General features: G+C 37.8%; 2 protein-coding genes and 1 pseudogene across 2 annotated transcripts in view; all 3 read right to left on the reverse strand.

The window, feature by feature from the left end:
* LOC133762486 (NKG2-A/NKG2-B type II integral membrane protein-like) overlaps positions 1-125 on the reverse strand; it is a 4,853-nt gene extending 4,728 nt beyond the window's left edge. The window contains exon 1 of the mRNA XM_062195485.1: positions 1-125. This exon is cut by the window's left edge and continues 62 nt beyond it. Coding sequence (XP_062051469.1) covers positions 1-125 — 125 coding nt within the window.
* Positions 126-14,515: 14,390 nt separating this feature from the next.
* Positions 14,516-18,024, reverse strand: LOC133762172 (PWWP domain-containing protein 2A-like; annotated as a pseudogene).
* A 2,213-nt stretch (positions 18,025-20,237) lies between these two features.
* LOC133762173 (killer cell lectin-like receptor subfamily I member 1) lies at positions 20,238-36,616 on the reverse strand. The gene is made up of 8 exons (XM_062195212.1): positions 36,537-36,616; positions 34,711-34,997; positions 32,400-32,492; positions 32,167-32,235; positions 26,141-26,292; positions 25,700-25,803; positions 23,068-23,162; positions 20,238-20,296 (listed from the first exon to the last, which is right to left on the reverse strand). The coding sequence occupies exons 2-8, from the start codon at positions 34,925-34,927 to the stop codon at positions 20,238-20,240; spliced, it is 789 nt and encodes a 262-aa protein (XP_062051196.1). The 5' UTR covers positions 34,928-34,997; positions 36,537-36,616.
* Positions 36,617-72,089: the final 35,473 nt, after the last annotated feature.

Raw genomic sequence — 72,089 nt, forward strand, 5'->3', positions numbered from 1 at the left:
TCCACATAGGTTATTTCCTCTTCAGTGCCTGAAACGGAGATGTTAGTGCCCTTTGCTCTCCTTTGCTGCTTCTTTGGGCCCTTGGTCAGATTCAACTCCGAGTAGACTACTCTTTGGTTACTCATCTTTGAGCTGAATGATGTCTGGTGCTCTGACAATTCTACTGAAGAGGCTAATAAATGGTGCATGTGATGAAAAGGTCCCTGGTGCAGCTAAGAATAGACAGGGTGGAGAGTGAGAATTGGTGCTCATTTTGTGACTGGGAAACCAAGAGTTTCCTTAGAGCACTGAACAAATGTCTTACATTAAAATATATTTTTAAAAATTATTTTTTTAAAAAAAGATTTTTATTTATTTATTTGAGAGGCAGAGTAGAGAGAGAGAGAGAGAGAGAGAGAGACAGAGAGAGACAGAGAGACAGAAAGAAAGGTCTTCCATCAGTTGTTTCACTCCCCAAATAGCTGCAATAGCTGAAGCAGGGGTGATCCAAAGCCTGGAGCAAAGAGTTTCTTCTGCGTCTGCCACATGGGTTCAGGGGCCCAAGTACTTGGGCCATTTTCCCAGGCCATAGCAGAGAGCTGGACTGAAAAGAAGCAGCAGGAACACGAACTGGCAGCCATATGGGATACTGGCGGAGGCTTAGCCTATTACACTACACCACAGTGCCAGCCTCAAAAAGTTTTTATCAAGGTATAATTGTTTGATCTACAACAAACAAATTAGGAAAAAATAAAAATGATCATGAATAAGGTCAAGATTGTACAGAAATATTTTACCATCATTAGAATATCTGTATTAAAATAATTTTGTAATGGAAAAAATGAATCAATTTTGTAATAATTTTTAAATCCAATAATGGTTAAAGACTAAGTATTCTAAACATGAAGACTACAATGGTGGACATACATATTGATTTCTTGCATTACATTATATTATATTTATTAAGTACTTTATTATTTATCTACTACATGGATTAGGCATTATTGAATTGTCTTATTTTGAACAATTGAGCTGTTCTGAGAAGTTAAAAATTTGAGAATATTTTATATTTTGGAAAATATTATGTAACAGAATTAACTGATGCATAACCTAAACAATATTGTAAACATTACAAAAATTAAATATAACAGAAGTAATTGATATTTGACTTAATGACTAAAATATGAAATCACAAATTGATAAATAGAAATGTAGGCCATTTATTGAAAAAAACTGTAGGTTGAAACATCCTGAAAGATTCTATAGTTGTCAAAAATCAGTGAGGGTTATTTTAGTTGTGTATTTATAGTAATTCATATAATACAATTTAATAATTCAGTTCATGGGCCCTGGAATCAGTGAGATCTAGAGTTAGTTCCAGCTTTGAAACTTACAATATGTGATCTTTAAAAAGTAACTTAGTGTCTAATAATCTAGTTTATTCATCCAAAAACACTGAGTATTTATAAAATATAATACATTTAAAAATCACTCATGCTGATACTTAAAGCTCTTAATAAATGTTAGTTATTTTAAATTATTATATTAACCAAAATGCTATATTAATGTTTCTAATTCACATCAGACCATGTGAAAGAAATCATTAGAGAAGGCTCTTTTATAATCAGTGTAGTATATCTACTTTTGAATATCCCGATCAATTTATAGAACGCTTTTTTATTGTTAAGAGTTAAATTTAGCATTATAAACCGTCTCATTCTGCTTTTTATTAAAAGAAAAATTGCTTTTGTTTAATCTAAGCAGGTGTCTGAGAATCATATGGTCTTTACTATACAATGAAATTCCTTATGAGTTTATTTATAATTACTGGGCTAAATATTAATTAAGATATTATTAAAGGCATGATATACTGATTTCAACTTCAAGATTCATTACACATTGTCATGAATCAAATGTATTTCATTTTAAAATACATTAATTAACAAACTCAAATATGTATGTGTGTACTTGACTAATTCCCCATAGGCAATGATTTAAATATTTTAAGAAATTCTCCAGCATACTTTGCACTTTAAGTTTTTACTCTGAATTAGTGAATTAAGACATCAGTGTTCTGCTTTTACTTTATTATATAATTAATTGTACCTTGGCTGCATTATATCTAGCTTGTGTAATCTTCCACTCACTGTGGTGAGCTAGTAGAGAGACAGATTAGTAGCGCCACATACCTTCTGTTGACAGAAAGTCATGCCTCCATTAGTAGGGCAGCCTGGTTACTCTCCTAAAGAGACCTGCATAGCTGAGTAACCAAAGGTGAAATTTAAAGACATAAATCCCAGACAAGAACAATGTTTCTGATCTTCACAGACTGTTCTGTAAAGACTCAGAGTGAGTCAAGAGTGGAAAAAGTAGATTTCTCATCAATGTGTCACTTAAGGTTTGAACAGGAAATTCTCACATTTTGGCAACTTTAAAATTAGTTTATTTCCTCACACACCTCCAGAATATAGGAGACTTTTGTTTCTGGTAGAAAGACAAACTGGACCTCTAGGTGTACATTGAGTTTTTCCATTTCCAAGTACCTCTGAACAACTGTTTTCTTATTCCATAATATATAGGCAGATAGAAACTCAACCACTCATGCAGTTAATTTGTTTCCATCTCAGTCACAAAAATTGCCAATATTAGCCTTGTTAAGTGTATCTTAAACGTTTAAGTACTACTTTTAGATCAGGTTACAAAATTTTAGCATTATATACTTCCTTTCCTCATATCATTATTATGCAATTTCTATTATGATGAAAAATTCTAAAACTCATAGTAAAATTATCAACAGATATAAAATATTTGTCACTATTTATACTAAGGAATTACCAGATCAAATTTTTGTATTAGTACAAAAATCATCATTAACAAGCTTGTCTTCTTACTTTCTCTACTTTAATTTTTGAAATTTCTGCATTTCATTTTACTTTTAAAAATGAGTCCTTTAGTTTTTTAGATTTACTATGATAAAAATAAATATATCTTAAAAGGAGAAAACACTGGGGCTGGCGCTGTGGCACAGTGGGTTAATGCTCTGGCCTGAAACATTGGCATTCCATATGGACACCAGTTTGAGACCTGGCTGCTCCACTTCCGATCCAGCTCTCTGCTATGGCCTGGTAAAGTAGCAGAAGATGGCCCAAGTCCTTAGGCCCCTGCACCCACGTGGGAGACCTGGAAGAAGCTCCTGGCTCCTGGCTTTGGATCGGCACAGCTCTGGCCGTTGTGGGCATCTGGGGAATGAACCAGCGGATGGAAGACCTCTCTCTCTCTCTCTCTGCCTCTCCTCTCTCTGTGTAACTCTGACTTTCAAATAAATAAGTAAACCTTTAAAAAGAAAAAAAGGAGAAAACGTTAATGATATCAAATTATGTCAGCATGCCAGAGATTAAAACAGTACATAATTGCTTATGCTATTCATTCATCCGTTTTCCATCATGACTAATTATATTTCAATAAGAATATTTTGTTGTAATGGACAAAACCCAAGTCAGCTACAGTCCTGTTAGGCATTGGTTCTGCAACCAAAACCATCCACCAACAAGCCCAGGAGGAGTCATACAAACCAATACTTTTGTAGACAGGCTTGTGGACCTGTCTCCACTGCAGACTCTGAGCGAACTCTTTAACTTGCCTCTCTAAGTTGCATTCTGAGTTCATTCTTGACCACAGGAAACTTCTGGAGATATATCTTTGTTGTTCCCAGGACAGGCTTACCAACCTCAGTCCCAAAGCAGATACAGAAATGAAAGATGTGGTTTATGCGTGCTAAGACTCATGTTGAGATTTGTTTGCCAAAGTAACCGTAAAATTTGTAAAAAAAAAAAAAGTATTTATTTATTTATTTAAAAGGCAGAGTGACAGAGGAAGAGAGGGGAGATATACGTTGCTGGTTCACTACCCAAATGACCACAACAGCCAGGGTTTGGCCAGGCTGAAGCCAGGAGCCCAGAACTCTATCCAGGTCTCCCACATGAAAGGCAAGAGAGATCCAAGCACTTGGGCCATCATTCACTGCCTTCCCAAGAAGCCAGATGGGAAGCACAGTAGTACAATCTTTAACTGTCACTCTGACGTGAGATGTGGGCAGCCCACTGGGGGGTTGGGGTAGCACATGGGAAGTAATTGGGTAATGGGAGCTCCACCTTCATGAAGGCATTAATGTTGCCTCCATGAGGCTGAATGAGTTACTGAAGAACAAGCTGTTCTAAGGTGTGTCAGTATCCTTGGCTTACTTGCTTGTTTATTTTCTTTCAGTGTGAACTCCTCTCTTCCACACATACTTCTTGCTCCTTCCTTCCATGCAAGGAGCAGCATAGGGCAAACGCCAGAAGCCAAGCCAATGACAACACCAGAACCATGAGCTTTTCTTTTCTTTATAAATTAGCCAACCTCAGTTATTTTCTTATAGAAACAGAACACAACAAGGACAGGCCTAGAATCTGGGCTCCTGCCTGTCTCAGCTGCAGATTGACAGCAGCCCTGTACAGTAAGCACACAGAAGGAAACACAGTGGTCAGTTCTTCTGTAGTCTGATCTGTTGAACTTGATCCCACGGTGGGTCCTGAAATGGCCCTGTAATTTGGCATGAGTCATTCTCTACCTCAGTCTGAAAGTTGGTCTGCCCACCAGGAGTCTTCCCATGACTCCTTTAATAGACATAGTTTTAGCTGTGAAGAAGCCCTGTGAGTCAGTCAGAGACCTCTCTTAGTCATGGATTAGGGCAATGCTGTCTCTCAGGGATGGACCCAGGGATCCAGTGGGAGCTGTCCCAGGTACCTAGAAAGTCACACCCCCTCCACATACCTAGTTAAAGGTTTATTATCTGCATATCCTGAAGTGGACCCTCATCCTTGCACCAGCCCTGTGGATCAAGGAATTGAAGATAGTCTGTTTTTGCAGGGAAGAGACAACTGTGATATCCAAACCCCTAAAGCCCTTGACTTTGCTCTTATTCCATTCAATGTTCTCTTGGGGATAATATCATCAGAATAGAAATATAAGAGGAAGATCTTAACCTATTTAAACCAGTGTGTAAAGACTGGAGAGGTGTTGCTCCTTTGAGTGCACATACAAGTTCATTTGGATAATGACGAATCAGGCAACCACGATGTCATCAAAAGAAAACAATAATGCTCTAAAAACTAATTACAGTGCCTGAGTTTGAACTCCAGCTCTGGATCCCAATTCTGTCTTTTTGTTAATGTACACTCTCTGAGGCAGCAGGTGGCTCAGCTGGTTGAGTCTCTGCCACTAGTGTAGAAGTCTTGGGTTGAGTTTCAGATCTTGGCTTCATTCTGGCCCACATCCAGATGCAATAAGCATTTGTAAAGTTAATCAGAGGGTAAGAGATCTCTCTTTTTGTCTCTGTGTCTCTCTCTTTTCCTGGTTCTCTGCCCTTCAAGTAAATGAATAATGAATGAATACATTTTTATAAAAAACATTCTAACAACCAACCACAAAGAAATAGAGATGTACAAATTGCTTGAATGAAAATTTAAAATAATTACCTTAAAGAAGATCAAATAGATATAAGAACCATATATATACAACTAATGAAATTAAAAGAACAATACATGAATGTTTTGAGAAATTTAATAAAGTGAAGGACTGCTGTATTTGTATCATATAAAATATACTTAAACTCAAAAAGGCTCTTGTGGGCATTTGGGGAGTGAACCAACAGAAGAAAGATCTTTCGCACTGTCTCTCCTTCTCTCTCTGTAAATCTATCATTCAAATTAATAAATAAATCTTAAGAACTTATATATAGCAACCAACATCAGAATTCTAAATCTATTTATAGGGAGATGTTGACAGCAAAGGTAGAGAATATAAGAACTCCACTTTCAACAGTGGAGAGGACATCCAGACATTGGACTTTATCAAGTATAAATGACCACAATGGTATAAAACCAGGAAGTGATAGCAGAAAGAAAACAGGAAGATTCATCAATATACGATGATTAAATAGTTTTCTCCTAAATAACTAATAAGTCACAGAAGAAATCAAAAGGGGAGTCAAAAATATCTTAACACAAATAAAAAATTGAAATATAACGGAATATTAGGCAGGATAACTAAGATAAGAGATAGACTATTATAATAAATAAATCCAGAAATGAAAACAGACGCATTATACTGATAGAACAGAAATACAAATAATCACACATGACTAAATTAACAATATGTGTTAAGAAATTATATAACATAGAAGAAATGAATAAATCCTTAGAAACATTCAATCTATAAACATTGAAACTTGAAGAAATAGAAAATTCAAATGGACTAATAGAAGGGAGTTTGAGTCAATACTAGAAAATCTCCCATCAAATAAAAGCCCACTCTTCATGGCTTTACTACTGAATTCTTCCACTTAAAGAACTAAAACTTATATTTTCCCCAAATTCTGCCAAAAACAAGAAGAGAAAGAGGCAGTTAAAAGTTTATTTAAAAGGCCATTATTACTCTGACATTGTCCAGACAAGGATATCACAAGAAAAAAAATTGCAGTGGAATGAACCTTACAAGCATAGATTGAAAAAAGAAAAAAAAGTCAGTAAAATATCAGCAAAGGGAATGAAATAACACATTAAAATTGTTAACCACTTCAAGAATAATTACACATTGGGATAAAAAGATGTTTCCACATATTCAAATCAAAAAATTTCATGCACCAATTAACAGAATTAATACAAAGACCATAAGATATATCATTGAGGACAGAAAGAGTGCTGGACACTATTCAACATCTTTCCATGACAAAATCTTTCTATAAATTTTGTATAAAAGAAATACACATCAATACAGTCATGGTCATATATGATAGGCCCACAGCTAATACATTCAATAGTAAATGATTGAAAGCTTTTACTCTAAATTCAGGAACAAGACAAGGCAGACAATTTTATCACTTTTATCCAATATATGAGCAAATTAATTAAGAGATTAAAAAACAGTCAAGATGTAAAGGGCATCAAAATCAGGAAGGGGGGAGTTAAATGGTCTCTCCATAGGTTATTGATTTTGCATACATCTATAGAAAGTATAAAGACTCTATGGCTGGCGCCGCAGCTCACTAGGCTAATCCTCCACCTGCAGTGCCGGCACTCCAGGTTCTAGTCCCAGTTGGGGCGCCAGATTCTGTCCCAGTTGCTCCTCTTCAATTTCAGCTCTCTGCTGTGACCCAGGAAGTGCAGTGGAGGATGGCCCTAGTGCACCCACATGGGAGACTAGGAAGAAGCACCTGGCTCCTGGCTTCGGATCAGAGCAGTGCATTGGCCGTAGCAGCCATTTGGGGGGGTGAACCAACGGAAGGAAGACCGTTCTCTCTGTCTCTCTCACTAACTCTGCCTGTCCAAAAAAAAAAAAAAAGACTCTACCAAAAAAAACTTAGAATAAACAGATTCAATAAAGTTGTAAAATGCAAAATCAACATACAGAATTAGTAAGAGTTCTATATAGTAACAACAAAGTCTCTGAAAAGAATCAAGAAAGCAATCACATTTAAAATATCATAAAGATACTTGGGAATAAATTTAACTGAAAAGATAAAATACTTATGTGCTGGAAATGATAAAACATTGTTGAAACAAAATGAAAAAGATAAAAGTACATGGGAAGATATCCCATGTTCATAAGTCCCATAAATTAATATTAGTAAAATGTTCATATTTCTGAAAGTGATTATATAATATCCACCAAGACAACAGTAACATATTTCACAGAGTTAGAAAAATCAATCTTAAAATTTACATGGAACCACAAGATACCATGCATAGCCAGAACAATGTTGAGCAAAAAGAACAAAGATGGTAGCATTATACAACCTGAGTTCAAAATCTGCTACAAAGATGTAATTATCAAAACAGCATGGTACTAGTATAAAAACAGATATGTAGATCTTTAAAACAGAATAGAGAGCTTGGGAATAAATCCATGCATTTATAACTAACTGATTTTTGAGCAAAGTGCTGAGAACATGCAATAGAGGATTCTCTATAATTAATGGTGTTGGAAAAATCAGCTATCTACATACAGAAGAAATTGGACAATTTCTCAATTCATACACAAGAAATTCCATGAAATGGACCAAAATATTTAATGTAATACCTAAATCTATAAAATCACTAGATTAAAGCATAAGGGAAAAGCTTCTTGACCTCGTTCTGGACAATGGCTTTTTTTTTAATAAATCCCCAAAGGCGACTTGGGCAAGAAATAGAGAAATGAGATTTTCATCAAACCAAAAATGCTCTGAACTACAAAGGAAACAATCAATAGAGTGAAGACACAACCTACCAAACGGTAGAAGAAATTTACAAATCACAATCTGATAATGAATTGATGTCCAAAATAAATGAGAAACTCAAAAGTAAGAAAAGAATAAAGTCAATTTGCAAATGAAGCTTGTTTGGAAGCCTAATATATGGTCCATCCTTGGGAATGCTCTATGTACTGGTGCAGTATTGTGTTATCTGGAGTTTGTGTGCAGAATACTTTGTAAATGTATGTTAGGTTCATTTGATCCATAGTGTAGCTTGCCTTTGATGTTTCCTTGTTGATTTTTGGTTTTGAATAGTCTCTCCATTGACGAAAGTGGAGTGTAAAAGTTCCCCACTAATATCGTATTGGAGCTTCTCTCTCTCTCTCTCTCTCATTCTCTTTTAAGATTTATTTATTTGAAAGTCAGAGTTACATAGAGAGAGAGGAGCAGCAGAGAGAGAGAGAGAGAGAGAGAGAGAGAGAGAAAGGTTCTCTATCCACTGGCTCACTCCTCAGTTGGCCACAACAGTCAGAGCTGAGCCAATCCAAGATGGGAACCAGGAGCTTCTTCCCGGTCTCCCACGTGGGTGCAGGGTCCCAAGGACTTGAGCCATCCTCTACTGATTTCCCAGGCCATAGCAGAGAGCTGGATGGGAAGTGGAGAAGCCAGGACTAGAATCGGCACCCATATGGGATGCTGTCACTGTCGGCAGCGGTTCCACCCAGTACGCTCTTTTTTCTCTTTTTACATCTAATAATGCTTGTTTTACGAACCTTGGTGTTCCAGCTTTAGGTGGACCACTGCAATGCTCATTTCTTATTGAACTGCTTCCTTGACATTATGTCGTGATCTTCTTTGTCTCTTTTTAGTTTTTGTCTTAAAGTCTATTTTATAGTTTCATGTAAGTGTAGCTGCTCCTGCATTATTTTGGTTTCTGTTTGCATGGAATACTTTTTTCCACACTTTCACTTTTAGTATATGTTTGTTTTGCTGGGAAATTGAGTTTCTTGTAGGCAATAACATTGGGTCTTATTTTTCATCATTCATCCAGACTGTATGCTTTCATTGGAAAATTTAGTCCATTTACATTTAAAGTTATTAATGAAAGTCATTGCTTAGTACTGAAATTTTTCTTTAACATTTATTTTTAACATCCTTTGCTATCATTCTAATGTGTTTTATACTTTCATATATTTTTATGATGGTTGTTGTCTTTCATTGTTTCTGTGGGTAGGACAACCATAAGCATTTTTTTTGTGATATTGTTTTGGTTGTGATAAGTTCCTTCAGTTTCTGCTTAACTCCTTCAGTCTTTATTTTTCTTTTATTCAAGAAAGATTGGTTTGCTGGACACTTAACCATCACTTACAGTTCTTTTCTTTCAGAACTTGGAATAAACCACACTAGTTTTTCCAGCTGACAGGTTTCTGATAAAAACATCTACTGTATTTCCACTAAGATTCAGAACTTGACAAGGATGTCCACTTTTACCATTGCTATTCAATATAGTCCTAGAAGTTGTAGCCAGGGTTTTTAGGCAAATAAAAGAAATTAAAAGGATACAAATTGGAAAGGAGGAAGTCAAATTATCCCTATTTGCAGTTTACATGATTCTATATATAGAGGATCCCAGAGACTCCATTAAGAAACTATTGGAACTCGGCCGGCACTGTGGCTTAACAGGCTAATCCTCTGCCTTGTGGCGCTGGCACACTGGGTTCTAGTCCCAGTTGGGGCGCCAGATTCTGTCCTGGTTGCCCCCCTTCCAGGCCAGCTCTCTGCTATGGCCCCGGAAGGCAGTGGAGGATGGCCCAAGTCCTTGGGCCCTGCACCCACATGGGAGACCAGGAGAAGCACCTGGCTCCTGCCTTCGGATCAGCGAGATGCGCTGGCCGAAGCGGCCATTGGAGGGTGAACCAACGGCAAAAAGGAAGACGTTTCTCTCTGTCTCTCTCTCTCACTATCCATTCTGCCTGTCAAAAAAAAAAAAAAAACCTATTGGAACTCATAAGAGAATTAGGTAAAATTGTAGGCTACAAAATTAACACACAAAAATCCATAGACAATGCCATGGCTGCGAGAGAACTTTTTTTTTTTTTTTTTTTTGAACAGGCAGAGTGGATAGTGAGAGAGAGAGAGAGAGAGAGAGAGAGAAAGGTCTTCCTTTTTGCCATTGGTCCACCCTCCAATGGCCACTGCGGCCAGCGCATTGCGCTGATCCGAAGCCAGGAGCCAGGTGCTTCTCCTGGTCTCTCAAGCGGGTGCAGGGCCCAAGGACTTGGGCCATCCTCCACTGCACTCCCGGGCCATAGCAGAGAGCTGGCCTGGAAGAGGGGCAACCGGGATAGAATCCGGCGCCCCAACCGGGACTAGAACCCGGTGTGCCGGCGCCGCAAGGCGGAGGATTAGCCTGTTAAGCCACGGCGCCGGCTGCGAGAGAACTTGTAATATCAGTCCCATTCAAGACAGCTACAAAAAATTTTAAATACCTTGGAATAAATTTAACCAAGGAGGTGAGAGATCTCTATAATGAAAATTACAAAACATTGAAGAAAGAAATAGAAGACATCAAAAAAGGAAAAATATTTCAGGTTCACAGGTTGGAAGAATCAGTATCTTCAAAACGCTCACACTACACAAAGCAATTACAGATTCAATGTGATACAACTAAAAATACCAAGGATAGGGGCCAACTCTGTGGTAGTGGGTAAAGCTGCTGCCTGCAGTGCCGGCATCCCATATGGTTTGAGTCCCAGCTGCTTCATTTCCAATCCAGCTTTTTGTTATGGTCTAAGAAAGCAGCAGAGGATGGCTCAAGTCCTTGAACCCCTGCACTCATGTGGCAGACCCAGTTGAAGCTCTAGGCTCCTGTTTTCTTACTGGCCCAGCTCTGGCCATTGAGGCCATCTTGGGAGTGAACCAGTGGATGGAAGACCCTCTCTCTATCTCTTGCTCTCTCTCTCTGCCTCTGTAACTCTGCCTTTCAAATAAATAAATAAATCTTTAAAAAAGGACCAAGGATATTCTCAGATCTAGAAAAATGATGCTAAATTTCATATGGAAATACAGGAGACCCTGAATAGCTAAAGCAATCTTATACAACAAAAACAAACCTGGAGGCATCACAATACCAGATTTCAAGATATGCTAGTAGTTGTAATCAAGATAGTCTGGTGCTTGCACAAAAATAGACGTGAAGACCAATGTACCAAGACAGAAACACCAGAAATTAATCCACGCATCTACAACCAACTAATCTTTGACAAAGGAACTAAAATCAATCCCTGGAGCAATGACAGTGTTTTCAACAAATGTTTCTGGGAAAATGATTCTCCACATGCAGAAGTATGAAATCCACTCAAAATGAATCAAGAATCTAAATCTATGACCCGACATCATCAAATTAATAGACGAGAACATTGGGAAAACTGCATGACGTTGGCATAGGCAAAGATTTCTTGGAAATGACCTCAGAAGCACTGGCAATCAAAGCTAAAATTGACAAATGGGATTATGTAAAGCTGTGAAACTTCTGCACTGCAAAGGAAACATTCAGTAAAATCAAGAGGCAACTGACAGAATGGGAGAAAATATTTGCAAATTGTGAAAGTGATAAAGTATTAATTTCCAGGATCTATAAAGAGCTCAAGAAACTCAACACAAAACAAAGAATCCAGTTAAGAAATGAACAAAGGTCTTGAATAGGCATTTTTCACAAAAAGGAAATTCAAGTGGCTAACAGATACATGAGGAAATGCTCAGGATCATTAACCATCAGGGAAATGCAAAGCAAAGCAAAACAAAACAAAAACAACCAAAACACAATGAGGTTTCAGCTCAACCCAGTTAGAATTTCTTCCATACAGAAATCAACAAACAATGAATGATGGCGAAGATGTGGGGAAATGTACCCTAATCTCCAATAGATGGGAATATAAAGTAGTACAGCCATTGTGGAAAACAGTATGTAGATTCATCACAAATCTCAAAATAGATCTAACATTTAACCCAGCCTTACCACTCCTGGGAATTTACCAAATGAAATAAAATCAGCATATGAAAGAGTTATTTGTACCCCTATTTTTTTTTCAGCTCAATTCACAATAGCTAAGATATGGAATCAACCCAGATGCCCATCAACTGATGACTGGATAAAGAAATAGTGGCTTCTATATAGAGTGGACTACTACTCAGCTGTAAAAATGGATGAAATCCTTTTTTTTTTTTTGCAACAAAATGGATGCAACTGGAAACTATTAGACTTAGTGAAATAATCAGCCTCAAAAAGAAAAATATCGTATGTGTTTCCTCTGATATGTGGCAGTTTGGTACAGAACACAAAAAAGCACATAACAATGAAACAGACATCTTGTGATATGATTGTTGTTTTTAGCCCTTGTTTATATGCCTGTGGGACTGTGGTCTTCCTACTTTTTACATGCTGAATATTAGGGTTACTGGAGCACTAAGCCTATGATTATAGGCGACTGAAATTATATTTTTTATACTATACTATGGTCCAAATGGACCCAACTTCTATCTACAGAATATTTTATCCCACAGTTGGAGAATACATATTCTTTTCAGCAGTGCATGGAGTGTTTTTTAGGATAGACCATATGTTAGGCCACAAAGCAAGTCTCAGCAAATTTAAAACAATAGAAATCATATCATGTATCTTTTCTGACCACAATGGAATGAAGCTGGAAATGAACAACTTAAAAATCTCTAGAAAATAAGCAAACACACGGAGACTGAACAGCACACTCCTGAATGAACCTTGAGTCATAGAAGAAATAAAAAGGGAAATAAAATAGTATATACAGGAAATTATTTTTAAAGTTATAGCTAAGCAAAAGTTTTATCAAGTAGTGCAAGTACATGGAACTGTACTGTCTTTTATGTACTTTAAAGGAAGTATAAATTGGTATCACACTTTGGAAAGTTTGGTGTAGTCTTCTAATGCTGGGCAAGTCTCAGCAATTCTAGTCATAAGTGTGTATCTAAGAAATACTGCAAATGCTAGCATTCAGCTGGATTGGAAGTGGAGCAACCAGGACTCCCACCTCCAAAGGAGCGCATAGGTGATGCAGGAGTCACAGGCAGCAGCTTAACTAGCTTAACTGCTATGCCACAGCACTGGTCTCTCTCCCCAGAGTCTTTTTATTTTTTGACAGGCAGAGTGGACAGAGAGAGAGAGAGAGACAGAGAGAAAGGTCTTCCTTTGCCGTTGGTTCACCCTCCAATGGCCGCCGCGGCTGGCGCGCTGCGGCCGGCGCACTGCGCTGATCCGATGGCAGGAGCTAGGTGCTTATCCTGGTCTCCCGTGTGGTGCAGGGCCCAAGGATTTGGACCATCCTCCACTGCCTTCCCGGGCCGTAGCAGAGAGCTGGCCTGGAAGAGGGGCAACTGGGACAGAATCCGGCGCCCCCACTGGGACTAGAACCCAGTGTGCTGGCGCCGCAAGGCAGAGGATTAGCCTAGTGAGCCGCTGCGCCTCTCTCCAGAGTCTTGATTTGCATTCACCTGATCTTCAATGAGCTTAGGATCTTTCCTTTTTTATTGGATTTCCATGCTTGCTTTTTTGTGAAACATGTTTTTTATTTTGCCCATCTTTTTCTTTCCTTCCCTCTCTTCCTTCCTTTCTCCCTCCCTCCTCCCTCCTTCCCTCCCTTACTCCCTCCTGTCCTTCCTCCCTCTTTTCCTAAAATATAGCCCTGTTGAATTCAAGAAAGAAAAGATCTGTGTCCATTCTCTCTATGTTGAACCATCCTTCCTGCTGTTTCTAGACACTGAAGGAAACACTGATTTTAGCAAATGTGGCTATTGCTGTTTCACAGAAGAGCCATTTGAGAAATATCTTTGCTCCTGTGTGAACTGACCTAAACTTTGGAGAAAGCACAAAGTTCAAGTATGAAAAATACTTCAACATCTGCATCATCCCGTGCCTTGAAATCTGTACTGACAGGAATTTCACATTCTTCATACATAAAGTGCTGCGGAGTTGTTGATGTGTATTTCACATTGCTTTTCTCCTCATCTCACCCATAATTCACTGCAATAGTTTGTTATAAAGTATTCCCTAATACCTTTTTTGTGTCTTAACATAGCACAATCTGCAAGTGACCCCTTGCAGACTGTTGGTTTTAACCTGGGCCATAACATTGACTTTGAAGAGCAGCACAGAAATCTCCAGTTTCATTTAGTTCTGATGCTCTGGTCTTCTCTGTCATTGTGGCACAGGTCCACGAAACCAGCAGCCTGCTACTGGCTCTGTGCTGCCTGGTTCACTGTTAGTTTCAGTGCTCCCAGTCTGAATCCACAGTGGGCAGAGCTGTAAGGGAGCAGCAGGGCTCACCATGGTCTGGTGTTAGAGCTGTGAATTGCTGAGACCTGCTGAGTGGGTGGGGGTGCAGCCAGGCTGGGGTTTAGGTGCCATCTTGCCCTCTGCATTTTGTCAAAGTCCTGGCTGCAAAGAGTAATTTTCTTCCCTCCTCTTCCTTTGTGATTTTAAAGGGACCCTGGGAGGAAGGGAACCTGATCTAGGGTTCTGATACCGACCTGCGAAATGGATTCTTGAATGTGCCTTTGGAAGCAGAGATTTCACTTTGCTTCTTCTGAGCCTTTTCTCGGGCAGTTGAAGCACTTTCTCATGATCCATGTTCTTACTCTGGAGCACTTTAGTACTTAGTTGAGCTTTTGATGCATTTGCCTGAACAGAAACTTTTACTACTCTGCCTCTGCTGTGAGCAATATTTGAAATTTTAACCGTGGAATTTCTTTTCTGGCCTTCACTTTGGTTTTTCCCAGCCACTGTATGCTCAGTTTTCAGTTTTTTTATTCACAGTAGTTACACTTTCATTTCTCTGCTCTTTGTCCTCAGATTTTGAAGAATCACTTACGCTACTACCTTTTTAAGTTTCATTTTCTCAGCAATGGCACTAGTTTTACATGCGTCATGTAAGACTTGTCTGGGTGTAGTTTAATAACATTCATTTTTGATGTGGGTTCTTTTCTGTACTTTTTGCTTGAGTTGTTCAATTTTCTGAGATTATAATCTCCATATTTGAAGCTTGTTTTTTCTTATTTTTTAGGTATGTTTTGATGAAGATTTGTAAATGTAATGTAGCCATCTTTGCCTAATTTTTTTTAATAGCTAGAGATTTTTATGTCATTAATAAGATGTACATCATGACCCACCCCACCCCCCCATTTTTGACATCTGTCACCGAGTCACAACGATGTGGAAGATTCATTGCTTCTCTGCATAGAGGAAAGATTAGTCCCCATTCTGCTTATTATAGGTGTGTTGGAAGTTGGATATAACCAGTACCTGATGAGAGTCTCTTGGAGATAAAAAGTTATCCTTGATGTTATGCGTAGTGCTAATAATTCTGATTTTTTCACAGAACTTCATCAATCACAAATAAAATACGATTTTGGGGTTGTATTATATAAACACAAGATCATAGACATCATTGGAGATGGCTGGATGGTTCAAAACTTTCCAAGAACCTGTAGCATTGCATTTCATGTTCTCCTTCCTCAGGTTTTCTAATAACTGATTATAGACAACAGGCCAAAACCCGAAAAGATGATTGGAGACTTAGGGAAATGTCCTTAATTCTATTTGAAACCAATTGTTAGATGACAACCAAATGCAAATCCTAGAGCTCTAAATAATCAGACCCAAAGGCATTGTTTCTTTCCACGTTCTTGAATGGGAGGTCTTTCCAACCATAGTAAACTAACAAGTTTTGCTAATACAGGTAGTGTTGGCAGGTGTGGATGGAGGAGAGGGGAGAAAAGTTGTGCCAAAATCTGGCTGTCCATCTGTCAGAACATAAGAAAGTCCAGGTAAACAGACTGAATAATGTGTATAAAGTTATACTGTTATCTGTGTATCTGTGACAACGGGGCAGGCCTCATTTAGGCTGACACATTTTCTGCTATGAAGCTCCTTGGTTGACAGTCACCATTGTCTAAATCCTGTATATAAGAAGGCCAACTCTTGTGCTGTTGGATGCTGTTGGTGCTTCTGCCCCATGCACTCATAGTTCCTCTAGTGTTGTTCCTGTTTCCAGCCCTGTTCACCTCAACGTCCCAGGTGGCCAGCATCGATCCAACACCCCCTATGTGATATTTACATCTTTTTTCTTTTGTGTCTTTTAAGAACTGAAAAAAGGATCCATTTCCAAATGAATTAGTAATCTTAAATCCCTAATGTGCTCATTAACAAAATCCAGCTACTTTTTTGCACAGGTCCATATGATGGCAGTCATCTCTTACTAATAAGATAGCACAGGTTTGTTGGAATAAATACATTTATTACCATTAAACCTAAGTAATATCGGGGAGACAATATGAAGACTATGAACTGTTTACCACACTGTTTATTGACTGCTCACTAGGTGCTGCACATTCACTAGGTGTGTAAACAATAGCAATTAATAAAAGATACCAAAATGTCTTCTTTATATAAAATATCTTCTTTATAATATATATGTGTACACATATTTGTGTATACATGTGCATATATTATAATATATATATATATATATATATATATATATATATATATAATCCAAGGGTGGTAGTGGTAGTGGAGACAACAAGCCAAATAAAGTAAGGACCTGAGCACCAGAAAATGATAAATTCTCTGGTACTCTGTAAGTTCTCACTCTATTAGGCGGTGCCTCTGTGTGTGTGTGTGTTTGAGTCTGTGTGTTTCTGGGCGAGGAGGGGAATTAGAGGAAGAGCTTTCACTGCTTTAAATGGCAGTCAGGAACAATCTCCATGAAATGGTGGTATTTGTGCAATGACTTACAGGATGTGAGTGAGTGATCTAAGAGTTCTCTGATGGGGTAGCACCCTGGAAGGAAACCATTTGATGTGAAGAGTGGGAGTGCATTTGATTTGCTTGGGGAAACAGTAAAAGGACCTGTGATGCTGGAGCAAAGTGAATAACGAGAGAGAAGTAGGTCAGAGAGGTAACGAGGATGCGCTCAGACAATGATTATAAGCTATTGTAAGATCTTTGGTTTCCTAAGTGAGAGGAGCTTCTGGAGAGGTTTTGTGCATGGAAATGATGAGAGCACGCTTCTTCTTTGAAAGGGTCACTCTGAACACTTCACTGGTATTAGACAGTGTGTAGGGGATATTGAGAGGAAGCAGAGAGTCAAGTTGAGAGTCTGTTGGGGTCATCCCAGCGAGAGATGATGGCAGTTTGATCAAGATAAGTAGGACTGGTGCTGGGGAAACATGCCCAGATTCCAGACTTAACTATGAAAATGTGTGAGGGAAAGAGAAGTCAAGATCTCTGGCCCACTGTTATTAAGGATTGGGTCATAGATCACTGTCACAGGGAGCATCTGGTATTCAGTTTTAGATTCAAGCTTGATAAAAGTAGTGGACATTCGGATTCTGTGGGGATCTCACATACATATTTTGGTGCATGATTGTCAAGTTCAGTTAAGAGGTCTGTTGTGTAAGTCCTAATCACAGTGTTAAGAATATGAGGCAATATTGTGAGGTTTGTGATCACCAGGAAAGCAAAGGCCTGAATCTTAGGACAGTGAAATGTCTAAAATACTGTGGTGATGAGGACAATCACAAATGTTTCTAAGAAAAATGATTAAACAGAAGGGAGGACAACCATGAAGGAGCACTTCAGGAGAATAGGATTCATAACAGAGGGCATTACTGAAACAACATGCAGAAATTAAATGGTTGATGACTTCTTACCGATGATAATTTTTGTTAGTTGAAGTCATTATTATCAGTTAGACTCATATATCTAGTGAAAATTCCAATTATATCAGAGCCCAGTAATGTAATTTAAAATACACATTGGCTATTCTTATTGTTAAATTGCACAAACTGCTAGTGTCCTGTTTTGTGGACAATAATTAGCTCAGAGGGAACAGGGTCTCCTAGTGTGTGAAATGCTAGCTACCTCTATGAGGCAGGAGCTGTTGCCTCCTGCTATATTCACATTAATCTGAGTCATAGGAAATTGGAGACATTTAAGAATTGCTCGAATGAATGTGTCCATCTACATCCTGCCTTTAGTGCCCTTTCTACCTCTTCCCCATCTGTAATCATTCATCGGCATGATTGTCCCTTGGAGGAGTGTGGTCACTCCCCAATTGGCTGCAACGGCTGGAGCTGTTCTGATCCGAAGTCAGGAGCCAGGAGCTTTTTCTGTGTCTCCCACGTGAGTGCAGGGGCCCAAGCCCTTGAACCATCTTCTACTGCTTTCCCAGGCCATTAACAGAGAGCTGGATAGGAAGTGGAGCAGCCGGGACTCGAACCGGCGCCCATATGGAATGCTGGCGCTTCAGGCCACGGTGTTAACCCATTGCACCACAGCGCTTGTGACTGTCCCTTGATTTTAGAAAAAGTTACACCTTATGATTTAAAACCTATACATCTGTCACAGGATTTTTGTGTTCACTGGATCATCACATATATATTTTTAAGTTGTGATAATGAAATTTTGTCCAAGAAATGAGATTTGAGAATAAGTATCTTCTCTGACATATAAATACTATAACAGTAAATGCTAATAATGCTGATTGTGCAAGAAAATAATGATGTTACCTTCAAAATTATTTCTCTGTCCCTTCTCCCTTTCCAGTGGGAGAGGAAGTTTAGGCAGATCTGGGAATGGAGCAGGCTGGAGTTTGGAGTTACTCCATTCTCAGATAGGTTAAATACTAGTGATATAAACCCAGGTGGGCTCTGGTAAAATTGTATCTTGGTGGCAGGCAGGTCTTGTTAAGAGGATGATGCTCTGCCAGTATTTCAAGGAGGCTTCTTTTCCCTCCCCTGCCAGAAACACCATGGGTTTTTTCCTCCACCCCTTCTGTGACAACAAGTAGGGCTCCTGGAGCTAAGACTCATGAAAGTCTGGGCAACTGAAAAGATTGGGCCTTCTTGAGTTTAAATTCTCATGTGGTCTACACTAAGAACTCAGCAATATGTTAATTATAGGTTGTATTATCCTTCCCCGGGGTCTTAGCTTGGGCTAACTAAAAGCCATAAACTGGTTGGGTTTTCAATAAAAATATTTTTCATAGCTCTCCAAACATGCTGGGCCAGGCACCAAGTATCTTGATAGGCTTTTTAAAATTTATTTTTCTTGCAAATCTTAAAGATGCTCTACTCTTTTCTATCCATTTGATGAAAGCCAGTGATCACCTGTATCATTGTTTCACAGAATATAATCTTATTCTCTGTCCTCATTCAATGTATTTTCTTTATATTTAAATTATAACAGTTTGTAAGTGATTTTTCCTTTTATTCATCCTTCTTTAGGTTTTCTGAGTTTCTTGGATTTTTGTGCAAGTCATATTTTAATAACTGCATCTGAAAATTTTTCAGACACTGTTCTTCAAATATTTTACATATTAGAAGTGTTAATTTCAATGATTGTTCCTTTAATTCTATTTTTTTAAATTTTCAGCTGTAGTTTTTACTTCTCAGCTAAGATTTCACACCTGCTCTTTCATTAAACACGTTTACTCTGCACGCATTGAATGCCCCTATAATAGCTGCCCTAAAGATCTTTTATCTGAGAAAATCAGAGCAACATTTTCTTGACCTTTTAAATGTTTGGTAATTGGTTACTGTGGCATGCTAAAAAAAATCCATGCAAAGATATCAGGTCCTAAACCTGGAAACTAAATATTACCTTATGTGAAAAAGGATTGAGTAATTAAGAATCTTAAAATGTGGAGATTATCATGGAATATCCAAGAGGTCCCTGAGGTAATCACTTTTATCCTTCTAAGAGGAAGACAGAGGGAGATTTCACACAGCAAATGATATGAAGACACAATACAGAGAGATTTGAAGATGCTGGTCTTGAATGTTGGAGTGATGCATCCCCACCATAAAGAATCCTGGAAGCTTCCTGTAGATGCCGGGAGACACAGGGAGCAGATTCTACCCTGGGACCTCTGAAAGAACTGTGACCCTGTCATCACTCTGATTTCAGCACAGTGATAACAAATTCTGAACTTCTGGTCTCCAGAACTGTGACTGTATTAGTCATATTTTCATTATTAAAACTGAAATAGTTGAGAGTAGTTAACTGATAAAGGAAACAGTTTCTTTTCCTTCATGGTTTTTAAGGTTCATAGTCCAAGATCACACAGGGTGCATTAGTTTGCCAGTTCAGCAAGGCCAGGGTGTGGCAGAGAAATGATCAAATGTGAACCAGGAAGCATATAGAGAATAGCTAGGTGCAACTTAGTCTTATATAACTGGCTTTCAAGTGAGAATTAAATTCTGAAGGCATTCCCCCAATGACCCTAGGACCTCCCCCTAGGCCTATGTAATAGATACAATAATGAGATTAAGCCTCTACTCTGTTGGTACCAAACAATCCATGACTTTGGAACTTAAATTTCCTCAAGAGTTGAGGAATCAAATCATGCTTAAAATAAGCAATAATAGATTAGATTTATATTGCTAAAAGCATTAAGTTTATGGCCAATTTGCTATAATAGCTATTAGAAAGAAAGTCACATTTTCTGACTCATAACCCTATATAATATTTTTACTGTTATCTAAGGTCATGTGAATGATATAGCATGGAAACTCTAAATTCAGTTATGGGCTCTAGTGTGTCACAGACAATGATATCCTCCTTCAAAGACAATATCATCTTATTTACTTAGGACAAGAGAATAGGATAAATACTAGCTTGCTTTACAGATAATTGTTTAAAATGGATCAATGTCTTCAAATGAACATCTACTGCATCAGAATTCCACTTAAAGTTGTCTTTGCAAGAAGTCATACAACAAAAATCAGTCCAATGGTCAGAACAAGAAATCCTTTAGTTTTCCACTATTTAACCACAGTGTCTAACGGGTGGCATATTCTTCAGAGTCATGGCAAAATCTCAGTAAGTTGGGTAGACTTTGAATAAGAAAAGAATGTGAACTAGTTCTGAGATGCTGGGATCTTCATACAAGTTATATTTTTATAATAACATTTGAGAAATTTTCAGACACTCTCCCTCAAATATTTGAAATATTAGAAGTTTTCATTCTAAATTTGATTCCCTTAATTCTAAAAGTTTCCTGTGGTTTTCAGTGATAGTTTCCTTCTAAAGTGAATCCATTGCAGAAGACACTCTCATTAAACAACTGGGCAATGTGGCCGGCTAGTTTATGGATTTCATCTAGCCTTTTGAACTCCAGGACAGTAAACAAGGAATCAAAGAAGACTTGCTCTCATGTTTGTGTGCTTGCACTCATTAACATGTAGATATTGGGTTGCTTCTACACAATGTGAATAAAGAAAATCATGCCTGGAATACAAGTGATTCACTCAGAACTTTCTAATACTCATTTGTTCAATAAGATTCAACGGATAACTGGGGTAATACTCTGCAGGTAGGTTTTTGATGGTGGGCAACACATTGTGGTTCACATCGCAGATAACTTAGCTGAGCAGGAAGAAGAAACACGGAATAGCTAATGAAGAAGCAAATTATGATGATCAGGTTTGGTCTCACACCTAGTTACACAGTCAGAGACTACACACAGTATCTCCTTCCCCAGCTTTTCTCTTCTATCTTGTTTAAAGAGAAAGTGGGGGCTTGACTGAGCTAATATTACTCCATTGCTATGCTGTCTGAAGAACCCTTATTGCTCCCCACCATTGGAGATGAGAGAAGTTGTTCCTATATGAAGGGCAACAATGCATGCACAGTAGCAAAACCAGGTATAACCTGTTGGCTGTTCTTGGTTAGTAACTTCTCACTTCTAATCGATTTTCCATCATTTGCTTCTCTGCTCCCCAAGCTTGCCTTGCTATCTGGCTACATGGAAGAGTTGGCCTATGGACAGCGTAGAGAAATAGGAGGGAAAGTACCAGATATTTGCATGAATTGCTCTAGTGCAAGGCAACCTTGGTCCATTTCAACTCACCAACATGAGGTCACAAGAGCTGAATTGAGAAGTGCTCTTCAGCTTCAATGTACCACTGCTTGGCACTGGTAATGGATTCTCACTGTTGCTAGCAGATGAGTATCCTAATTTTGTTACTCTTAAATTTTATTTGTAATTACTTTTTTTCTATTAAATCTGTCATACCTTCACTACAAGCTTGAACAACATAAGACAATGTCTCATGCCAGAAACCTAATTGATACAGAAACCTTCCTTATCAATTTAGTGCTGGGATTTTGTAAAGTTTTTTAATGAATAGAAGAGCTGGCTAACTTTGATTAATGAAAATAATTTTTTAAAGATTTATTTATTTATTTGTGAGGCAGAGTAACAGAGAGGGAGAGATAGAGATCTTCTATTTGCTGGTTCACTCCCTAAATGGGCCGATCCGAAGCCAGGAGCCAAGAGCTTCTTCCATGTCTTCCAGGTGGGTGCAGGGACCTAAGCACCTGGGCAATCGTCTACTGCCTTTCTAGGACTTTGGGAGAGAGCTGGATCAGAAGAGGAGCAGTTGGAACATGAATCAACACCCATATTGGATGCCAGCGTGGCAATCAGAGGCTTATCCTATGCCACAGCACCAGCTCATGAAAAATATTAGCACAGGTGCAATAAGGAGGAGACATGCCCCCAATCAATATGTAGACAGCAAATTTTCCTCACTCCCAATATAATGAAAATTCAAATAATTCAAGTAAAATATGTTGAGTACAGTAAAAGTATTGAATAATAAATCAAATATTTTATCCAATAAACAAATAACTGAAATATTTTAAAAATATTTTATTAGATTTAATAGCAACATGTGTTCATACAACAGGTGCTGCTATATGAGTATATGACACTCACATATATAACTTTTTCTAGAGGAGCAATCATCATTAATAATATAATTTCCTCTCATATATGCACAAGGATGGTTCTTCCCCTTCTGAAGCGTTAATCTGTATAAAAACAAACACAGCAATAATATTGAAAAACCAATGAATGGTATGTTTGAATGCCAATTTATCTCATTCTTCAAATTTACCAGAACAAATAAGAGCTAAACATGAATAAATAAGGCAAATTAAAAACATGAACAACACAATGTATGCTGAAGATTGATGACTTTAGTAACAAAACATTAAACTTAACAGAAAAATCAGTGTTTACTCCTATCCTGTTTCTTTAAATAGAATTATGAATCAAATGACAAATTATGAGCATATGATAGAGTTTTATAGATGTATAAACTTATCTAAACCTATAAACAAATTTCTTTCAAGAATTCAGTAAGGTGGCATTGGTACGTGCAACCTTGATGGGATTGTATTGGAATCCCCTGGCACATTTCTAATTCCACCACTTGGGGCAACTCAGTTTAAGCATGTCCCAAGTTGTACATCCCTTCCCTCTCTTATTCCCACTCTTATGTTTAACAGAGATCACTTTTCAGTTAACTTTAAACACCTAAGAATAAATGTGTGTTAATTACATAGCTCAACCAATGGTATTAAGTAGAACAAACAAAAATACTAAAAGGGATATAGTATTAAATTTTACATCAACAGTGATGATAAGAGCTGATCAAGTCATTGTTTCTCACAGTGTCCATTTCACTTCATCAGGTTTCCTTTTTGATGCTCAGTTAGTTGTAACCAATCAGGGAGAACATATGATATTTGTCCCTCTGGGACTGGCTTATTTCACTCAGCATGATGTTTTCCAGGTTCCTCCATTTTGTTGCAAATCACCGGATTTCATTTTTTTTTTACTGCTGTATAGTATTCTATAGAGTACATGTCCCATAATTTCTTTATCCAGTCTACTGTTGATGGGCATTTGGGTTGGTTCCAGGCCTTAGCTATTATGAATTGAGCTGCAATAAACATTAAGGTGCAGACCGCTTTTGTGTTTGCCAATTTAATTTCCTTTGGGTAAATTCCAAGGAGTGGGATGGCTGGGTTGTATGGTAGGGTTATATTCAGATTTCTGAGGAATCTCCAGACTGACTTCCATAGTGGCTTTACCAGTTTGCATTCCCACCAACAGTGGGTTAGTGTCTCTTTTTCACCACATCCTCGCCAGCATCTGTTGTTGGCAGATTTCTGATGTGAGCCATTCTCACCGGGGTGAGGTGAAACTTCACTGTGGTTTTGATTTGCATTTCCCTGATTGCTAGTGATCCTGAACATTTTTTCATGTGCCTGTTGTCCATTTGGATTTACTCTTTTGAAAAATGTCTATTGAGGTCCTTGGCCCATCTCTTAAGTGGGTTGTTTGTTTTGATGTTGTGGAGTTTCTTGATTTCTTTGTAGATTCTAGTTATTACCCAAGGCTCTAGTCATGAGTTGCCAAGGCCATGGAAGCCCCCCGAGCTCACCGACTTTGATCTTATTTCGACAAGGCCATAGTCAAAGTGGAAGTTCTCTCCTCCCTTCAGAGAAAGGTACCTCCTTCTTTGATGGCCCGTTCTTTCCACTGGGATCTCACTTGCAGAGATCTTTCATTTAGGTCCTTTTTTTTTTTTTTGCCAGAGTGTCTTGGCTTTCCATGCCTGAAATACTCTCATGGGCTCTTCAGCCAGATCCAAATGCCTTAAGGGCTGATTCTGAGGCCAGAGTGCTGTTTAGGACAACTGCCATTCTATGAGTCTGCTGTGTATCCTGCTTCCCATGTTGGATCATTCTCTCCCTTTTTAATTCTATCAGTTAGTATTAGCAGACACTAGTCTTGTTTATGTGATCCCTTTGACTCTTAAACCTATCATTATGGTCTATTGTGACCTGAAATTGATAACCTTAAACAAGAGTGTCAATTTGTTAAGTCAACAACAGGAGTCATTGTGCACTTACTCCCCATGTAGTTTCTCTGTCCTTAATGTGTAGTTCAATGTGAATTGATAATATGACTATTGCTCAAACAATATTTGGCAATTTGTGTTCTGTGTGGGGGCAAACTGATGAAATCTTTACTTAACATATACTAAATTGATTTTCTGTATATAAAGATAATCAAAAATGAATCTTGTTGTGAATGGAATGAGAGGGAGCGGGAGATGGGAGGGTTGTGGGTGGGTGGGAAGTTATTGGGGGAAAAAGCCATTGTAATCCATAAACTGTCCTTTGGAAATTTATATCTACTAAATAAAAGTTAAAAAAAATACCCAACCTTAGTAGAAACCCAGAGGCATTCAAGTTAAATAATGAAAAACATTTTTCACTATCAGATTTGCAAAAATTCCTTACCATTCAGTATTGTCATTGTGTAAGTAAACAAACATTGTCATAAAAAAAAGAATTCAGTAAGGTAAATATGTAAATATCCTAATGATGAGATTGCTTAGAAGGACCTGGCAACTGTTTCCCAATATTTCCCATGCAGTGGTCCTGACACACCATGCATTCTTTTCTTTTTCTTGATTACTTTTTCCATGCTCTACAAAGGTGACACCTAAAAATTCCACTCAGAAAACTTGTTTTCCAAACACTGTACTTACTGTCTTTGGGGCATTTCGATGCCATCTTCCCAGAACCAGTACCCATTTGTTTCATTCATTCTGAGACCTATCCATCCTTCCATTTCCAACACTGATAATATTTCCTGTTGGGAAAGTGTTCATCAGCCAGAGATGTGCGTATTCTACAATCTATCACTCTTTGTTCAAGAGTTAATATTAAAAAATCTCCTAAGGGATTGCACACAGCCACTTATCCTTCATTGGCTCCTTCTCAAGCCATTTCATTTGTTAAATTGGCTTCCTTGTGGAATTAAATAGTCTAGTGGTAGAGCTTTTTCTTGAAGAACGCTAAGTCAAAACAAGCAACTACCATGCACTTTTGAGAACATTCAAGGTTTGCTAAATTAGGATGCTCATCACAAATGTTTCTGAACCCAACACAGTTTGAAAACAGCAGTCAAGCAGAAGATTCTACCCTACCTGCTCTTCCTTGTTGTCTATCTTCAGAAGATGGGAATTCAGCTCCACACAGGCAGCCTGGCTTTCTGGCCATGTTTTAGACTTATTGAAAAAATGATAGAAACTGTTTCCAAACCCAATCCAGTGGTTTGAAGAAAGGTCACAGGAACAGTCTAGGAAATACAACATATTAATAAAACAACTATTATTAAACTTATGCATCTGTAATACAGATGGATATTAGATAGGAACATTTAGGCATTTTAAAAATTCTTCTGAGTAATCTTTACACATGCAACAACTAGTGATAATGTCTAATTACCCATATTTGGCTAATTTATTTTGAATTTTCCTATTTAAAAATTACTGGGGCTGGTATTGTGGCACAGTGAGTTAAGCTGCTGCTTGTGACACAGGTATCACTATCAGAGTGCTGGACCAAGTCCCTGCTGCTCTGCTTCCAGTCCGGCTCCCTGCTCATGTGCCTAGGAAGGCAACAATTGATGCCCCGGTGCTTGGGCCTCTGCATCCACTTGGGAAACTCAGATTGAATTCTGGGCTCCTGGCTTCAGCCTGGCCCAGCCGTTTCTGTTTTGGCCACTTAATGAACCACCAGATGAAAGATATAATTTTCTGTTTCTTTCTCTGTCACTCTTCCTTTCAAATAAATGGATAAATCTTTAAAAAATTATTATAAAATTGTAAGGAAGATACATTTAAAATGTTATAATCATGTTTGACATGATTAAAATTATGTATATACATTTAAATGGCTCCATTGAACCATATGAACAGAAAAATAAATTAGTGAATTATTCCAAATATGTTGCAGATTTTTATTATCAATGCTTTTAATATATAGTATAAAATTCATTAAGTGTTTTTAAATATTTATATTCCAACTATGTAATAAATATATACAATTTGGATACTTTCTAATTATATAATCAAAACACAGTTAAAATTACTATTTTTTTACAGAAAATGATTGCATTTTCCTTTTTGAGAAATGGTGATTGGTAAGAGGCCAACACTGTGGCACAGCAGGTTAATGCCCTGGCCTGAAGCTCCAGTATCCCATATGGGCACCGGTTCTAGTCCTGGCTGCTCCACTTCTGATCCAGCTCTATGCTATGGCCTGGAAAAGCAGTAGAAGATGGCCCAAGTCCTTGGGCCCCTGCACCTGCGTGGGAGACTCAGAAGAGGCTCCTGGCTCCTGGCTTTGGATCTTGCGCAGCTCTGGCTGTTGAAGCCAACTGGGCAGTGAACCATCGGATGGAAGACCTCTTTCTCGTTCTCTCTCTCTCTGCCTCTCCTCTCTGTGTAACTCTTTCAAATAAATAAATACATCTTTAAACAAAAAAGAAATGGTGGTTTATATCCATCTCATCAAGGTTTTTTCAGTATCGATATATATTTACAGAGACATAGAATATATTTATATTTTATTAATGTATTGAGATAGTCATATCTTTTTCAATCAACATTATTTTTGCAGATAATGTGCATGTCAAGGAAAGTAGATGAAGACCAATAATACTGACATTTGTATATGGTATTATATAAACCTACATATGCATATTATACATTATTCATGTTCCTAAACTTCTTGTTAACTTTTGTGATTTTTAAAGATTTATTTATATATTTGAAAGGCAGAGGTACAATGATAGAGGGAGAAATAGAGAGAGAGACAGGGATTGAGAGATTGATCCTCTTTCTGTTGGTTCACTACCCAAATGGCTGCAACAACCAGGGCTGAGCCAGACCAAGTCAGGAGACTGGAACTCCATCAGGGTCTCCCACCAGGGTGGCAGGGGCCCAGGCACGTGGGCCATCTTCTGCCACTTTCCAGGTGCATCAGCAGGAGCGGGATTAGAAGCAAAGCCACCTGGACTCAAACAGATACTTACATGGATTCCAGCGTTGCAGGTGACAGTTTAACCTGCTGTGCCACAACGCCAGCCCCAACTTTTAATTTTTTTACCACTTCAATTAATTTCATAACAAACATCCTGTTACATGTCTGCTGAAATATTTCTGTAAGAATTACCCTAAGGTCAGTAGTGAAAAGTGTAGAAGCTAATTTTGAGAGAAGGCAGAAGTCTGTCATTACATTTTTACTTAGTGTTTATGTCTCCCTTTAATCTCCTCAGCTCTAACACTTTAAAATTTTCCTATTTAAAAAAAAAACTCTCCCAATATAATAAAAAAATTTTAATTACCAGTGAACTTGCACCTGTCTTCATCTATCTAATAATACTTTGAGTTTCTTCTTCTCTTTTTTTTTGGGGGGGGGGCAGGCAGAGTTAGACAGTGGTAGAGAGAGAGGCAGAGAGAGAGTTATAGACAGAGAGAGAGAGAGAGAGAGAGAGAGAGAGAGAGAGAAAGGTCTTCCTTCTGTTGGTTCACCCATCAAATGACCACTTCGGCTGGCACGCTGCACTGATATGAAGCCAGGAGCCAGGTGCTTCCTCCTGGTCTCCCATGTGGGTGCAGGGCCCAAGCACTTGGGCCATCCTCCACTGCCTTCCCAGGCCACAGCAGAGAGCTGGCCTGGAAGAGGAGCAACTGGGACAGAATCCGGGGCCCCGACCGGGACTAGAACCCGGTGTGCCAGCGCCGTAGGCGGAGCTTTAGCCTAGTGAGTCTCAGCGCTGGCTGAGCTTCTTCTTTAATGACCTCCATATGCTTTTGTCCCCACTCTCACTGTGCCAGTGCTATTTTTCCCTTCTCTTTCTTATCACCCTTGGAGTATTCAAATTCATGAGTTCTTGCAGACTTTACCAATTTGGTATGGAGGAAAAAATACTTGCTAAGTGATGGGTAGTGGTTTTATTTTTTTTTTTCTTTCTGACTCCTGACTGAAAAAATAATAATCAGAACCTCAACATATGCTTTTTGTTACTTCAGTTTCTGGACTCTGTCTCACCACTCCTTCTCACTGCCCTGAATTTTGCTCTGCCAAATAAACCGTCTGTACTTTACTCTTTGCCTTAGCTGATTTCTTAAAACACTGGGCCACATGCTCTCTGGTCTCTCTCTAAAATATGCCCGATATTTTCTCCATCAGCTTTCTGGATACCTACAATGCCACTTCTGATCCATTTATACATTTGAAAACCAGCTAGGTTTTATTCCTTTCCTGATACTTCTAATATTTGAATACAGTCACATCTAATTAATGATTCTTATTTCAGCTAAGCATAATTTTTGACTTTCCCCCAGGTGCAGTTTAGTATTGGAAATTTTTTTTTATATGGGACAAGATGTTGCAACCTAGATGTCTCTGTGTGTGTGTGTGTGTGTTTAGATAATCTTTCACTGTGGTGGCCTCAGGGGCTACCAACCCAGGATCACACAGGGAATGTGACTTTCAATTTAAGTATACTGCCTATGAAATTACAGAGAATTCTTCATTTCTAACTAGAATTGGAGCCAATACAGAAAGGTTTTTTATTAAACTTCTCTAAGATAGATACAATAACTTCAAAGATGTATTTATTTATTTGAAAGGTAGAGTGACAGAGAGAAGGGAGGAGAGAGAGATGGAGAGAGAGAGAGCAAGTTCCCATCCACTTGCCACTCTCTTCAAATGGCTGCAACAGTTGGGGCTGGGGCAGGCCAAAGCCAAAGGGCTTGAACTCCACCCAGGTATCCCACATGGGTGGCAGGGACCCAAGTAATTAGGCCACCATCTGCTGCCTTCCAGTAGGAGACTGGATCAGAAGTGGAGTAGTTGGGACTTGAATCAGTACTTTGATGCAGGATGTGAGTGCCCTCCGCTCTACCTGCTCCTGGAATAATCTAATTTAAAACTCAAGTTAAACTAAAGCTACATCTCTGTCTCTCTTGCAGCTGTTCAACACAGACTGTAAGGTATTTAAGATTGAAAATACTCATGAATAGAGGTAGCTTTGGAGTCAGAACATCACTGTTGAAACTGAAATGTCTGTTTTTGGCCCTTGATACTTTCTTCTTTTCTAAAAAATCAGAGATCTAGATGTAAAACTCAACTAAAAACTAAAAATTAAACAAACAAACAAAAACACTAAAAACATTGTATCCCAGACCTTTGAAGCCAGGAAAGAGACCAAGGGAAGCTGTGGTTCATTGACGTACATTGATGTACAAATATGGCTGGCTGAGCTGGTGAGCCCTGAGCTGTAAGCAGATTAGAGTAGCAACTCTGGCTCCCTCCCTCTCTTCTCTCCAAGGCTATGAGAGTTTGTCCTGCATTTAGTAACTCTCAAAGCTAGACAGGCAACGAAAGCAGAAATAAAGAAATAAATGAAAATTCATGGACGACACGTAAAACAGAAAAATTGGCAAAAGAAGTTCTGTGCAGTTGAACATAGGTGTTCCAGATTTGAGGTGGAAAGCAAAAACATTCATGTGGCCATAATGCATGCCGGGGACACAGTGGGAGGAGTTATGTGTTTATTTTCTAACCAATTAAAACTATAGGACCCACAATCTCAATAACTCAAGAAATAGTGGCATAAATACATATTTTACGTATTTTATTATTTTCAGATAAGGAAGTAGTAAGGAGAAGCTTGAACAGAGAAGAACATTTACCCCTCGGGAGCAAGACTAAGGGAGGAGGAAGAGACAGCAAACCATTTTTAAGTACACTGTTCTGTGTTATTTTTAAGATAACATACTGGGAATATAATTTACCTATGAAGGAATGGACTGATTTGAAATATACAATTTTGTGAGCATGAACGAACAAACATGCCTCTGTAACTACTTTCCTAGATCAGATTTGGAATATTTCTGTTACCTCAAAAATTCACTTCTGTTCCTTCCCAACTAATGCTCCCAAGCCACCGCCCCACATGAAGCACACATGGGTGGAATGTATGTCATCATGAGTTATTTTTTCTTTTTAAACAGCTCATATAAGTGTAATGCTTCAATAATGAACTCTTTTTCAACTGACTTCCTTCACTCAGCATGTTTTCCATTTGTTCATGTTATATGTGTACCTCATGCTATTTTATTGCTGAGTAATATTCTGTAATTTGACAAAAAATAATTTTTCAATCTTTCATCGTGCAATAGTTTGAATAAAGTGTCTGTATCCATCTGTGGGCAAGTCTGTGGTAGACGTATGTTTCCATCTCTCTGGTTTAAATGTGTAGGAGTGGACGTGGATGGGTATGTGTGCTGGGAGCACTTCCTTCACCTCCTTACCATCGGTGCAATCAGTCCTTTCAAGTTTCAAACATTTAAGTGCATGTGGAGTGGTAATTCCTTGGGATTTCAATTTATTTCCCCATGATCAATTTCCTACTTGATTGATGTTTATTTTCAAACTAGTTGAATAAATGAAAGATAACATGAGTTGTTTGCATCTGGTGTTTAAAATATTACAATCCCAATTTCTCCTAAGAATATAAATTCACAAATGATAATATTGACCTTCTATTTATAGTACTATGAATATTTTCATATTCTTCTGCATCATCTATTGTTTTTCCCATAGCAGTATTTTCCTGACAAGGGATTGATATATCATAAAATTACATTTGTATGTGTGATTCAATGAAGTTTTGTGAATTTGAGGAAGACATCATCTTTAACCCTAAATCAAGAGTATTATGGGGCTGGTGCTGTGGCTTAGTGGATAAAGCCACCACCTGCAGTGTCGGCGTCCCATATGGGTGCTGGTTGGAGTCCTGGCTGCTCCACTTCTGATCCAGCTCTCTGCTGTGGCCTGGGAAGGCAATAGAAGATGGCCCAAGTGTTTGGGCACCTGCACCAATGTGGGAGACCAGGAAGAAGCTGCTGGCTCCTGGCTTTGGATCGCCACAGCTCCAGCCATTGTGGCCAACTGGTAAGCGAACCAGAGGATGGAAGACCTACCCATTTCCCTCTCTCTCTCTCTCTCTTTCTCTCTCTCGTCCTCTCTCTCTCTCTCTCTCTCTCTCTCTCTCTCTTTACCTCTCCTTCTCTCTCTGTGTAATTCTGACTTTCAAATAAATAAATCTTAAAAAAAAAAGAGTATTGTAAGTGGCCTGGACAGAATTAATACTCACCATCCTTTGTAGAAGGTGTGGTAGGAATAAGTGAGATTTCTCTGTTTTGCTCTTCTTTACTAGAAAATACTGTGACAAAAATTATAGTAGTAATTAGCACAACTTAGGATTCAATTATGAAGGCAATGTGAAAATCAGTCTTGATGGTGACTCACTGGGTATACTGAAAATATATATACATCATGTTGCTGATGTGCTGGTGATAAGGGCAAACTACTTCCTTGGTTACTTACAGTTTGCAAACAAGACACCCACAGCTGTAATCAAGACTAAACACAGGACCCCCAGGATGCCAGTCATCACTGGCCATACTGCAGATCCGGGCTCTGAAGATAAGAGGAAAAGAAAGAATGATTGGTTGGACCACTTCCCAGAAGGCAGCAGATAAAAGATTGAAGACCATGATGCCTCACTCTCAGAGGCAGCCTTGGGTTTAGGCGCATTGGGAACCACAGATCTTTCCTCCTCAAATCTTCTCACTCTGTGACCTCAAATGACTAACTCTGAACATTCTTGAATCAAATTATGTATGTTTACAGAAAATGAAATTTTCATGCAAATAAAAATATACCGTACAAATAAAATATTGATTTCTAAATTCCATGTGAGTGACAGCATCAATTTACTAAAATCAATCAATATATTATTGATGCAGGAAATAACAGTATATATTTTTCTAAAAGTTGAGTAAAAAAATAAATGTCATAAACTTTACCAAAAAAGATTCATGTTTCCTATGTTTTAACCTAGACATAACTTGAACTGGACATGCCTCTCTGATCTTTGAAGGAAAGTAGGATTTCATGACTTCTTGAGGTGTGTGAGCACAGTGCCTTACACCCAGAGAGGCACTGTCTGTATATAAATGATATTAGTTGAGACCAAGATTGGTGCTTTCATGGAAATGCAGTTCTTGCCAGGCTGGAATTCAGAGGACAAAGGAAGGAGTGGAGGTGGAAAAATGGGACAAATACAAGGATAATTTTCCACTTGCACTTTAGTTGGCCATTCTTCATCTGGCATATGCTATCTGCTGCTTCTCTCTGGTGATGAATGTACATGTATTTGCCTTGGATCTTCTTCTGTTCCCATCCATATCTCCTTTCTCTGTCATGAAATTTTCACTCCCGTGGCCTCAGAATGCAATCTTAATTTTCACGTGTGTCTTTCCCAAACTTTTCAAGGAGATCCAACCTCTCAAATTTCTCAAGTCCAATACTGTATAGACATTTTCCCTTGAACTATCGAGAAGCATTCAAATGCTATATGTGCTCTGACTTTTACTTGATTTTTTTTTCATTTATTAAACTTTCATTTAATGAATATAAATTTCCAAAGTATAGCTTATGGGTTACAATGGCTTCCCCCCTCCCATAATTTCCCTCCCATCCGAAACCCTCCCCTTTCCAGCTCCCTCTCCCCTTTCATTCACATCAAGATTCATTTTCAATTCTCTTTATATACAGAAGATCAGTTTAGTATATATTAGGTAAAGATTTCAACAGTTTGCCCCCATATAGCAACACAAAGTGAAAAAAATACTGTTGGAGTACTAGTTATAGCATTAAATAACAGTGTACAGCACATTAAAGATAGAGATCCTCGTTGATAGCATGTTTTCCTAATTATGAGTATAATTACTACTTAGTTGAATCACATCTATTTTTCCATAAAACGTGAAGCTTTACAAATTTTATGTCCAAAATATCCCTTTCTTTCTTTCTTTCTTTCTTTCTTTCTTTCTTTCTTTCTTTCTTTCTTTCTTTCTTTCTTTCTTTCTTTCTTTTTAAATTTATTTGACAGGTAGAGTTATAGACAGTGAGAGAGAAACAGAGAGAAAGGTCTTCCTTCCATTGGTTAACTCCACATGGCCGCTTTGGCCGGCGCTGCACCGACCCGAGCCAGGAGCCAGGTGCTTCCTCCTGGTCTCCCATGTGGATGCAGGTGCCCAAGCACTTGGGCCATCCTCCACTGCCCTCCTGGGCCACAGCAGAGAGCTGGCCTGGAAGAGGAGCAGCCAGGACTAGAACCCGGCACCCATATGGGATGCCGGCTCTGCAGGCAGAGGATTAACCAAGTGAACCATGGCGCCGGTACCCCTATTTTTCTATAATTTGTTTTTTCCTATGAAAAATATTATGTTAGTTCTTTGAAGCTAGTACACATTGTTCCTTCACCTTTTAGGTCCCATGGAAAATTTAAATTTCAATGAAGACTTGTGAGACTAAATTAGACCAAATTGAAATAAAATTTAACATCAAGAAATATTTTTTAAAATATGGAAAGAAACAGAATTGATGCAATCTCCAGATAATTAAATACATGGTTCCTACAAGTAATAAAATCTGTTGCATTCTGGGTTAATTATACCTTAGAGGGAATACACGAACTGTGTAGAGATATTTATTCCATTGTAGTTTCCTGAAATAATTACAAAAGGTGCTGTAAAGGTAATTCGTGTAACAATTTATAATGCTTTTGAGAAGGCTAGTCATTTAAACCAAAGAATCCAGATCTACATTATAACAAATTATAATACTGTACCTTTTCTTTGATTTCTAACAAGGCATTTTCTGTGGTGGGGGTCAGATGTTTTGTGAAATTTCAGTTCCACGTAGTTTACCTGCTCTGCATTTGATATGACAATACTCTCATCTCTCTTGGATATTCTTTGTGTCTGTTGAGATTTGGAAAATTTAAGATCTCTGTAAATTATTGTTTGTTTGTTTACTTTACTTTCGTTTTGCTTAGTCTTGGGCATTTTTGTTCCGAGAAGGCTTGGGTTGCTCCAGCTCAATCTTGATAAGTTGCTCTTTTTGATCTTACTGTCTCTGCAACAAAAATGTAGAGAAGAAATACATTCATGCTGCATTTGGATTAAGGGGAGAGAGCCTTTAGCCTAGTAGTTAAGACGCTCGCATCCGCATTGGCGTGCCTGGATTTGCCTCCTGGCATCAGCTCCTGACTCCAACTTCCCCTCCATGGAGACTCTGGGAAGCAGCAGTGATTGCTCAGGGGTTGAGTTCTGGCCACCCAGGTAGGAGCCTGGATTGAGGTTCTTGCTTCTGGCTCTGGTATTGACTCAGCTGTTGTGGGTATTTGGAGAGTGAGCCAGCAGATGAGAGCAATGTCTCTCTCTCTCTCTGCCTCTCAAACACATAAATAATCTTTAAAAAGAATGTAAATATACTATTGAAGAGGAGAAAAATGGAGAAAATGCAAGTCTAAATATCTATGACCACGCAGTTTCCCTTTTTCAGAAGAATAACTTCACCCTCTTTGAATAGGGATGTAGCGTTTATTTTCTACTTTGAATTAGTTTTGAAAGGTGCTTGTTACGGAGTATGTAACTATTTTTCATTTTCAGCATCCTCCATATAATGAGTATACACATCCAATGGTTGCCATACAACTCTATTAGTGAAGAATTAAAAATGTCAGTTGCATAAGTCACTTTATTTCAAATCAGATGTGTATGAATTTTATTATAAGTATCTTATATAAACAAAAATAAAGTACACAAATCACTATTTCAAATCAGGTGGATGTGAAGTTTATCATGTATCATCTATAAATGATGTATTATTGGGTGGATTCTGTTATTAATGGAGAGAAGAATCATCTATCTCAGAGATCTGGTAAATTCTATATTTTAATATAATCATGCATCTCTCAATCTGTAAGTCTACCATCTTTTGAAAAGAAAGTACACGTAAATAAATAATTATGAATTTCCAGACACACACAGACAAGGAAAAAATTAAATCAAACTTTGGATCCATTGTTTGTGTTGATTGTGGAAGGATATTTATCGCAAAAAACATACTGAAAGACTTTTATGTCACAATTAGTCAAATAAATATGAACAAATATTAATGATATATCATTTTTACCTGTAAAATCAGTAAGTATTTATAAAGCAGATATACTTGCACAGGGATGGACAGTATGCAGAAAAGACAGTAGGCACCATTCACATGTGAATTTGGAGAATGTATAAATTGGCACTATCTTTCTGGAAAGAAATTGTCAGTAAGTGTCAAAAGTCAAATGATATGTGCATATATTGATCAATGTTTCAAATTTATGAGAAAATTTTAACTTATTCAATTAATTAATTTTAGAGAAGAGGCTAAACAATTGGAAATTTAAGACACAGAAAATTTTCAAACAAAAGAAACAGAAGACATAGGTGGGTTCATTCCTGACACTACTCTATACAATAAAGACATACTATATTTTTACAGAAACTATTTTTAATACCAGCCATCATTTAATGCATTATGAGGTGAGATTTGAATTAATATCCAGGAACAGCAGTTAGTATAACTACTTGAAAGAGGCAAGTAAGTGAATATATTGCTACTCACCCATTTGCAGAATCACTTTGAAGGTTTTGTAGGAGAATCCTATGTATGAAACTATGTAAAACTGTTGCGCTGGAATAATAAAATCATACAGTTGATAATCTGGTATAAGAATGTCCTGCAAGATTTTAGGTTAAAAAAAATCTAAAATTGTCTGATATTTTGTGAATCAGATGGTGAAAAACAACAAAGGAAGTTCTCAAGTAACTGCTAACTTATAGCAGACTTCACCCACAGAACACCTATCAGGGAGGAAAAATGCTGCTTTAGCATGCCACAAACTTTAAACATACGTCACAAATCATAGACCTTTCAGTTTAAAATGAATGAGAAACTATTAAGTATTAATTCTGAGGTATTATCTAGAAAGCACCTGAGGATAAAGGTGGCATCCGTTTTACATCTTCCTGATTTTAAGATTATAAACCTTTTTCAGAATTTTTTTTTTTTTTTGACAGGCAGAGTGGAGACAGACAGAGTGAGAGAGAGACAGAGAGAAAGGTCTTCCTTTTCCGTTGGTTCACCCCCCAATGGCCGCTACTGCCAGAGCTACACTGATCTGAAGCCAGGAGCTAGGAGTTTCTTCCGGGTCTCCCATGCAGGTGCTGGGGCCAAAGCACCTGGGCCATCCTCCACTGCCTTCCCCGGGCCACAGCAGAGAGCTGGACTGGAAGAAGGGCAACTAGACTAGAACCTGGCACCATATGGGATGCCGGCACCACAGACAGAGGATTAACCTACTGTGCCACCTCTCTGGCCACCTCTTTTTGTGTATTTTTTAAAAAATGGTTATTTAGTAAACCAACAAGAAAAACAGGTCTTGTTGAAGCAGCCATTAAGTGCCAGGAGTTAAAAATGAAAAAGCCACTCCAGGAGCCCAGTGGTTAAGATGTGAAATCCAGGGCAGGGCCAGTCGCAATGAGAGTTCAAGTCCAGAGGTAGAACATTGCTCTAGCCTTTCACACTGGACTGCTGCTTCCTAGACTGTGTTCTTCCATAGCCAATGTTCTCAGCGTATTCAATGGGACTCCTCATTTTAGCTGAGAGAACAGCAAAATGACGCTAGCCAGCCGAGTTTTGCATTGCCACAAAATGTAACTATTTTATAGTTATCTACTATAGGAAACAGAAGTGAAGTGTTCCTACTTCAAAAAACCCTAACTGACCAAATCACTGACTGCTATTTTTGGACTTCTGTCCACTTTCAATTTTCACTATTTTTTGTTTCATATTCTGGAAGAAGTAACTTTTTCCTCATAGACTAGCATGAATGCAGGCTGAGCACTGTATAATGGCTTTGCTTTAAGTGACACTTGGTCCTGCCTCCCAAGTACTCTGCAGAGTCGGAAGGATTAACCAACATCCAACCCACCATGAAATGAACTCTAAACTGAGGAGAATCCCCATTCTGCTTCTTCAAACAGGATCTGTTGTAAGTCATAAATGGAAAAATCCACAACTTGTCTGTAAGATCATCAGTCTCAACCTTGAACATCCTATATCCATCCCACACAAATATCCCATATGCCATGATGTTAACAAAAACAATTCTGAAGGCCAGTGTCCGCAGCTCACTAGGCTAATCCTCCGCCTGTGGTGCTGGCACACCGGGTTCTAGTCCCAGTCAGGGCAACGGATTCTGTCCTGGTTGCTCTTCTTCCAGTCCAACTCTCTGCTGTGGCCTGGGAGTGCAGTGGAGGATGGCCCAAGTCCTTGGGCCCTGCACCCGCATGGGAGACCAGAAGGAAGCACCTGGCTCCTGGCTTCGGATCAGTGTAGCTCCGGCAGTAGCGGCCATTTTGGGAGTGAACCAATGGAAGGAAGACTTTTCTCTCTGTCTCTCTCATTGTAACTCTACCTGTCAAATAAATAAATAAAAATATCCGATCACTGAACAGAAGTAAAATCTGTTGATATTTTGGTATATAGCCATATAGATTTTTGAATATACCATCATATTTTTTATTTGTTTTTCAAAAGTGAAGCCATCCTATCCCTACTTGTAACCATCTTATTTCGTAGCATATTCTTTTCCTGTGTAATTATATATTTTTATCAATCTTGCAAAAAAAAGAAAAAAGAACCAAATTGCATGAAACATCAGAAGTTACAGGAAACAACAGTATAACAGAAAGCAAAGAAAGGCATGTGATTTGTTAGACTAGAAATTATTTTAACTTTGTCAGTTGAATCATAATTATTATTGATCAGTGGTAGTGAATGTCAAAACTCATTGTATCTTGCTTAAATTGTATCACAATATAATATAGTATGGTATATACAGTGTTCACAAATTTGTGGAATGAAAATAGTACCTTAGCATAAATTTCCAGGTATGACTTGTTAATTAGCACCTGGTGATTCAGAACAATAGTATTCAGATCATTCTTTTCAAACCTATTCCATCTTTAGGAGTCCCATTAAAGTTCGTTTTCTTCTTTTCACTTTGCTTGTATCTTCCTAGGCATTCTCATATTTCATGCATGATCATGATCATGAACCTCAATCTACTTACACATCAGCATCCCTATGCATGATCCTCTTACATCTGGGGCACACAGCTCTTTGCCTTCTCCTCCCCTCCAAATATCTTCTGTGCCTCAGGCAACCACTGCCATGAGACAGCCCTTTGTCAAAATCATTAAATATTTCTTATCAAAAATGTCTTATTGAAGTCTGTACATTTGGTCTCAAAAGTCATGGAAATGCATATTAACAAAAAGCTATGCATGAATTTCTAAATCTGCCAAAATAAACATCTCTCTTTCTTTCTTTTTCTTTTTCTTTTTCTTTTTTTTGCTTGTTTGAAAGCAGAGCAACCGAAGACCAAAGAAAGAGAGAGAGAGAGAGAGAGAGAGAGAGAGAGAATATATTTCTTCCATGTACTGGTTCTTTCCCTAATTCCTGGAACAGCCAGGGATGTGCCAGCTTAAAGCCAGGAATCAGAAACTCTGTCCTAGTCTCCTACATGCATGTCAGGGATCCAAACAACTGAGTCTACCACCTCCCAGGATGTACATTAGCAGGAAGTGGGATTAGAAGCAGAGGTGAGACTGCAGACCAGGCGCTCTAATGTGTGATACAATTGTTCCAACAGGTAGTCTAACCTGTTGTACTAGTACATCGAACCCATATTACTTTTTTTTAAAAAACTTTTATTTAATGAATATAAATTTCCAAAGTACAGCTTATGGATTACAATGGCTTCCTCCCCCCATAACTTCCCTCCCACCCACAACCCTCCCCTCTCCCACTCCCTCTCCCCTTCCATTCACATCAAGATTCATTTTCAATTCTCTTTATATACAGAAGATCAATTTAGTATATATTAAGCAAAGATTTCAACAGTTTGCACCCACAGAGAAACACAAAGTGTAAAATACTGTTTGAGTACTAGTTATAGAATTAAATCGCAATGTACAGCTCATTAAGGCCAGAGATCCTAAATGAGGAGTAAGTGCACAGTGACTCCTGTTGTTGACTTAACAAATTGACACTCTTGTTTATGGCATCAGTTATCACCCTAGGCGCTTGTCATGAGTTGCCAAGGCTATGGAAGCCTTTTGAATTCACCGACTCTGATCATATTTAGACAAGGTCATAGTCAAAGTGGAAGTTCTCTCCTCCCTTCAGAAAAAGGTACCTCCTTCTTTGATGACCTGTTCTTTCCACTGGGATCTCACTCGCGGAGATCTTTCATTTAGGTCATTTTTTTTCCCGCAGTGTCTTGGCTTTCCACGCCTGATATATTCTCATTCACTTTTCAGCCAGATCTGCATGCTTTAAGGGCTGATTCTGAGGCCAAAGTGCTGTTTAGGACATTCGCCATTCTATGAGTCTGCTGTGTATCCCGCTTCCCATGTTGGATTGTTCTCTTCCTTTTTGATTCTATCCGTTAGTATTAGCAGACACTAGTCTTGTTTGTGTGATCCCTTTGACTCTTAGACCTATCAGTGTGACCATTTGTGAACTGAAATTGATCACTTGGACTAGTGAGATGGCATTGGTACATGCAACCTTGATGAGATTGAATTGGAATCCCCTGGTATGTTTCTAACTCTACCATTTGTGGCAAGTCCGATTGAGCATGTCCCAAATTGTACATCTGTTCCCTCTCTTATTCCCACTCATATGTTTAACAGTGATCACTTTTCAGTTAAGTTACAACACTTAAGAATAACTGTGTATTAATTACAGAATTCAACCAATAGTATTCAGTAGAACAACCAAAAAAAATACTAAAAGGGATAACGTATTAAATTGTTCATCAACAGTCAGGGCAAGGGCTGATCAAGTCACATTTCTTTATTTCACCTTCATTCACAAATGAGAGCTTTGCAGGATATAATTTTCTGGGCTGGCAGTTTTTCTCTCTTAGCACTTGCATTATGTCTCGCCATTCCTTTCTAGCTTGTAGGGTTTCTGATGAGAAGTCTGCTGTGAGTCTAATTGGAATTCCTCTGAGAGTAATCTGATGTTTCTCTCTTGCACATTTTAGAGTCTTTTCTTTATGTTTCACTGTGGTGAGTTTGATTACAACATGTCGTGGTGAGGATCTCTTTTGGTCATGTTTACCAGGGGTTCTATGAGCTTCCTGTACTAGGATGTCTCTGTCCTCCAAACCTGGGAAATTTTCTGCTAGTATCTCATTAAAAAGGCCTTCTAATCCTTTCTCCCTCTCCATGCCTTCAGGAACTCCTAGAACCCGAATGTTAGGTTTTTTAATAGTATCCTGTAGATTCCTGACAATATTTTTTAGATTTCTAATTTCCTGTTCTTTTCTTTGGTTTGACTGTATACTTTCCTGTTCTCTGTCTTCTAAGTCCAATATTTGCTCTTCTGCTTCACTCATTCTATTTTTAAGGCTCTCTAATGTGTTTGTCATTTGATCTATTGAATTCTTCATTTCATTATGATTTCTCTTCACTATCACAGTTTCATGTTTTACTAGTTGCTTCATTTCATTTTGATTCCTCCTTAATATTTCATTTTCACGAGAGAGATTTTCTATCCTGTCCAGTAAGAATTTCTGTAGTTCAAGAATTTGTTTTTGAGAACTTCTTAATGTCCTTATCAATTTTTTGAAATCCGTTTCTTGCATTTCTTCTATCTCATCATCTTCATAATCTTGAATTGGGGTGTCTTATTCAATTTGGGGGCGTCATAGTGTCTTCCTTGTTCTTGTTTCCTTGGTTGCCATGTTTGTTGTTTGGCATTGTGGAGATATTCTTTGGTTTCTTCACTGTAGTGGTTTTCTCATTATACTATGACTCTAGATTAAGTGGACTGTCTGCTTTTGATGGATCCTTAGAGGCTGTGATGGGTGTGGCCAGAGAGCTCTGTTTGGTTCTTCAGGGTTAAGGGTGTGCCAAAGGTGACTCACCCAGGTTGTTTTCTCTCTCTCTCTCTTACTCTCTCTCTCTCTCTCTCTCTCTCTCTTTTTGACTCAGTTGGGAAGTAACTCTGCACAGCTGAGCAGAATTGAGGGTAGTCAATGTACAAAATCTGCCCCTGTGGGTATTTGTCTGCTCTACCCCAAGGACCACACAAAGGGTCTATGTAGCCCTCAGTGTGGTTTCAAATTTCTCTGCAGTCTCCCACCGGGTTGCCAAGGTTACCAAGTTTGTGTACTCTGTGAGTTCTCTCCCCCACCCTCAGATTTTCACAGTCTCAGTTCATTAGCTCCACACTTTCACTAGGTCCCTACTTCCTGTTATTTCTCCCCACCAGAGTCAGGTTTTTCTGCTCAGCTGATGGCTGGCACCGCTTTACATATGTCCAAAATGGTGCCTGCTCTTTGTCTTGCTCAGCTTTGTAAGTTGAGTGGAGAGAGAGGCTTGTGTCCATGCTGGTTCCCCTTATTTATTTATTTTTTTCTCTCCTCCAGTCAGCCTGGTGAAATTTCTCTAGCAGGGCTTCAAGCCTCATTTCTAGGCTCTTTCTGCCATTTCCCCACCAATGTCTCGGGTTACTGAGGTTTTTGTCTCACCTCCCCTTCCAGCACTGGTGTACAGACTCTGCGGCTGGGCTTCTGCGTGATGGGCGACCTTGCTCTCCCCGTAGGTCCTCCATGTCACATCCACTAGATCTGGAAGAGTTTCCTCTGCAATTTTTTTCCCAAGCCTTTCCCTGAGACTGCAGTAACTCCACTTTTATTAAACTATCTTTTCCTGGACTATCAGTGCACACCCTCACTATTCTGCCATCTTGGCTCCCCCATATTACTTTTTATGAACTTTATGAAGAACCCTTATATGAAACTCATAATATGAATATTATAATAACACAGCATAATAGAACATAATAATATCTTGATCTTTGTTGTAAAGCTCAAATGATTTATCTCAAAAATGTCCTATTAAAGTTTCCCTTCCCTTGTGGACACCATCACATTTGGAGCTTACTCGTTGCATTTTAATGCTGGAATATTTTTATTATCTAACATAAAATGCAATGATTTCATTATCATCTTCATCCCTGTATCCATCTCTACTTTTTTCAAATCTATCAGTCTGTGTCTTTCTTCACCTTTCTCCTGGATGGTTAATTTCATATGTTATTGCAAACCACTTCTGCCAGTCCACCCAAGTCCTTTGATCATTTGGCCCTAGTTGTTCAGCATGATTATAATCTTACATGAAATTTTCTGTTTTCTCTTCCAATGCCTAAGAACTCAACTGCTTATAGAATAAGTCAGATTTACTGCCATATAGATTAGTAGTCACTAATGAGAACTTGTTTTGACATCGCTAGGAGTCTTTTATATCTTCCAGGTAACCACTCTTTCACACCCTGTGAAATCAGTTTCATCATACTTCCTCAGCTCGTATCTCATCTCTGGCTGTCCCATATCAGAAGATGACATACACCACAGAGAAATAATCACCAGGTTGTCTGTCACGCTTCAGTCTCATCCTCCTGCCCATGTGTGCTTGCTTCTTATCTTCTGTTTTGAAAGAAGGGGGTGCTCTTCTCAGCCTTTGACAAAGCCAATTTAATATTCTTGGGGATCCATCTACTCCTCCTACCCATGAATTGTACACTATTTATCACTCTTCTTTGCTTATTAATATTCATCTTTCTTAGTCATGCCCTTCCTGTCAGCGTAAAATCACATTCAACTTTTAAACTCTTTTGATCTTAAATCCCAGTTCACCCTTCTTTGTTACTTGCAAAAATGAAAGGTTCTCAAAGCTCCGTCATCATTTCATTTCTGTTTCCTATATTTTACTCTCACTATTCAATCAATTATAACCTGGCTTCTCCCTCCATGACTCCACATAAGCTGCATCTCTTTTGGTCATAAGCAATCTCTGTTTCACTAAATGGAAACTTTATTTTCCTTCCTTTATTGGCACTTTCAATCATTCAACACCACTCATTCCCTCTTCCTTCAACACTTCTTGTCTTATTCTGCATTTTCTTAGTATCTTCATTCACATCCTGTGTTTCAAATACTAAGTATAAGCAAGAGCTCCTAAATGTAGATATGCTGGAAAATATTTCCTCTTTAGGTTTTAGCTCATATATTTGTTCATCAATTAGCACCTCTCCTTGAATATCCTAAACACTGATTGCTCAAACTATGCACTCCAAAGTGAAAACAAAGAAAACCGTGATATTGTCCTCATACAGAGAGCCTTTTATTAGTAAAGTTCACCACTTTCCACTTCTTAAAAAGCAAAATGAAGACAAACTTTGAAAATTGATTTTGCCAGATAAAAGAAAATGCAATGTTTGTAATTTAAATAATCCTAGTGATGTTTAGTCACATGTAGTAAAAGCATGCAGGGATCATCAGGAAAGACCAACAATCTTCACAAAGGCATAAATGTGAATAGAAACTTAATGTGTACAATAGTATTAAGTAGAATAAAAATCCTCAATTCATTAAAAAATGTAAAGATGTTACTCCTCAATAATAATAATTGAGATGCAACTTATATTAACTAAAGATCACTCTGACCTGGTAAAATTAATAAACTCATATCAAAAAAGAGTCACACTGAGTAATTAGAATTAATAGATATTAATGTGTAATTAGAATTAATAGATATTAATGAGGTAATGGATGAGAATGAAGCAAGGACATGGGATAATGATAGTATGAAGAAATGATGTGAGTAATGGATATAAGATTCAATGAGGTAATGGATATGAGGAATCAAAATTCATAAAAAGATTCTATTCCTTTTAGAGGAAATAAATTATGTTACACACATTTACAATTTTTTCTTACTAGGATAGTTACATGAAGAGGTGGAAAGATGGAAGCATAGAATCATAGATAATAAAAATAGGTAGTTTTAAAACCAAAAGCTCATCTCTTGGGATCAGAGTGTTGTGAAGATTATGGCTTTGTATGGTATGGGGTCTGTGTTGTGAAAGAGCAGGTTAAGCTTTGGAAGCCAGCATCCATTATTGGAGCACCAGAGTCCCAACCACTCTATTCCAATCCAGTTTCCTGCTAATGTACCTGAAAAAGCAGTGGCAAGGCCTCCAAGTACTTGGCGCCCTACAACCCAGGGTGACCCAGATGGAGTTCCTGGCTCCAGCCCTGACTGTTGTGGCTGTTTGGTGAGTAAAGCAGTGGATGAAAGACCTCTCTCTCTCTCTCTCTTCTTGTCAAATAAATACATTTTTATTAAAAAAATTTAAAAATGTGAAAAATGCTCATGTAGGCTACAAAACATAGTGTATTTACTTTTTAAACAGAAGACATCTGGAGTGCTTTGAGGAATGACACATTAGCAAATATTGTGGCTCTAAAGTTCATAAACAAAAGTCCTCAAGAAGTTCATGAAAACATATGTTTTGGGGAGACTATGAATGGTCTTAAAATTTTTTGCATCAAAATAAACTTATATTTTAATTCAATTTTAAAAAAATTAAAATTAGCTAAGAAATTTTTACAAAGCATAATAATGATGTTAGTTTGGCTAAATATAAACATACACTACAACTAAATAAAGTTATTTTTAATGTAAGGAGGTTTATGAACAACAAATTCGTAATCAGTACTTATTACTGACTTAATTTATGCTACCACAAAATAGATGGAAAAAAGTACAGACTTTACCATAGTTGAAATAGCATTTCATCAGTAGGGGATTGTTGTTTAGAAATGTATTATTTTTTGAAAATTAAATAACTTTGGAAATGTCAGTCTATCTATTGATTTTCCTATATCTAAATATTAAAACATATTCAACCTTCCCCTACTTACTCTGTATTTTGTTCTCGTAAGTGCTGATGTTCTGTGAAGACAAGGTGGTGCTACATAGACTTGAAGAAAATACGACAAGAATTATGTCCACAGTCCACACTATATACTGACTGTAGCATGGGTGACACAACACAATATTCTGCCTTCTGGAAGAAAGCTTAAGAAATGTTTTTGAAGCAATAGGTTCAAGCTGGATTCATCTCTCCTAAGAGCAGTATTTCATCTTTTTAGTTCGATTTCTGAAACAACTGGTAATGAAAAATAGTAATAGCACAACCAGAGATATCCCTTAGCCCAGCTGTTCTGAAGAATACACTGATTGGGTTCCTTAGCTGGAGACCCAGGCTGCAAAGCCTCTGCATTTAACCCCACTCCAGGACTTCACAGGGACCCCAGCACCAGGCCCACCCACCCATGACCCTGGCACAAGGGCTGGATTCAGACAATGTCAGGTGCCTCACCCCGATCTGTACCAGAGTGACCACGAAAAGCATTTCCTGCTGAAGCCAGACTGAAAGAGATCGTGACTTTTTAAGTGTTCAGACCTCAGGACAAAACTACAAGACTCAAAAAGACTCAAGGCAGCACTAACCTTCAAAGGAAGATAATAAATCTCAAAAAAAAAAAAAAAAGTAATCCCAAAGAAAAAATTCATGAAGTTTAAAATAATTGTCTCAGAGAATCTTGGTCAGTTACAAAAGAACAAATACAGAAAAAAAAAAAAATAGGGGGGCCAGCACCATGGCACAATAGGCTAATCCTCTGCCTGCATTGCTGGCACACCGGGTTCTAGTCCCGGTTGGGGTGCCAGATTCTGTCCCAGTTGCTTCTCTTCCAGTCCAGCTCTCTGCTATGGCCTGGGAGTGCAGTGGATGATGGCCCAGGTCCTTGGGCCCTGCACCCGCATGGGAGACCAGGAGAAGCACCTGGCTCCAGGCTTCGGATTAGCGCAGTGCGCCGGCTACAGCGCGCCGGCCGCAGCGGCCATTTGAGGGTGAACCAATGGTAAAGGAAGACCTTTCTCTCTGTCTCTCTCTCTCTCACTGTCCAGTCTGCCTGTCAAAAAAAAAAAAAAAAGAAGTTAATGGGAAAAAGCATATTTAAAAATACTCAAGAAATAAATTGAGCCCCCCCCACACACACCCCATAGAGAAATTATGAAGCACAGCATCACAATTACTGAAGTGAAAAATTTCTTTGAGAAACTATACAGTAGACACGATCAAGCCAAAGAAAGAATCAGAGCGCTCAGAAAGAGGTCATTTGAAGCTATCTAGTCAGAGAAACAAAAGAAAAAAGAACAAAAATGAGTACAGGAAATCTACAAGAAATACAAAACACATCCAGTAAGTATTAGTATGACAATCCTAGAACGACAAGCAAAAGAGGCACAAGAGTTTTGTTTGTTTGTTTGTTCTCTTAATGAAGTAACCACTGAAAATTTCTCAAGTCTAGGGTAGAAAATGGATACTCAGATTCATGAGGTCCTAAGGATTCACATTAGTGGAACCCAAGAGGTATAGCATGAGTTACATTACAATTAAGTTGTTAAAAGTCAAAAACATAGAATAATTTCAAAGAGCATAAAAGATGACTTGTCACCTATCATGGAATTTTCATGGACTATCAGTGTCATTCTCAGTAGAAACCTTGCAGACCAGGAAAAAGTAGAATGGTATTGTCAATGAGTTAAAATTAGAAATAAACTGCCAACCAAGATTAAAATCTCTGGAAAATCTGTCTTTTACAAATAGGGAGAGATAAACAAACCTGAAGGCACTAATGGAACTTCATGATAGAACAAAAGGATATTGAACAGTAACACAAAAGCATATAAAATACTAATCTCACCAGAAAAAGTAAATATACAGACAAACACAGAAGTGTGGAAAGGTGGCTACCAGCTGCTGGGAGGAGGTGGAAAGGGGAGGTGGAAGTCAAAGCCAGGAACAAGGTTCTGGTTTTACAAGATAAGTAAATCTTGGAGATCAACCGCACAGCGCAGAGCCTGCAGTTAACGACTCTACCAGAAACTGAAATATTTGATGAGGGGACGACGCCTTATGTGTAATGTTCTTGTCACACACACACACACACACACACACACCATACATAGCCACACAGTAATGGTAATAATTATCTACCCTCAGAGGCCTGAGAATTCACTCTACTCAAATTTGGAGTTTCAAAACAAAAAAGCATCCTTTCTTTTCATGGTTGGGTAATGATCCATCATGTATTTATGCCACAATTTTTCATCTGTTCTCTCAGTTAATAATAGTTAATAATAATAAGTTACTATTATTTATAAAAAATAGTAGTGTAAGAGGGCAGGAGGGAACACTCAGAGGTGGTGGTGAGATTTATAGCAGAGATTGTGGTGCTGGCTTCCTGGGGACTCAGCAAGTGAATGCATTACATGTACATGGATGGGGCTGGCTGCTGTGGTGTAGAGGGCAAAGCCACTGCCTGAAGTGCTGGCATCCCCAATGGACGTGGCTTCAAGACCTGGCTGCTCCACTTCTGATCCTGCTCTCTGCTATGGCCTGGGAAAGCAGTAGAAGATGGCCCAAGTTCTTGGGAGGACTGGAAGAAGCTCCTGGCTCCTTGCTTCAGGTCAGCTCAGTTCTGACCACTGCAGCCATTTGGGGAGTGAACTAGTAGGTGGAAGACCTCTCTCTCTCTGGCTCTACCTCTATCTGTAACTCTGTGTTTCAAATAAATAAAATAAACCTTTAAAGAAAAGAGTACATCCCCTGAAAAAATAATCATAAACTTAGACTACTTAAGAGTAGAATATATAATAAAGCAGCTTCATTAAATTCCATAGGCAATGGAAGCTTGTTGGGTTTTGTAAAGCATCTGATGCTGATAATCCACATTTTGAATACATAAGTGGTTGCTGTGGAGAATGGAATTGATACTTAAGAAGAACTTGGAAGGTTGAAAGGAGATCACTACAAAGCACCAAGCGAAGTGTAAGAGACACATAATAAGGGTTTTGATAAAGGACATCATGATGGGAATGTGAAACATAGGAAAGAGCGATGGTAATGATCAATAATTATAAAACAGGCTTAGTTGTGATGCAGCCAGGGCTTGATGGATAAACGGACTTCAGGAGATTAAAGAGAATGGAAAGAGGAAATTTCAAGCAACATTAGCATTTTCTTGGGAACTGACATGGCATTGGAGGTAGAGATTATTCAATATTTTATGTGTTCAACACCAGGTGTCTATCCTCAGAGGCTAAGAATTCACTCTACTCAAACTTAGAGTTTTAAAACAAAAAAGCATCCCTTCTTTTCATGGTTGGATAATGATCCATCGTGTATTTATGCCACATTTTTTCATCCGTTCTTCTCTCAGTGGGCATCTTGATTGATTCTACAACTTGGTCATTGTAAATAGTGCTGACAGACATGGGGGTATAGATTCCTGTTCCACATGTTGATTTAATTTCTTTCAGCTATATACTCAGAAGTGGGATAACTGGGTCTTATAGTAGCTCTATTTTTATAGTCTTTTGAGGAGCCTTCATGCAGGTACTACATGTTAATTTAAAAAAGGCTTCAAATGATTAGAGTGGGCCCAGTCTGTCACACACAAAACAGTTGGGGTGTCATGACAAGAGCCTCGGGTGATTACTGACGTCATAAATAAGAGTGTCAATTGTTAAATCAAAAACAAGCAAACAAACAAACAAACAAAAAACCCAGATGGGGTGCATCTCTGACAAAAAGACTCATTTTTGACCTCTATAGATAAAGATTTGAAAATCTTGACTGTAGTCTTAGATCAAATTCTGTTTAGAAGGTGTGATTTAAAATAAAAAGAACAAACTTGTATCTTTTCTTGTCTTTGTTTTTAAAACAGAAATAAATTTTCTGAGTTAGGATCTTTGCTAACACATATGTATAAATTAATAAAATAAAGTAAGTATATCATTGTTCATATTGTTTTCATACAGATCTCAAATTTAAGCCTTTCTAAATTCCACAAAATATTTCATGAGGATAAATAGCAAAAAGAAAATAAACAAAAGTTATTTTGAAATTTAAACACAAAAAATAATATGATATGCTATGCTATGTCTAAATGCTCTACCTTATGTCTATATACCCTAAGTCCTACAATACAGTGAATTTACATAATTAAGATTTTCTCCTCTCAATTAATCACCACATAAGAAGTATCTCCGTAATGAGACTAAATTTAATTGAAATGTCTATAGAGCTCAAATTAAACTGTAGTTCATGATCTAAATTTTTCACTTTACTTGGTTTTAGCATAATAATTCAAAAATAATCAAAATTTATCCTTCCCTTATGAGATAATAGGATGCTTTATAATATTATAATGGCATACTCATTTTTTATAATATTTTTGTCATTAACATTTATTTCAATAATTAAATGGGAATTCAGAATGAATGTGACGTAAAATCTCAAAGTATTTTGCAAAATAAATGCTCTAAAAAGTTTGAGAAAAATATGGTGTCTAGGCAATGTATTACAGACAGATAGCTACAAAAAAAGCACATCCTGAAAATAATCACATGTTGATCAATTCTGGTGTGTGAAAATAAATTTAGGGGTACAATCCCTGCAGGGAGAGGCAATTTGCCTTTTACCATTAGTAATATATCAGAAGAGAGTATTTTGCTCTTCCAGTTGTGACTATCACAGCAATGTTTACCTGTACAAACCTGAAATCTTTATCACAGAATACAGCAAACTAAACCAGCATCCAGAATTCTCCAAGGCTTATGTGTAATGTACTACAAAACATTTTCTTTTGAAAGTACAAATGGACTAAACTACTTCCAAAGTGCCAAGCAACTAAAACAAAAATGAACTGTAATACAATTTCCAAACAGAACTTCAGAAAGACTTGGCAAAACAGAGGCATAACCTTAAACTGAGGAGTTAATTTTGGCTCCTTTGTTAGAGATCAGTTGGTTGTAGAAGCGTGGATTGATTTCAGGGGTTTCTATTCTGTTCCATTGGTCTACATGTCTGCTTTTTTTTTTTTTTTTTGTCAGTACCAGGGTGTTTTGATTAAAACTACTCTGTAGTATGTCTTGACATCTGGTATTGTGATGCCTCTGGCTTTGTTTTCTGCTTTTTTAAAGATTTCTTTAGCTACTCGGGGTTTCTTGTGTTTCCGTATGAATTTTAGCATTACTTTTGTAGATATGAGAAGAATGTTCTTGGTATTTTGATTGTGATCGCATTGAATCTGTAAATTGCTATTGGTAGTATGGACATTTTGATGATATTAATTCTTCCAATCCACTAATGTGGAAGATTTCTCCATTTTTTGTGTCTTCTTCTATTTCTTTCTTTAATGTTTTATAATTTTCATAGTAGAGATCTTTCACTTCCTTGGTTAAATTTATTTTAAGGTATTTAATTTTTTTGTAGCTGTTGTAAATGGGACTGAACTTACAAGTTCTTTCTCAGCCATGACATTGTGCATACAAAGACTATTAATTTTTGTGTGTTAATTTCATATCCTGCAACTTCACCAATCTCTTATGAGTTCTAGTAGTCTCTTAGTGGACTCTTTTTGTTCTGCTATAAACAGAATCATTCATCTGCAAACAGAGATAACTTTATTTCTACTTTTCTAAATTGTATGCCTTTGATTTCTTTTTCTTGTCTAATGGCTTTGGCTAAAACTTCCGGAACTATATTGAATAGCAATGGTGAGAATGAACATCCTTGTCTGGTTCCAAATCTCAGTGGGAATGGCCACGAGTTTGTCATAAATTGCCTTGATTGTGTTGAGGAATGTTCCTTCTATACCTAATTTGCTTAAGGTTTATTTTTCTTAAATTTAAAACTTTCATTTACCCAAATACACTGTTTAAAGGTATATAAACTTCATACATTTCATATATACAAATTTAAGAATACAGTGATTCTTCCCACTCTGTGCTCCTTCCTGCCCACACTTCTATCTTTCTTCCTCCTCCCTCTCCTTGATTGTATTGAGGAATGTTCCTTCTACGTACAATTCGCTGCATACAAGTTTTTGTCACGATAGAATGCTGTGTCTCATCAAATGCTTTCACTGCATCCATTGAGATAACCATATGGTTTTTGTTCTTCAGTTTGTTCATATGATGTATCTCATTTGTTGATTTGTGAATGTTGAACCATGCCTGCATACCTGGGATGAATCCCACTTGGATTAGATGAATGATCTTTCTAAGCTGGTATGATTTAAATTTTTTTGAATTTGCTGAGATTTGCTTTATGGACTAGCATATGGTCAATCCTAGAGAAAATTCCATGGATGAAAAGAATGTGTATTCTTCAATTATGGGATGAAAAGTTCTGTAAATATCAGTCGGGTCCATTTGGTCTATAGTGTAGATTAGTTCTGTTTCTTTGTTGATTTTCTGTCTGGTTGATCTGTCCATTGATGAAAGTTGAGTTTTGAAGTCTCCCATTACAATTGTACTAGAGTCTATGTCTCCCTTTAGATGCCTTAATATTTGTTTGAAATAGCCAGGCACCCTGACATTGGATGCATATACATTTATTATAGTTGCGTCTTCCTCTTGTATTGTTCCGTTAATCATTACATAATCACTTTCTTTTTCTCTCTTAACAGATTTTGTTAAAGTCTATTTTGTCTGATATTGTTTTTTTCCCATCAGCATGAAATATCTTTTTCCATCATTTAACTTTTAGTCTACATTTATCTTTGTTGGGGAGGTGTTAACTTCATTTTATAATGATACAATTACTCACTCATTATTGTATTTGTAAGTGTAATCAATGACTTCCCATGAGCTCATGGATATTAACATCATTTATAACAAAACAGTTTGAATTTTATTTAAGCCATATGACATACTCTTAAGCTTTCAGATTCTCATCCACAACATATTTGTATGATCAAACTTTGTCTCTTGATAAGAACGATCTTCTTTTGACCTCTTTTCTAAGTGTTTGTGAGTATGTTTAGGTCATTCTCATTTTCTCACCTCATTGCCCAGAATAGTTCCTTGTTTTTTGTTTTGTTTTGCCCTTTATAAAGCGTTTCTGCTGTCAAGAAATATATTTGTGGAAATGGTGTGATTTTAGTTTTCCATTAAGCATTTCACACATGATTCTGGCCATTATTTTAGTCAAATAGCCAGCAGCACCTCTGACCATGGTGACGTCACAGGCTGAACCACACATCTCCCGGAAGCCACAGGTGCCACCGCAGCCATGGCAGCAGACTAGTGCCTTCTGTGCAGATAAAGGTGTGAGAAGTGCCTATTGCCCACACTCAACCACACACACACACACACACACACTCAGTTATGTTTCTACTTACTTTTTATTGTACATGTATATTTGGTTTTTGTACACGCTCAACTTTATTGGTCATATTCCATTTTAAGTTCTCTATGAGATAAGAATATAAATGGGATACAGATGACATGGAAGAAATAAAATGTCTTTCATTGGAGTGATGTTTGTGAATACAGAAAATCTTAAAGAATTGATAGGGAAGACATTATCCTGAAACCAATAAGAAAATATAGGATGATTACAGGATACAAAGTTTATTATAAAAACCAGTTACTTTCATATATACAACAAAGAAAACTGTAATTTTAAATAACAGTTGTAATTGCATAAAATACTTTGGTATATATGTATCTAACAACATACACAGAGACTGTATGTGTAAAGCTAAAAAATTTGTGAAATATGGAAAATTTAGTGGAGAGGTAGATTTACTTATAGAGAGATAGTCTGTGTCCCTTGATCAGAATTCTCAGTATTTTTTAGATGTCAATTCAGGGCTGACACTGCGGTGCAGCAGGTTAAACAGCTGGTTGCAACACCAGCTTCCCATACTGGAGTGTAGATTTGAGTCCCAGATGCTCTGCTTCCAATCCAGTTCCCTGCTAATGCACTTGGGAAGGTAGCAGAAGATGGCTCAGGGACTTGGGCCCCTCCTACTGTTTGTTTTAGAGTATTTAAATTATCCTAAAGCATCTTATTATGTTTTTCATGTTATATGGTGAATTTCTGGGGGCATTTTCATCCGGTTAAGTGTTTCAATTCTCATTTTCTGTGTCTATCTCAGTTGTTTTCATGGAGAGGGAAAATACTATTTGTAACCTGGAGTGATGGTTGGGGTGCTTTGCTAGATTTCTGTATCAACAGTGACCTCTACTGTCAAGGTGGCACATCGTGAGGAAGGGAGAGGAGAAGGGGTGTGGGCGTGTGCATGTGTGTGCGTGTGTGTGTTTGTGTTTAAGATTCATTGTGTCCAGAATTATCCTAGCATCTTTTCTCTTACAGATATATAAACTTAGTTCCCCATCATCCTTTTATTGAACTGTTTTCCCATGTGCTTTTCCCTTCCTCTTTACTCGCATCTCCCCAGAGTGGTGTTGTCCTGAGACTGACTCTTATGGGTCCAGAACACATTTCAAGTCCATTCTGTTTACTCTGCAATTGGATAAATTTAGTCTTTGAGCTTCCACTAAATACTGTGTCCTTACTTTTTCTGGGATGGACCTCAGTTTTTCTGAGCTGCATGAAAGGTAGTGATAAGATCAAGGAAAACTCCACAGGATTTGTTTTTATTTCTTTTTTTCTTAACTTACACATAATCAGAAGTCTTGCTGTTGTCTGTCTCCTAATCACAACAAAGGCACAAATTTGTGGGTCTTGTCTTTTCATCAGATCTGCCAAGATTTTAAGGCTATTTTATGAAATTTATATCTAAGCAAGTGCCTCTTCTTTGGGTCAATTTTGTTTAGATGGATATGCAAGCTTCAGTATACTTTTCAGCTTTCTATCCATTTCTGAAATTATGAAGGGACACAGTAACCATGCCTGCCTTGATTTTCCTTACTCTTGGTCTAATTATCTTGAATGAACAACAAAAAGAACAAAGACAAAAACAAAAACCCAGAATATTATCAATAATTTGCATCTCCATAACCTGGTAAATTCAATAAACTATTTTAATTTCTTATGTCAGAAACTAAAATCCCCGCAGTTTTCATGCATTTCATCAGTGAACAGTAATTATACTATCAAGAATGTATTTTGTAGAGCAATTTTGTAATAGCAAAGACAGAGAATTACAGTTACCCAAGAGAATGTGAAAATCAAATGTTTGATTTGTTTTCAAAACAAAAATAGAAGAAAGCATGGAAAAGCCAAGGGATTCCCTGAAACAAAATTTATGTAAACACGCAGTCTCTTCTTTGATGCTGCAAAACATTGTTCATTGCTTTATTTTTCTAATCAATACTTAAGATCACTTAGTACAAATATTGGTATAATTTGCTCCTTCATTTTTCATCTTCTTTCCACTGTAATATCATGCATGTAGACGGTGAATTTTATTTTTTACCCTTTCTGTATCCTCAAACCCTAGATGCAATCCTGGTGTGAAGAAATAGTGAATAAATAGGAGTTGAATTAATGTAAATTTTATTTTTGAAGCAACGTATATTCTTCAGCTTGGTTGAACAACATGTGTTATGCAAGAGTATCACAAAGGATTCATGTAAAATGGAATTAGAGTAAGTTTATTTTGGCTGAGAAAAATATTGCAATTCATGCATAGAAGGGGTCTTCAAGAAGTTCAAGGAAAATGTGTATCATGAAAAAGTGCGTGAATTTCAGTTTTTTGTACCAAAATATACATCTTTTAATTCCTTTTCCTTAACTTTTAAAATTGCTTTCTTGATTTGAATGGAATGGGAGAGGGAGCGGGAGATGGGAGGGTTGCGGGTTGGAGGGAAGTTATCGGGGGGAAAAGCCATTGTAATCCATAAACTGTACTTTGGAAATTTATATTTACTAAATAAAAAGTTTTTAAAAATTGCTTTCTTTATTACTTTCTTTTTTTAAACAGTTTTTTTTTAATTAATTTTTTTTTTTTTGACAGGCAGAGTGGTCAGTGAGAGAGAGACAGAGAGAAAGGTCTTCCTTTGCCGTTGGTTCACCCTCCAATGGCCACCGCGGCCAGCGCACTGCGCTGATCTGAAGCTAGGAGCCAGGTGCTTATCCTGGTCTCCCATGGGGTGCAGGGCCCAAGCACTTGGGCCATCCTCCACTGTACTCCCTGGCCACAGCAGAGAGCTGGCCTGGAAGAGGGGCAACCGGGACAGAGTCCAGTGCCCCGACTGGGACTAGAACCCGGTGTGCCGGCGCCGCAAAGTGGAGGATTAGCCTAGTGAGCCGCGGCGCCGGCTGGTGTGTCTATTCTTACGCCAGTGCCATACTGTTTTATTTATTACAGCTTTGGAACACATTTTGAAACCAAGAAGTTTGATGACTCTAGTTTTGCTCTTCTTGTACCATATTTGGGGGTTTTGTGTTTCCATGTGAATTCTAGGATTTGCTGTCTCTAAAAAGTTCCATTATGGTTTTGATATAGAATGGTTTGAATCCATAAACCTCTTTGGGTAATAATGGCATTCAAACAATGATAAGTCCCCACAAAAGCAAAATTAGACAACTGGGACTGCGTGAATCTGTAAAGCTCCTGAACAGCAAAGGAACAACAGAATGAAAGGTGCAGTAGTTAATTTATAAATATGTTTATATTTAAGGCACTGCTGTCAAGTATTATAGTTTGGCAACATTCAATACTCATCTGTTCCTGAACTTTGGGTTAAAGAAGTCTTTAAGTTTTTTTTTTTTTAAAGCAAAACTAAGATTGGTTAACTGGACTGGCAAGAGTTTATATGAGAATGAACATTCTGCTACTTCCACATGCAGATTTCATGATATGCCTTACCACATTATTACCATACCAAAAAGTTGCCAAAGAACATCTTGCTAGTGAATATCTCCAGCTCTCTTTAAATTAAAACCTGTGAAAATTATTTCAAAGTCCATCCATCAATGTTATTCTACCTTCAATCATCCCCTTCCCCCCAGCTTTGATTGTGGGTTCCTCCCTTTACTGAAAGCTAATGATAATTGAATGAAAAAAAAAAAAAGAGAGCAGAAATGAGCAGTAGAGATTAAAAGGAAGTTATATTAAAAAGAGAAAATGTTATGTGTTATGTATAAATGGCATGCGTTTTAATTACCAAAATTTCTACATTGCAACTTGATCATTTGAAATAAAAATTCTTTAAAATTATAGAGTTCACAGCTTATAGGGTGTTTACATTTGTTCCTGCCTATCTAAAGCTATAGTTGTCACCAAACTAAAATACTTATTGTGACATTTTGAGCATTCTTCTAAATGCTTCAGACATATGGTTTTATTTAATCTTCAAACAACTCTGAGTTACTATTCTAGTCCCAATCTCATGAGTTAGGAAACTGAGACTCACATATGAAACCTTCAAGCTGAAAAATATTGGGGAAAATTTCAAGAAAAATCTACACCTGAAAACTAAGACTACAGGTCAAGAGTGATAATAAGAAAGCCAAGGAAGAGCAAAACTACAGAATTCAAAATAATTCTGTGTGTCCAAAATAAGAATAAAAATTGTCAAGAAGAACAGAATAGTGGTCTGTAAAATGCGGTTGACCAAATAACATAAGACTTGAAATAGATTGGATTTAAAAATTATACTTTACTGCTAAAACAGAGACAGATGCATTAAAAAATACTAAAAATGAATGACTCAATGACTAGCAAATGAGTCATTACTGTCTTAAACACAAACAATCACAGTGAGAGGGAAAAAAGAAGGCAATTAACAGTATTCTGACAAGTGATTGGAAAGTGAGAAGTATACATCAGAGTACTTCTGTGCTCAAATGCAGTTTCTTTGAAGAAACTTCTGGAGGTGAAGGTGTTAGAGGAAGACGTGCATTTAAGGTGAAGGATGGCAATATATGGATCTATGCCAGTGTTACAGAAAATGGACTTTTGAATGGAAGTGGATGCCTGTATGTGAGAGAGGTCATTAACTGAATAAAAATTTAAACAATGAGAAAAAGGATCCAAAGCCTATCAAAAGTAGCCTCTGAAGGAAAGATATCAACCACTTTCCCTACCAAGTGAAGCAGGGAATTGGAGATGTGAATAAACTTGATATATTTGCAATGTCCTAGAAAAACTTCTTCAAGGACCTGGGAAAATGGCTGACTTCAGAAATTTGTTTTAAGTAAATTTTATGTTTATTATTTTCTGCTTTTATTAATATTGATGTCTTTGTGTATCTACAAATCTTTGTGCCATGTGTTAAATAATTTAACACTTAAATTTTTATTAGATTTTCTCTATTTTCAGTGTCACCTTTCTAAACAAAAAGATTTTGAAATATAAAGAATATCCATCCAAGAAGTCTAAGTACTCACAACAAATGATGTTTATTAGTTCAATTAATTATTTCTCACAAAATCAATGAGGTTATGGAATTTCTAAGTTTTTTAGGCTACCCTGTCAGTTTTTCCTATAACACTATTCCCTACCTCTATCTGATGTCATAAAATCAGTTATCAGCATCTGTCATGGAAAATAAAGATTTACATATTTTATGAAATAACAACAACAATGCAGGCAGATGGATCATGAATCGGGAATATTATTTAGATGTGAGCCTCCTGGCTTTTTCCTAAACTTTTTCTGGCTGCCAGCAAATTGCTTTCTCACATATGCATGAAGAGGTTGTGTTGCAGTCATCAGTGCCAATGGTGTATGCGTTCAGATACACACATTTCCCCTGGTATTCCACACTTGGTTCTGGTAAACCCCTGAGAAATTTAGAACACAACAAAGAGGCACTGGTCATATTCAGTTTGTTCCAATGAAGTCATATTTACCCAAGTTCTTACTCTGATATGCTGTGGGGAACACAAGTGTATAACCCTAGCCTGTCTTTAAAAAAAAAAAAAACTCATATATTTATAAAAGAGATGTAATAGGCATATATGAAAATAACAAACTATATAAAATTGTGATAACAATCCAAAGGTGGGGAAACGTACTTGTATACAGAGGAAGGGAATTGCAGCAATAGCAAAAAAAGTGGGACATAGCATCCAATTGTAAACTTAGGTTTAAACACAGATTGGTATGAGAGACGCTCTTCAACTCTGCATGGAAACTTACAAGGGAAGATGTCTATTTCACCTGTAAATGCATTGCTTTAAATACAAAGGTGAGGTGAAATTTAGAATGTTATATACATGTCTAATGGAGTGACTCTGGAGGGAAATTTAACAACAGGCACTTTTTACAAAAAAGGTCTAAACATGCTTTGAGTGGAGAACAATAGTTTATATTTCTTCTCAAGAAAAATGACAGATATCCTAAACTTCGAATCATATTTACTCCACATATTTATCATGAAAAATTGTAATCAAAAAATTTAATAATAGATGCATTGTTACATGGATTATAACATATCTATGTGAATTTATGATTTATAAAATTGCTGACAGCATAAGATAACAATGTAAGTAATAAAATGGCCTAAATTTTGTCCTTAGGAATCTTCTCTATTTTTTCTCCCCAGCACATTCAGCAAAATACATTGAGCGGCTGTGAAAGGACTGCGGGATTGGGTCATGTATTAGAAACTCACAGGTCAGGAGAAGCAGTAGAGCCGTCTTCCCATTTCCATTCGTTGGCCTCCTGCTTGTAAGACAGGCCAAGCCAAGCATGAGTCACTGAAAATAATGGCATGATGTTCTGCATGAAGACACAAGGTACAAAGATGATTTCTTAAAAGTAAAACTACATAACAGATGAAAAATAAGGAACTTGTGTCAAGTGAGAAGGGACAAAATCATACAAGTAGTGAAGTCTATAAAGACCCACTAACAAATGAAACATAAAAAGAATTCCACACTGCAAACTCTGCATTTTGTGAACTATGACTTAAGTATAAAAATGAGAGAAGTAACATAAAGTTTGATGTTCAAGACGACACTATGCCACAATGTGACTGATTTTGTAAATGGTTATTTTCATTTCATTTGAAAGACAGAGACAGAGACAGAGACATATAGGCAGAGAGAGATCCTTCACTCCCCAAACGTCCACGATAGCCTCAATGGCCAAAATAAAGCCAGGAGCCAGGAATTCTATCCAGGTCTTCCACATCGGTGGCAGGGACCAAAGTACTTGGGCCATCACCTGCTGCCCCCCAAGGTAAACATAGGCAAGGAGCTGGATCAGAAGCACAAGAGCCAGCACTGGAATCAAACTCTGATACGAGATATGGGCATCCCAAGCAGCAATTTAACTGCTGTGCCAAACACTCTCCATGAATCACATTCTTTTTAAAACTCACTTTACCTATTATGGGGCTCTTTGCCCAAGCTTTGAGCTTGAGATATATCACTGAACAAAAATGACAAAAATCTCTGCTTCTGAGGTATTCAGACAGATAAATACAAACAACATACGTGTTAAATAAGTAGTATGTAAGAATGGGATACATGATATGAAAAATTCAAGCAGGGTGGAGAGTACCATGGAGGGTGTCTGGGGGACACTGACACATGGGTGCCAACAGTAACCAGGGCGTTAGGCCAGACCTCATTAAGGAATTGGTAACTGGTAAGTAGTTGAGGACATGGGGTATTAGCGATGGTTGTATCTGAGAGGACACTAAATACAGACTGGACAGCAAATGTAAATGCCCTACCTGAGAGCTTGCTTGGTGCTTATAGGAAGAGAAAGCCGTGTATAGTGGAACTCTCAGGGAAAGATCATCACAGCACGAAGCAAAAGCCTCCCTTTTGAGGGCCAGCACTGTGGCGCAGTGAGTTAACACCCTGGCCTGAAGCGCAGGCATCCCATATGGGCACCGGTTCTAGTCCTGGATGCTCCACTTCCGATCCAGCTCTCTGCTATGGCCTGGGAAAGCAGTAGAAGATGACCCAAGTTCTTGGGTCCCTGCACCTGCGTGGGAGACCTGGAAGAAGCTCCTGGCTCTTGGCTTTGGATCGTCACATCTCCAGCTGTTGTGGCCATCTGGGGGAATTAACCAGCAGATGGAAGACCTCTCTCTCAGTCTCTACCTTTCTCTGTAATTCTGTCTTTCAAATGAATAAAATAAATCTTTAAAAAAAGTCTCCCTTTCCCTTGTTTTGGAGTTGCAGTTGAGTTCTTCCTGTGACTGATCCTTTGTGTGTGTGTGTGTGTATGTATACACATACAGAAATATATAAATGATATATATTTATACATGAAGGGTACATATTTATATGGATAAACAAATATTCAGAAGGAAAGAATGAAATTCAACCTCACCATCAATGTGCTCCTTTCTGTCTTTAAAAATGTAGCATTCACAGTGCTGCAAAGATAAGGACATTGGAACCAAGAAACTGTTTCCTCGGTTTGGTTGTAGCAGTGGTCTCTGTGCTGTATCCAGTGGTTTACAGAAGGTCCAGGTCTGTTTCCTAAGAAAGAAGATGCTTATAACCCGGAGCTCACTGAAATGCCCACACCTACCATTTTGACCCCACCACTAAGTTTTGATTTGGGGTTCCCTCCTTAATCCTGCCCCTTAACTGAAAATTAACAATAATTGAATGAAAACAAAAATAAAGACGCAGAAAGGAGCAATAGACAATAAAGGGAGTTAGATTGAAAAATGAAGAGGTTAGTGTGATATGTATAAAAGGCATGCATTTCAATCACCCAAATTTTGACATTGTACCATGATCATTTGTAATTAAGAATGCTTTAAAATTATATAGACATCCCAGATCGTAAGGTGCTTATGTTTTTTCTGCTCATCTAAAGAGAGTTACAAAGTATGTGAAGAATGACTGATCCCAAGAACCACCACCAGCTCAGAATTCTCTCACTTCCGAATTACCTTCTTTCCATCTTAGCTCTTGTAGAATGTCCATGAGAAGCATGTTCTGGTTTTGGAGCCCCTCTAGGGTTTCTGTGGAGGACAATAAGACTTAACACTAGATGAGGATGTACAGTGTACTTGCTTTTTGTAGTTTTTCAAAAATCATATGCTATCACATGATTAAAATATCAAATACACAAATAATTTTATTCCAGTCCCTTTCCTTAACTAGATTAGTTAGATTTCTGCCTGAAAATAAGTGAATGGTTACTTAGAAACCCACCTTTTAACCTGATTAAAGGACTAAAGGCTAAAGAACTCCAGAAAGGTTGATTTAAAAACAGACACTTCAGTGCAAGGTCTTTGTCAAATACTTTTCATGAATGTAAAGGAGCCTCATGATAGAATTTAATTAGCATAAAGGAGATGTATGTTTGCTCAGGTATGTTAAATTTGTCTCCTTAAGGAGGAATTTAGGAACTATGAAAACACCATTTTTCAGAACATCTTGCACCTACTCTTCTTACACACCTGATCCTTTGTTTTAGTTCTATGTCTTTCTGTAAGACTCCAAAGGATAAAGTAAACATTGTTTTTTTCGTTGATTATCAACCTAGTTTTTGGCATGCTGTATACTTTGAATAAATGAACTAATAAGTGAGTGAATGTGCAAATTGACTTGGGAACTACATCTGATCATTCATTGTGAGACTTGTTTTGAGACGAAAACATGCGGATCTAAAAGTGGTGAAAACTATCATGTTGCTGTGTTGTGTAATGCAATGATACCTGTTAGAGCTGCTACAAGAAAACAATCCAGCAATCTGTAAAGATGGTGCATTCCAACTCTAATATTACCTTTATTTTGGTCAACAACATTTTGGATTTGAAGAAATTTTTCTGCATTGTTTTGAGAAGACCAAATCCACTGGTTAAGGCTCTGCATCGTGCTCTCTGAGGCCTGAACGTCTAAGAACAAGAATTCACAACATGACGTAATACATGCTCAACTATTAATCAAGTAGTTTGAAGATTATTAAGTTTAATTTTTATAATTGTTTTCCTTAGAAAAACTTTATAAAACTATAAAAAGATACTTGATTAAGAATGCCTTAATGTATCCACTATTATCCCTAAAATAAATCTATTTCTGAAACTAAAGTGTCATCTCAATTTCTTATAAGACTGAGTTCCGGAGCCAGCGCTGTGGCATACTAGGTTAAGTCTTGTCTGCGATGCCAGCATCCCATATGGACTCTGGTTTGTGTCCTGACTGCTCCTCTTCTGATCCAACTCTCTGCTGATGGCCCAGGGGAGCAGTGGAAGATGGCTCAAGTGCTTGAGCTCCTGCACCTGTGTGGGAGTCCTGGAGGAAGCTCCTGGTTCCTGGCTTTGGATTGGCACAGCTTCAGTTGTTGCAGTCATTTGGGGAATGAACCAGCTAATGAAAGACCTCTCTCTCTCTCTCCTTCTCTCTGTCTTTAACTCTACTTCTCAAATAAATAACTAAATCTTAAAAAAATTGAATTTAACTTAATAAAACAAACAACAGAAAGCAAGTCTCCCAAAAAAATCTGTTGGCATCATAACTGATTCACTGATTTTTATGTATATAATGTAACTTAATATTTACAGTTCTAGAATTCTGAGTTTCAAACTGATTTTATCACTAAAAACTACTATTTATACATTAAAATGTTCAAATAATTTGAATAATGTTAAACATACCTTATTGACTTATTTAGGTTGCTGGAGGCATGGACTGCTTGAATCATTTATAAATTATTTTCTATTGTCAAAGTAAAATTGTCAAGCTAAATTTCTTAATAACCTCTATCTTCTAAAATAATAATAATAATTACTAATTATTTTCAATATTATCTATATAAATAAAAATCTATAACGTCCCTTGATAAAATCTGTGATTATTAATAGCCCACAAGGTCAAGTTCTTCTAGTAAAAAGCTGTGAGTTTCATGTTACTGTTTGTTTCCTATTCTCTATTAATTGTGGAAATAAGATGGCTACCATAAAATAATATCTGCAATGTTTAAATAAATGTGATAACCTGACAAAGAATCATGCCTTGTTTTTACTCAGTTGATCAGACTTACAGTGATAGCCAAAGAATCCACACAATCCCAAGAGCAGCAGGCTGAGAACTCCCAGGACCACAGGAGTGATTGCTTGTAGACACTGTGAAAAAGAAGCTGAGAAGCAGAAAGAATGATCATCAGAAATGTGAATTCCTGCTACTTGAAAGATCAATATTAATATGTTCCATCCCATATGCTTCTCAAAATATCTGAAATTTTCTGAAAGATAATGTTCAGTGGTGAATTACTGAATGAGAAGAAAGTAAAATGATTTAATTTTGTGCAGGGGTAAGCATTTGCCCTGGTCATTAAGATGCCACTTGAGACACCTGCATCCTGTACTGGAGTCCTGGCCCTGGCTCCTGATTCCAGCTTCCTGCTGATACACACCCTGGAAGGCAGTGATGATGTTCAAGTGTTTAGGTTCCTGCTAGCTACATGGAAGACCTGGACTGAGCTCCTGACTCCTGGCTTCAGCCTGGATCCGGGCTGGCCACCCCAGGCATTTGAGGAGTGAATAAGCAAATGGGAGCCTCTCTCTGCTACCTCTCAGATCAATATTTTTTTTAAAAAAAAATAAGAAGTATATGGCCTGCATTGTGGTATAACAGGTAAAGCAAGCATCCTCTATGGGTTCATGTCCCTGTGATGATGGCATCGCACATTGGCACCAGTTTGTATCCTGGCTGCTCCACTTCTGATCCAGTCTTCTGCTAATGGCCTTGGAAAAGCAGTAGAAAATGGTCCAACCGTCTGTGGGGAGAGAGATCTTCTATCTGCTGGTTCACCTACCAGATGGCCACAATGGCCAGGGTAGAGCCAGGTTGAAGCTAGGAGCCAGGAGCTTCATCCATGGACACAGCAACCCAAACACTTGGGCCATCCTCCACTGCTTTTCCCAGGCCATTAGTAGGGAGCTGGATCAGAAATGGAGCAGCTGGGACATGAACTGGTGCCCATGTGGGATGCCCACTTCGCAGGTAGAAACTTTACCCTCTGTGCCACAATACTCGTTCCTAAATTAAAAAAAAAAATTACAGTGAAATTCTAGATGGCTATGCACATGAAACCTCAGATGGAAGCAGTTTCTGCAAGCTGGCACTGCGTCCCCCTGGAGAATCCACCTGCTGGAACCGGTCTTGATTGCCATTCCCAGTTCTACCCCTTTTCAGTATGAGGTAGCCAGAATGGTCATTGGTCATTGTCCAGTTTCCCTAACAGAAGTTAGGGTCCATTCTTCTAGGGGAGGGAATGTGAGGAGTCAGTGGGGTTAATAGGCAATCAGTGATTATCAACTGTGGAAAATTTTTGCAGATCAGCACACTGCTGTAAATATCTGGACATTTTTCATATCATAGCTGAGGGGCTGATGCTACTGGTATCTAATGGTCAGAAATCAGTGAGTGATCTTGAACATAGTATAATTACAGAAAAGCCTTCCATAACAAAGAATTATTCATGCCAATGTCACAATACTGAAGTTAAGAAACCCTACTCTAACTAGATGATATTGTTTGTGATCAAAAGGAAGCAAACATGTAGTAGTGCTCTTGATTTTTTTTCGATTTTTACAAATTTGCTGACTTTTAAACCTTGATCATTTTGCTTAAAATTCTCATTTTTGTATGAGGATACAAGTCTAAATTTAGACAAGTGGCTTCTTCCTTATTTTTAAGTGTTTCTTTACTATGTGAAATTTTCAAACATTTCCCTTTGTTGTACTTCCATATGTTTGGAAATAATAAACTGGGGCTGGTGTTGTGGTGCAGTGAGTCAAGCTGCCATTTGTGATGCTAGCATCTCATATTGGAGTCCTGGCTGCTCCACTTCTGATCCATCTCCCTGCTTATGTGCCTGGGAAAGCAGCACATTGATGACCTAAAAATCTGGACTGTGCCATCCTCATAGAAGACCTAGATGGAGTTCCACACTCCTGGCTTCTGTTTGGCCCAGCTCTGGCCATTGGGGGTCATTCAGGAAGTAAACTATGAGATGGAAAATCTTCCTGTTTTTCCTTCTCTCAATCATTTTGCCTTTTAAATAAATAAATAGGGGCTGGTGCTGTGACACAGTGGGTTAACGCCCTGGCCTGAAGCGCTGGCATCCCATAGGGCCGCAGGTTGGAGACCCAGTTGCTCCACTTCTGATCCAGATCTCTGCTATGGCCTGAGAAAGCAGTAGAAGATGGCCCAAGTCCTTGGGCCCCTGCACCCACATGGGAGACCCAGAGGAAGCTCCTGGCTCCTGGCTTCAAATTGGCACAGCTCTGGCCGTTGCGGCCAATTGTGGAGTAAACCATTGAATGGAAGACCTCCCTGTCTCTCTCTCTGCCTCTCCTCTCTCTGTGTAACTCTGACTTTCAAATAAATAAATAAATAAATAAATCTTTAATAAATAAATAAATCTTAAAAAAGGAAATATTCTAATCTTTATATTTTGTCTAAATACAAAAATTCCTAATAGTAGTAACTTGAAAATATTAAAATCAGAACAAAATGACCCTTACTACTCAAAAAGTAATGCTGTAAGTTCATAAAATCTTATATATATATATGTATATATATAATATATATTTTACCATTCACATTGGTGGTATTTGGAATTGGGACCCATTCATCCTCTGGAGGGGGAGGGAGGGGAGGATCCGAGGTTGGCTCCAGCTCCATGATAGGAATTGTCTCTGTCTTGTCTGCAATTTCTTCTAGCATAGAACATATATAATTATAACAAAAAAAATATAAAACAAATGAGATTAAAATTATGTTTAACATTCTTATTTTGAAAGATCTTTTGAAATATAGTACAAATACAATAGTGGTAGATAAATCAGAAAAAGAACATTCAAATCACATTTCAACCCAATAGCCCATTTAGCCCTCCTAAAATACTTTAAGTTGATTAAATTTACTTTTTGAATAGCCAGGGAACAGATTAGTTGGCGTTAATTGCATTAAAAGCACTCTCAGATATTTCTAAGAAATATTTTTAGGATATGATACTTAGGCCTCTATTATAATCATAACTAGCAAAGATGACAAAGACAAGTAAAATTTTACTTTCATTAAAAAGTATTAGGTCATTCGGATTAAAAACATACCTGGAGGTTGTTCACAGTCTGGAGCATCTGACATTATGATAATTGTTTTTGATCTCTTTTTCCAGTGGTGAAGAAGAGCCTGTGAAGGTGTTGGCAGGTGAATGAGGTGCTATTTCCACCTACTACGCTCCTAGAGTGGATGAAAGTCCAGAGCCAACCCAACGTGAGGCAGCGACTTTCAGTTGTACAGTACAAACCACAGAGGAAATGTGAATTTATAGCTGAAACATATTTCTAACAGTCTTACAAAAGCTAAAATTGTCACTATTTAGTTAAATTATGTGCAATAAGCTTTCTAATAGTAGCTGGCTTGTACAGGTACCCTTTATTTTGTTGGAAATTAAAAAATTAATTAAGAAAATCTCTTGTCTTCAAAAAATTATAATCAAAAGATCTAGAGGGACAATTTCCATGAATTAGTATAGTGTAGGAAGACATAGACTTGTGGAAGACAAGAAATTATTTTCCAGAGGAACAAGAAAATGAATAATATTGGAAATATCAAATAATTTGTTAATCAAAGGTAGAAATTACATGTTAAAATCTATCCATACATTGACAGGTAGGTTTTAGTTTCTTGATGAATCTCCCCCCCCCCACCTTTTTTTCAATTAAGGATGAGTTCTATTTATAGAAATATGACTGGGCAACCACAATAAAACCTATCTTCATTATTTATTTCAGCACATAAGCAAAGCTCAATATTTATAGTGAATAGAAATATATATTGTATCCAAACAAAAATAGACATATGGCTTTCTCATTGGGGTTATAACCTCAGATAAGTTAATTCATATTTGGGCTAGTCTGGCTGAAACCACATAAGATACTTCAGATACAGGCAATTTCCCATCCTTCCATGTATAGTTCAAAAGTCTTACAAGAAATCCTAAAAATATATCCTATCTTATGTTTTCATGTATGAAAAAAATCCTGATTGACTAAAAAGATTATAACTTTGCAATACACTAAAAAGTTTCCATAGTGTCAGAGATGAGAAGAGTCTTAATTTTTAATATATGAATTATTGGTTTTCTGCTTATATTGCAACTCATTTTTGTCTTGTTCACTTTTTGATATGACTCAAAACTTTAAACTCTGATTTGATTGCATTAAAATGCAGGGCCTATGGTGGTTCCATGTGTGCTAAATGTGTCTGCCACAGGACCAAGCATGCCTTTCTTTTTAAGGAGCAGAAAATCACCGTGAAAGTTTTGAAGCCATAAGCACAGAGTCAGAAAGCTAAATTAAAAATATGAAGTTTCTGGGGGTCGGTGTTGTGGAATAGTAGGTAAAGCTGCTGCCTGCAATGTTGGCATCCCATAAGAGAGCCTGTTCATGTCCTGGCTGATCCACTTCCAATCCAACTCCCTGTTGATGGTCTGGGAGACAACAGAGGATGATCCAACTGTTTGGGCTCCTGTACCTACACGATGAATCTCCTGGCTCCTGGCTTTGGCCTGGTCCTGGCCTTTATTTCCATTTGGATAGTGAATCAGCAATGGAAGGTCTCTTTCCCCCTCTCTCTCTGTAACTCTGAAGTTCAAATAACTAACCGACTAACTAACTAACTAACTAACTAAATAAAAATTTTTGGGTAATTAAAAAATGCTAAGTCAGATTCAGATAACTATTGATAACAAGGAGGAAAAAGTATCAATAATCAATACTTAATGATCACTTATAATAAGAAAATGCAAAAAATAACATGATATCTACATTACTCTACTTTACTCATCTGTAGACAAATCCATTTTGTTTGAATGAAATGATTTTACTCATGATAAGGTTAACCACCTCTCCACTTGGGTAGTTATATATATTTTAAAGAGGGAATAAAGAATGAGCTAGAAGGCTAGTTCTTTATGTTTTGTCATTTAGGAGTAAAATGCAAATTGTATGTTAATAGCACTTAAAATACGATATAAAAAGGAAAAGAAGAAAGAAGATGAAAAAAGTAGCAATATATTCAAATTGCTTATTAATTTTTATGAGAAAATTGTTGACATTGGCCATTCTGCAAGTGGAGATATTAAGGGAGAAGCAAATATTATTAAGGTTTGCTTCCTTGTAAGGCACCATGTTATTCAATGTTTTATAATTATTTTGTTTTTTTATTTTTATTTTTTTAAATTTATTTGACAGGTAGAGTTAGACAGTGAGAGAGAGAGACAGAGACAAAGGTCTTCCTTCCGTTGGTTCACCCCGCAAATGGCCGCTACGGCCAGAACTATGCCGATCCGAAGGCAGGAGTCAGGTGCTTCCTCCAGGTCTCCCATGCAGGTGCAGGGCCCAAGCACTTGGGCCATCCTCCACTGCCTTCCTGGGCCACAGCAGAGAGCTAGACTGGAAGAGGAGCAGCCGGGACTAGAACGGGCACCCATATGGGATGCCTGCGCCACAGGTGGAGAATTAGCCAAGTGAGCCACAGCGTCGGCCCCAATTATTTTGTTTTATATTGTTTTATTATATTTTATTGTTTTATTGTGTTTTAAAGGAAACTCTTCCCAGTTGTCTGCTTCTCAGAGGACATGGGCAGTTGGTGTGGCCTCCATTCTTCCATGTAAGGGCACCATGAGGGGTGACAGAGGCCATGGTTGTCGTGGGTAATTTGGTTCCAGGGCGGGCTGGGGAAAGGTTCGTTCAGGCCCTTTGTGTCACGTCTCCCATTTAATTTCAGTTTTGTGAAATGTCTTTCTCCTGGGTCAAGCCAGCTCCTGATGAAACTTCCTTCAGTGAAGCTTTGCTGACAAGAAATCAGGACGACCTTCCTTGCTTCCAATTCTGCTGCAGAGGTCTCTTTCCTTTCTTTAGTGACAAAAATAAAAAAAAAAAATGTGATTAACACTTTGATAGTGGCTCCAGGGACATTTGAAGTGCAAATGGAAGAATTTCAACAGGTAGGATCTTATAAAAAGGGAATAGTGACTACAGGAAGCAATGTGGCTGACCTGGTGGGCACACTGAAGATTCTGCCAGCATTGGAAGCTGTTGTAGCCCTGGAGAGCTAAGTCATGGAAAGCACAGGATCTTTGGAAAATTCAGTTCTTCTGATACCAATAAAAAGATGGAAAGATATGAAAATGATGTAAACAACAGTCCTGGAACTGAAAGTAGAATAAATAGGATGGAAAATTCAGTAGAGAGACTCTACAGTAGATATGAACAGGCAGAAGAAACAACTAAAAAACTTTAAAATAAGATTGCTAAGATTAGAGTCTGAAGAATATGAAGACAAAGAAGGAAGGAAAGTGAACAATACTTACTAAGATGTGTGATCAAGATTAAGAGGATAATAATACCCACTGAGGGAATCTCAGAGAGCAAAGAGAAAGAGAAAGAAGAGAAGGTGTTCAGAGATTATTTGAAGAAATAGAAAACTTTTCAGATTTGGTGAAAGACATTAATCTAAAATCAAAGATACTATAAAAGTTATAGGTAGATACTTAAAAGAGCCCCTAGAATCAAACTGGTAAAAGCCAGAGTCAAGAGGATGATCTTGAAAAGAGAAAGAAGGAAGCAACTCATTTTATATAGGGTTTTTTTGTAAAATTGTCACCCAACTTTTCATCAGAAACCTCGGAGACCACAGGCAGCCAAACGATATATTTAAAATGCTAAAAATAGAAAAAGTCCACTGTCTCCTTTTGCAGGGGATTATATACTTGGCAAATCCACTCTTCAAGAAAGGAGAAACAGCTGAACAAAAGCTAAGGGAGTTGATTACTAATCTATAAGCAATGCTAATGTGGTGCTTCATGGATAAATAAAGGATGGAAGACAGTCAAAGTCTTAAGAAGAAATAAATATTTCTTGTAAAGGTAAATAAAACAAATATAAAAGCCAGTATTATTGTGATATTGGTTTACAACTTCCCTTTTTAGATTTTCTATGAGCTGTAAAACAAAATTCCTTACAAAATTTACAAATCTGTTACTGAGCACACAATCTGTGAAAAAAATGATCGTGAGATCCATAGCATGAAGGGAGAAGGAGTTAGTAAGAACATAATTTTTGCATACTATTGAAGTTAGTATCCATTCAAAGTAGGAATAAACCAATTAAAATTAAACACTTTGAACCAAAATGATAAGGGAAATTAAAACATAGGAAAGGTACACCATAATTATGGAGTAGAATAGTCAATATTATTAGATTACTAGATTCGATATAACATGTATACCTATATCAAAATCCCATTTGCTGAAATAGAACAATTCATCCAGAAATTTATATAAAACTCTAAGACTCTGAATAGCCAAAAACAAAAGAAAGAAAAAGGAAAAAAGAAAAAGAAAATGAAGCTCTTACACTTCCTGATTTCAAAACTTATTAAAAGCTATAGTAAGCCAAGACACTGTGGCAGGAAAAAAAAAAAAAAAAAAAAAAAAACCCTAAATGAAATATCTCTGTGAGTGAGATCCCAGTGGAAAGAACGGGCCATCAAAGAAGGAGATACCATTCTCTGAAGGGAGGAGAGAACTTCCACTTTGACTATGGCCTTGTCTAAATAAGATCGGAGTTTGTGAACTGAAGAGGCTTCCACAGCCTTAGCAGCTCTTGACAAGAGCCTTGGGTGATTACTGACGTCATAAATAAGAGTGTCAATTGTTTTAATCAACAACGGCAGTCACTGTGCACCTACTCCCCATGTAGGATCTGTCCTTAATGTGTTGTACTATGTGAATTAACAGTATACCTACTACTCAAACAGAACTTCATACTTTGTGTATCTGTGTGGGTGCAAACTGCCTAGTGAGCTGCGACGCCAGCTAAAAATGAATCTTGATGAAGAATGGGATGTGAGAGGGAGTGGGAAATGGGATGGTTGCGGGTGGGAGGGAGTCTATGGGGGGAAAAGCCACTATAATCCAAAAGTTGTAATTTGGAAATTATATTTATTAAATAAAAGTTGAAAAAAGCTAAAATAATCAAAAAAGTGTGGTACTGGACTAAATGGAATAGAATAAAAAGTCCAGAAATATACCCTAACCTATATGATCCTATTGATTTTAACAAGGGTGCCAAGATAATTCAGTGTGAAAGGATTATTATTATTATTATTATTTTTGACAGGTAGAGTGGACAGTGAGAGAGACAGAGAGAAAGGTCTTCCTTTTTCCATTGGTTCACCCCCAAGTGGCCGCTGCGGCCGGTGCACCGCGCTGGTCCGAAGCTAGGAGCCAGGTACTTCTCCTGGTCTCCCATGTGGGTACAGGGCCCAAGGACTTGGGCCATCCTCCACTGCACTCCCAGGCCACAGCAGAGAGACGGACTGGAAGAGGAGCAACCGGGACAGAATCCAGCACCCCGACCGGGACTAGAACCCAGGGTGCTGGCGCCGCAGGTGGAGGATTATCCTATTGAGCTGTGG

This window comes from Lepus europaeus, chromosome 6 (assembly GCF_033115175.1).
Source record: "Lepus europaeus isolate LE1 chromosome 6, mLepTim1.pri, whole genome shotgun sequence".
NCBI classification, from domain to species: domain Eukaryota; kingdom Metazoa; phylum Chordata; class Mammalia; order Lagomorpha; family Leporidae; genus Lepus; species Lepus europaeus.

What these genes read in the sequence shown, in the direction of transcription:
- LOC133762173 (XM_062195212.1), bottom strand. Translation starts at nt 34,927, where the DNA reads ATGCCCAAGACTAAGCAAAACGAAAGTAAAGTAAACAAACAAACAATA. An exon ending in CACACCTTCTACAAAGGATG is followed by an intron (nt 26,293 to 32,166) that starts GTGAGTATTAAT and finishes TGTATTTCCTAG; the next exon opens with ACTGTTCCTGTGACCTTTCT. An exon ending in ATCGAAATGCCCCAAAGACA is followed by an intron (nt 23,163 to 25,699) that starts GTAAGTACAGTG and finishes GTTTTTATACAG; the next exon opens with ATTAACGCTTCAGAAGGGGA.